General features: G+C 38.0%; 3 protein-coding genes and 4 pseudogenes across 3 annotated transcripts; 5 read left to right on the forward strand and 2 right to left on the reverse strand.

Annotated features, from left to right (window-relative positions):
* Window positions 1–12,730: 12,730 nt before the first annotated feature.
* On the forward strand, window positions 12,731–14,231 carry LOC101723910 (olfactory receptor 52K1-like; annotated as a pseudogene).
* A 9,092-nt stretch (window positions 14,232–23,323) lies between these two features.
* On the forward strand, window positions 23,324–24,360 carry LOC101723555 (olfactory receptor 52L1). Its single transcript, XM_004863496.4, has one exon. It carries the CDS (start codon window positions 23,378–23,380, stop codon window positions 24,329–24,331), a length of 954 nt encoding a protein of 317 aa, XP_004863553.2. The 5' UTR covers window positions 23,324–23,377; the 3' UTR covers window positions 24,332–24,360.
* Window positions 24,361–38,389: 14,029 nt separating this feature from the next.
* Window positions 38,390–39,923, forward strand: LOC101723199 (olfactory receptor 56A1-like; annotated as a pseudogene).
* Window positions 39,924–40,404: 481 nt separating this feature from the next.
* LOC101722851 (6-pyruvoyl tetrahydrobiopterin synthase pseudogene) lies at window positions 40,405–40,836 on the reverse strand (annotated as a pseudogene).
* A 15,829-nt stretch (window positions 40,837–56,665) lies between these two features.
* LOC101725625 (olfactory receptor 56A4) lies at window positions 56,666–57,740 on the forward strand. The gene has a single exon (XM_004863371.2). The coding sequence runs from the start codon at window positions 56,666–56,668 to the stop codon at window positions 57,605–57,607; it is 942 nt and encodes a 313-aa protein (XP_004863428.1). The 3' UTR covers window positions 57,608–57,740.
* An 11,024-nt stretch (window positions 57,741–68,764) lies between these two features.
* On the reverse strand, window positions 68,765–69,335 carry LOC101725235 (ADP-ribosylation factor-like protein 5A pseudogene; annotated as a pseudogene).
* Window positions 69,336–70,714: 1,379 nt separating this feature from the next.
* LOC101724864 (olfactory receptor 56A4) lies at window positions 70,715–71,665 on the forward strand. Its single transcript, XM_004863370.2, has one exon. It carries the CDS (start codon window positions 70,727–70,729, stop codon window positions 71,663–71,665), a length of 939 nt encoding a protein of 312 aa, XP_004863427.1. The 5' UTR covers window positions 70,715–70,726.
* Window positions 71,666–72,089: the final 424 nt, after the last annotated feature.

A 72,089-nucleotide genomic window follows, 5' to 3' on the forward strand; every position in this document is an offset into this window, starting at 1 on the left:
CTTTTTCCTATGTCTGTTGGCCTGTCATATTTCTTCCTTGGAGAAAGGCCAGTTCAGATCCTTTGTCTATTTTTAATCAGGTTGGTATTTTTTTTTTACTCTGAAGTTGTTTTTCATATGGCTTGCCCATATGTTCTCCTATTTCACAGATTGTCTCTTCACTGTTGCTGCCTTGGTTGTGCAGAAGCTTTTCAGTTTGATGCAATCTCATTTGTTTATGTTTTTGTTTGTTCATTGTACCTTTGGGGTCCTATTTGTGAAATCATTGCACAAGACTAATGTTAAAAGTTTTCTAGGCAGAATTACAGTTTCAGGTCCTAAGTCTTCAATCAATTTTGAGTTAATTTTTGTACATGGTGTAAGATAAAGGTCTAGTTTTACTCTTCTGCATGTATATCCAGTTTCCTAGTGATGTAGATTCTCTAATTTTTAAAATTTGTCAAAAATAGTTGACCCTAAATACATGGGTTGTTTTTGGACTGCCTGTCCTGCTCCATTTGGTCAATGTGTCTGTTTTTATGCTGGTGCCATGCAGCACTGATGAAGGTTTAGGAAGAGGTGTCCCTTCTGAGTTCATCTCTCTCCTTTCCCTCCACATGCTCACCTCCCTTCACCCTTTTTAGGGACTATTTTTCAGTAGATGGAGCCTGCATGCTTTATCTTTTACCATTTCTTTTTTCAATAGTTATCCTTCACCTATATAAATATATACAAAATCTTGATGCCTCCTCTGCTAGCTGTCTTTTATTTGTCCCTCCTCATCTATTTTTCACCTTGTTGTTTATCCAGATAGGTCATAAGTCTGTGGCCTCTGATTTCTGATTGGATATGGGCAATGGGAGACACTGGTAGGCGATCAGAGAGCTGTGAGAAACAAAATTGAAGAGTTTATTCCTCTGACTTTCTTCCAGTTGTTCCACAGTTTTTCAATGTTTTTTTTTTCCTTACTAGAGGCTGCTTCTAGTAAGGTTCCTTTCCATGGCTCTTGTCAATATTAATAGGTGCTTCTCAGTTTTAGGGATGGAAATGACTTTAAAATTTTTAATGTAGGGCCAGGGATTTAGTTCAGTGATGCCGCCACCTGACTAGCAAGTGCAAGGTCCTGAGTTCAATTCCCAGTACCAAAAGAAAATTAATGTATATATTTGAAGTGTATGTTACTATATTTTTCTGTGCATATGCACACTGAAGTGATTACATACTTAAGAAAATTCTTATATCCATCATCTCATATAATTACTTTACCTTCCTCCCCCCTCTATCTCTCCCTCTCTTTTTCCTTCTTTCTCTCTCTCCCTCAACTCTTTTCTTTATAAACTTCTTGAAATATTTCTCTCAAATATAGCTTCAAATTCATTACTTCCCATACTCTTCTCAATCCACTTGATACTTGTGTTCCTTATTAAACTGAAGCATTTTAATTTGATGCTGTAGATCAGGCTCACTGAAAACAGACAACAAAATAGTTTAGGATGCAAGAAATGTATTAGAAGTTAAACCCTGTAGAGAAAGGGAGAGGAAGAAAGATTGGGAAGAAGGAAAAATCAATCTGTGATGCAGTTGTGACAGTCTCCAAACTGACAAGGAGCTTTTGTCCTGTAGATTTTTCCAACAGGGAAATTTTCCCAAAAGGTCCAGCCATTTTCTTCTCTACGCAGACACACACACACACACACACACACACACACACACACACACACACACACACACCGTGATTGGATGGAGGCTTCCTAGTACATAGACTGTCTGGCCTTCATGACAGTCCTTAAAAATGGGAGGAAGTCTGTTCCCAATCTTCTGACAGAAAGTCCTATTAGGAAGAAGGACCTGGGTGCCATTTCTCCATTTCTAACATATGTTATGTTACTAAATCAAATAGGAAACTTTTAGTACTCTCCTTTCTTAATCTAGGTTCCTCAAGTTCTGTCTTAATTATTTTTCTCATTACTGAGACAAAATATCAAACACTCACAAGTTAAGGGAGGAAAGGTTTATTTGTCTCAGTTTGTAGAGGTTTCAGTCCATAGTTGGCTGGCTCCAAGGCAGGGCAGCATGGGAGAGGGGCATGGCGGAAGAGAAACAGTTCATGACATGCAGAAGGTATTAAAGCAAGCAAGGGTTACCACAACTCTTTCTATCCGTTATATCTTATCCAAGTTACTTAGGGGGGTAGCATTCACATTCTTAATCTTAAAGTCCCTGCTCCTAGCATTGCACCATGAATCAATCCCAGTGGTGTCACACACTCTAGATCCAGACACTTCTGAAAAAGCCCCAACTATGAACACATGAGGCTTTGGGAGGACATTAAACATAAGGCATAATATTCCACCCCTGGCACCCCAGAGACTCATGCACATTCCTTTATTAGTATATGTGCTGCCAAAGTGAGCACATGCACATTCCTTTATGCAAAAGGCATTTAGTCCATCTCCAAGGGTTGCCAAACTCCTAACAGTTTCAGCATTGCTGAAAAGTCCAAGTCCAAAGTCTCCTCTGAGATTTAAGGCAAACTCTTAGCTGTGAGCCTCTTCCAGCATCCCTGGGAATCTATGACAAGTTGTGAACTCCAAAGGGCTTGGATGGCACTGCCCTCACAGCACTGCATGTGGTTGTAGCTCCCATGGCTTCTCTCTGGGGCCAGCTCTGCTCCTTCCTTGCAGGTTTCCTCAGATGATCCATGTTCCTGGCTTCTCCAAACTTCTGGGGTCTCCATTTCACCTTTGGTTTCACACTCACAGCTTCACACTGTACCCTTTCAAAGGCGCTCTGCCTGGCCTCCCAGGCCTTCTTTGGAAATCCGGGTGGAACCCTTCCTGACCCCACAACTCTTTCATTCTGCATGAGCCTAAAACCAGCTCTATGTGGATGATGCCAAGGTCTGCTGCCAGCTGGAGCAGTAGCCAGCCCTCCTCTCTTGGCTGTAGGAGTTGAGTGCCTATGAACCAAATCCCAAAGAACAACTTCCCTAGGCTGCTGCATCCTGAAGCATGGTTCTCTGGGAGCTCTCTTCTCAAAGCAAAGTCTTTCAACTTTGCAACTCTGAGGCTGGAAAGGCTAGAGTCCTGCTGGTTCTTGTGATATTCTCAGGCCATCTTTTCTGTTGTCTTCTGAAATACTTGGCTTTTTCTTGCTAGTCTTTTCAGCCACCAATTTCTCCACTGATTCATCTTTGCAGGCTGAAGCTTTGAAGCTTCCTTTCTGGCCAAACTCAAAATGTTTTAAATCCTTCTGCTGGGCTCTTTGCTCTTCATTCTCAACATAAATCTGGCTAAAATCCCCTAACAGTAGCCATGCCTCAGTTCCAACATTAGACTGCCTTGAAATTTCTTCTGCCAGATTAATCAGTCCACCACCCTTAATCTCAATCTCAAGCAAAGTCTCTGGACACAAGCAAAATGCCTACAAACTTTCTGCCCAGGCATAACATAAATAACCTGGAGTCCAACAGCCAATGCAGTCCTTCTCATAAGAACCCTCCTAAGCCTGGTCTTTATGGGCAGAATTTCTATCAGCATTCTATTCTTCTGGACTCTGACATGAATTTCCTATCAAATACAGCCTCAGACATTCCATCACTACTTTTTCAGCCAGCATCTCCGAACTTTTTCTAACTATTCCCACAAACCAGTTCCAAAGGCTCTTAAGTCACATGACCATGTAATGTCACAGCAATAACCCCACTTTTAATACCAAATTCTGTTTTAAGCTATTTTTCTTGTTGCTGAGACAAAATACTCAACACCTACAAGTTAAAGGAGAAAAAGGTTATTTGGCTCACAGCTTGTAGAGGTTTCAGTCCATAGTTGACTGGCTCCAAAGCAGGGCAGCATGGCAAACAGGCACCACAGAGGAAAAATTATTCATGGTGGGCAGAAGATAGTAAAGCAAGCAAGGGGCAACCACAGCTCTTTCTTTCCCTTATATCTTATCCAGGATACTTAGGGCAGGTAGCACTCACACCCTTAATCCTTGTGCCTTGATCCTAGCATTGCAATGAATCAATCACATACTGTAGATCCAGCTACCACTGAAAAGCCCCACTGATAACCACATGAGGTTTTTTGGGGACATCTAAACACAAGCCATAACAAATACATTTTTAAAACTTTTATCTCTAGACTTCTAAAGATGTTCTTTATTCATGAAACAATTCCTGTGTTCTTCTGGGTAACTTCTAGTCATTGGCATCTCAACCTAGATATTGCTTCTATGAAGCCCTGCATGATTTCCCAGGACTTGTTCAGATACTACTCCTGGGTGCTAACAGGACACTGTATAGTTCTCCTTTACCAATTATTTGACAGAATTGTAATTACCATAATGTTTCTCTTGTTCCCATTACTTTGAGTTCTCAGGGAGCAGTGGCTATACCTATTTCATTCACTATGATATTTCTGATGTCTCTCAGGGAAACATGCTGATAATAAATGCTCAATAAATATTAAGTTGAAATATATTTTCTCCATGTTGCATAACACCACACTCTCCATATCCATTATGTACATTAATATATGGTATTAAATATAAACAACTACATCAATCCACTCCCTTATAGATGCTACCAACTTCAGGAGTACATACTGTATATTCAGATCTTTAGTTTTTTTCTTTTTGTTTTAAAAATACATGTTAAATGCTAGTACTAGCCTGTGTTCTTTGTACAACCTTATATCTTCTCAGACCCTTTATTGTCCTGGGTAAAACTCACTACTATGGTTTTGTCAATTGACGTTAACCAAAAATTATAATTTAGCATTTTTTGGTGTTGTATTTTTATACTAATTTTCACCCTCTCTTTTCTTTCAAAAGGCATATTTATTTTTTTCTTGAAGGACTCAACATTGTTTCATGAGACTACATTTCAGATAATAAAACTCATACATATATAAATGTTAAGGGCATATGTGATACAATTACAGAATGAATGGTGGAGATTAAGAAAATACTCATGTTCTCACTCATACAAGGATTCTAAATAAATTACTCTCATAGAGAGTAGAAGAGTGGTTACCAGAAGGTGAAAAATGAATGAGGGAAGAGAGGGTAGTTCAAGGGGTACAAAGTGACAGTTAAAAAGCAAGAATACATGGTGGTATTCTGTTCACAATAGGGTTAATATAATTAACAATAACATATATTTCAAAATGGTTAGAAGAGGGTATTTTGAATATTTCACACCAAAGTAAGAATATATGTTTGAGAGGATGAATATACTAACTGTCCTGAGTTTGAAACCTCATGCTGTATCCCTATAAATTTGTACAATTATTATGTGCTAATTAAAAATAGAGCAAAAGTAAAAAAAGAAACCTAAAAGAATGTAGACAAATTCTGAAAGAAAAAAGCCCAGAGCATTGAGAAAGCTGAGTACACATGGCAGAGAAGTTGAGTGAAATAACATCTGGGGAATTTTTAGAGACAGGGTAGCCTTACCTATAGTGACTCTTTAAAAACAAATTTTCTCTATTAACTTCCTGGAAATTATCTGGAAAACATAATGTAAAACCCTAAAGTTTGACCATTTCTAGATTATTTCCAACATTGTTTTGGCTGTTGTAGGGTCTTCAAATTATATATAGATTTTGAAGTTTATATGTAAATATTTGCATATTGATCACATTCATCATAGGGAATTTGTACCTGTGTATAACATATCTCAATTCTTTCTTTCACATTCCTCTCCCCTCCCTCCAACCCTACTTTCCCTCCCCATTTACACAAGCTTTGTTTCCATATTTTTCCTTCCATTCTCTTTTTTCCTTTTTCTTTCCATCCCTTTCCCCTCCCCTCTAAGATTTGTGATCTTTACAAATCAAAAAGTCTTCTAAGATTTTGATTGTGATAGTATAAAATCTGTACAGCAAAATGGGAAGACTTGACATGCTAGCAATACTGAGTTTTTCAATAATTAATGTAACATTTCTTTCCATTCATTTAAATCTGTGATTTCTCTCAGCAATTTTTCCAAAATCATTAATGTAGGAAGTCATATATATTTTGTCACATCTATCCCTGATTATTTTATATGTTTCTATGCAATTGTAAAAATATTTGTAAATTGAATTTTTCAGTTTTAATGTTGAAATACAGTTTTCTATTGAATTTTTATCCTATGACCCTGCTAAATTCACCTACTAATACATATCTTAGACTCTGTACATTTCTTATCTACAAATGATAACTATACTTCTTTCCAATGTGTATTTTTTTCCTTTCCTTGAAGTGATGAGAGAGTGTGTTAGTTTTTCCACACTATGACCAAATATCTGAGGAAAATAGAGAAGAAAAGGTTTATTTTGGTCAGAATTTCAGAGGCTTCAGTCCATGGTCACTTGGCTCCCTTGCTTCTAGGCCTAGGACAAGACAGAACATCATGGCAGAGAGGTATAGCAAAGGAAAGCTGCTCACCTCACGGCAGCCAGGAAGCAGTAACAGAGGGAAAGCTGAACCAGAAAGGAAGGGGCTGGGGGCCAGATATAGTCCCTAAGGTTGCACCGTTGAACTAGGCCACACCTCCTGTTTCCATCACATGCATGTAACTCCATCAAACTATAATCTCCTCAATGGATTGGTCCACCTGATGAAGTTAGATCCTTCATGATCCAGTCACTTTCCAAAAAGCCATCTGTAGCCAAGCTTTCCATGCTCACCCATAAGAGTACATCTTTGTCTTAATTGTAATTTTAGGGAGAAAGCCTTCAGTCTTTTACTGTATGTATTGCTTTAACTGTATATTTTATATAAATGCTCTTTATCATCCTTGGGAAGTTCCCTATAATTTACAGTATGCGGTGAGTTTGAATATCGATTTAAAAATAATAATGCTTTCATGGTTGCCTCTTTTGAATGAGATGTATGATTTTTCTCATTTATTTTGTTAATAAAGTGAATTGCATTGATTTGTTTTTGGGTGACAAATAATCTTGTATTCTCAAGATAAGCCCCATTTACCTCTAATACATTTTCCTTTTTAGCTATTGCGGAATTTGATTTGCTAGTATTTTGTTAAGGATTTTTATGTCTCTGTTTATGAAAGATATTGGTTTAAGCTTTCCATTTTGTAGTGGCTTTATCTCATTTTGTCATCAGGTTAATACTTGTCTCATAACATGTTCGGGGATATGTTTCCTTTTTATTCCCATTTTCTAAAAGTTTGCATAGAATTATTATTTCCCTCTTAAGTGTTTGATAAAATTTACCGGTAAAGTTTTAACCAATTTTCTTTTTTAAAAACTCATTGCCACTGCTCTATTCCAGGATTTCATCAACTCTTCCTGAATTTAGTATCACTTTCTTCTTTTTATGACCAGAATACTATGAAGGAAATCTATGAAAGCACTTATGTATGAATGTCGCTGCTCTACTTAGACAAATTCCTTCTCTCTTCTACTATCTGCCTTGACCAATTATTTACTGTATAGTGTTCTCTGGAATAAATGTAAAGCCTCTCAAAGTTAGGGTCCAAACTTTCTTTTTAACTTCACCTCTCTTTTTGAGGATTTTTGTATGTGTTCATTACAGAAAGTAGCCCGTAGTTCTCTTTTGTTTTTTCTTGAGCCATTGTCTGATTTTGGTATTGGGTTAATGCTACTTTCAAGGAATGAGTTTGGCAGTATTCCTTCTCTTTCAATTTCATGGAGGAGTTTGAGGACTATTAGTTTTAATTCTCCCCTGAAGATCTGGTAAAATTCAGGGGTGAATCTATCAGGTCATAGGCTTTAATTGGTAGGGTTTTTGTTTATTTTTATGCATCTATTTTGTTGCCCAAAACTGGTCTATCAGGAATTTTATGTCTTCTTGGTTAAATTTTGGTAATTCATATGTGCCTAGGAATTTATCTACTTCTAGAGTTTACAATTTATTGGAATATAAATTTTTGGAATAGTTTCTTATAATCTCCTAGATTTTGTGCAGTCCATTGTGATTTTCCCTTTTTCATTCCTAATTGCATTGATAAGAGTCTTTTCTTTCCTTTTTTTGGCAAGTTGGTTAGTAGTTTACCATTCTTGTTCATACTTTCAAAGAAATAAATCTTTGATTAATCAATCCTTTTTCTTGTTTCTTTAATCTCAATTACTTTAATTTCTACTTTGATCTTTACAATATTTTTCCCTCTATAAGATTTGGATTTGGATTGCTATTGTTTTTCTAGGACTTCAAGATGCATCACTAGGTTAGTAATTTGGACATGCTTTACTTATAAACCAAATGCAACAAATTATTAAAAATAATACATCAGGACCAAGTCGGCTTCATCTCAGGCATGCATCATCTCAGGGATGATCCAATATACATAAATAAATACATATAAAATATCACACAAACAGAAATAAGGATAAAATCACATGATCCAATCAATAGATGGAGAAAAAGGCTTTGATAAAATTCAATATCCATTCATGATAAAAAAACTCTGAGGAAAATAGGTATAGAAGGACCTTACCTTCAAACTCATAAAAGCCTTTTATAACAAACCCACTGCCAAAATCATATTAAATGGAAACCTTCCCACTAAAATCAGGAAAGACAAGTGTGTTCACTTTCACCACTCCTATTCAATTTAGTATTCAAAACTTTAGCCAGAGCAATTAGGCAAGAGAAACAAATAAAAGAGATATGAATAGGAAAGAAAAAAGTCAAATGATCCTTATTTGAAGATGTGATCTTTTACATAAAAGTCCCCAGAAACACCACTAGAAGACTCTTCTTGAACTAATAAACAAATTCAGCAACATATCAGAATACAAAATCAATGCACAAAAATCCATACTGTTCCTGTATACCACAATGAACTCACCAAAAAGGAAATTAGGAAAATCCCGGTAGCTTCAAAAAAATCAAATACCTAGGAATTAACCTAAGGAAGTGAAATACCTCTCTAATGAAAACTATACTCTGAAAAAAGTAATTGGAGAAGACGTTAGAAAATGGAAAGACATTCCTTGTTCCTGGATAGGCTGAATCAATATTGCCAAAATGGTCATGTCACCAAAACTGATATGTAGATTTAAAGCAATTCCAATTAAAATACCAAAAGGATTCTTCACAGAACTAGAAAAAAATAATAAAATTTATATGGAACCAGAAGAGACCCAGACTATCCGAAGCAATCTTGAGCAAAAAGAGATAAGCAGGAACATTACAATCTTGTATTTGAAGTTATACTACAAAGCCATAATAATAAAACAACACGATACTGGCAGAAACACAGACATATTGATCAATGAAATAGAATTGAGGGTGTATTAATAACGCTTTGCACTTTAGCCTTCTAATTTTTGACAGAGGGGCCAAAAACATACCCTGGAGAAAAGACAGCCTCTTTAACAAATGATACTGGGAAAACTGGTTTCCACGAATCTAGGCCCAATCTCTTACCCCGTACTAAAATCAAATAAAAATGAATCAAAGATCTAGATATAAAAACAGAAACACTTAATCTGCTGGAAAAAATTGGTAAAACTCTTCAAGACAGGAATATGAAAAGACTTTCTAAACAGAACCCAAAGTGCACAAGAATTAGTGCCAGGAATCAACAAATAGGATTATATTAAGTTGAAAAGCTTTTTCACAGCAAAGGAAATAACCAACAGAGTGAAGAGACAGCCTAGAAAATGTGAAAAAAAAATTTTCTAGCCAATCTTTAGCAATCTAATACTTGGATATATAAAGAACTAAAACAAATTAGATCCTTCAAAATAAAAGATCCAATCAAAAAGGGCAATTGAAATGAATAGACTCTTCGCAAAAGAAGCACAAATGACCAACAAGTACATGAAAAAATATTCATCATCTTTGGCCATTAGAGAAATGCAAATCAAAACAGCATCAAAATTCCATCTTACTCCAATAAGAATGGCTGTCACCAAGGATTCCAAAAAAGATAAATGTTGGTGAGACTGTGGGGAAAAGAGACCATTTTACATTTTGATGAGATTATTATATCCAAAATGCCAAGTCTTACTGAGTTATAAACTATAAATTTGTATGTGTTTGCTCTGATTGTTCCTTTGGCTTCATAAAACAAGTCATTTTTTCCATATCAGGTATTTCTTCCTGGATTTGAAGAATCCTTGAAGAGACATGCATGCTGCCATATGTCTTCTGTGTAGGCTGAACACATTCAGTTCTCCATTTCATCTCTACTCAATGTAATGTCCAAATCCTTCATACTATTGGATACCCTCCCACAGACTAATCTGGTAATATTATCAGGAGTGATTTTGTTGGCTGAGATGAGTCCAGTGTAGGAAGACTAGTTAAAAAGGGTCCAAATTCTCAGGTACAACCTGGATAGCAATACCTATAGGCGTTCTTCATCACCCTCCCTGTATCAGACCTCTCTGAAGGATTGTTAAGCAGGTGGTCTCATTTTTCATGACAGGAAGCCTCTCTTTGCTCCTGGCCTCAATGCTTTGATGCTTCTTGGCAAGGTACCCTGGAGTATGCTATTCAAAATATTCTCTGCTTGGGCTGTCCCCTGGGGCCTCAGTAAAAGGAAGGGACCTTGTTAGAATTTTATTTGAAGAGAAAGTAGAAGCACTAATTGGAGCCTATGTGGTAAAAACTTATCTCAGAACCCTGTAGACAGCATTTGTCAAAGGTGCACATTAAACATCCTGTTCTTGGGCTCTAATAGCTTAAAGTTTTACCTCACTATGGGTCAATCAGTGCAGCTCTTTGGTGAGTAATGAGTCATAGTAGGCCAAGGAAGACAGATATACACAGGCTATATCCACATACTAACTTTCCCCTAACCTCCCCAAATTTGGACAGTCTTTTAGCTTGTCTGGGGTGGAATTACACGCTTTCAATGTCACTATGGAAAAGTAAAAATGCAGGCAATACTGTGTACATTTTTAGAAGCTTATTTAGACTTTTTTATTGTGTGGAACGGGCAAGGGAGGGATTGAGTATGTTAGAAATTTTACTCCAAGGCAAGCAGACATTCTTCTAGTCCTTGCTTAGGAGTAGGCTGTTTAGAGCTCTAGTCTTCTTTGACACAGGGTGTATCACAGGGAAATGTTTGTGAGGAGTTTTGTTTCACAGTTCTGTTTCTGATTTCCCTGGTTCTTAGGCCCATTGTCTTTCCTGATAGAGGGAAAGGAGCTAAGTTTACTGGGTCAGACTTTTCCCTGAGGCACAAGGATATAATAAGGGACATCTTCTGAGTTCTGAGGGCATAGTTGAGACATCAGGTATAATTATTTCTTAGAGTATTCTGAAAACAGAGGCTTAAGGATATGCAGCTTTGGGGATAATTAGAAGCAGATGTTCAGGTGCTCAAAACCACATTTCTTGATACTTGCCACCACCCTCCCTAACCACCTTCTGAAACTGCTGAAAGAAATAGTGTGTTTTTGAGAAGAAGGAAGAGCATTACGAGGAAGGATATGGTGTTTTTGCTTGGGTTGCTCTAGTTTACGGTCACATATCACCTGCCCTTGCAGGTATCTATCTGGTTCTCTTTGCATTATCTCTCAATTGTGTAAGTTTATATTATTCCTAACCAGATTGCTCAAAATGTGCCATTTATTACTTATAAATCAATAAAAATATTTTCATCACTGGAGAAGTTTTTACATATTACATCCCATTCAATACTCACAATACCCTTGTGAGGCAGAAACTAAAATTCAAAAATGGCCAGATGCTGTGCTTGAGGACACACAGCAGATAGATGGCAGAAAATGTGCCTCGAACCAGGATATTGACTGGAGCCTATTCCATGACACCAGAACTCTAGGCCCCATCATATTTCTCATCTTTCCAGCCCTCACACCTTCTGTCAGTATCACACAGTTGTCTTAGAACTGTTGTTGAAGGCAAGGGAAATGATTAAGTGGTTTCTCTTGGAGGGAAAAATGAAACTTGTCCATTTTAAAGCAATACCATTTCTTTGTTCTTGGACTGTGTTCCAGGCTTACTTCTGCTTCTTTTCCCTCAGGCTGACAGACCTTTTCTTGTTGCAATTGAGACTGTAAGATCAACCTGGATGTACCTTTCATACCTAGAACATATGTAACTTTTCTTACAGTTCAAAGCCATTCAGAACCTAGATTTGGGTATTTGTGTGCCCTTGTTTTTTTTCTTTCATATGTGAGGATCACAGCATTGAGGTATTTAGAGTTTAGAGAGACGCATTATCCCTAAATCATTCCTCATCTGTCCTATGATTTAATCTCCATGTACTTCCCCTTTCCTCATGTTCAAAGGACCCAGGGGATTCTTCCCTGGCCCACAGGAGCCCCAGCCAACACAGGGACAGGATGATGTCTTCTAACTTGGTAGTCACTGGTTGGGCGTTGTGGTCTGATTCACTAATAAAGAGGTATGAAGCTGGGTTATTTGCTTCTTTCCAGACCTCAGTTTTCTAATCTTCAAACTGATAGTATTGAACATGCTACATCATGGGAACATGAATAATCTTATAAACTCTTAGTGTGGTAGTCTGCTGGAAGACACATCTGCAAATTTTCTCTCCCAGTTTTAGTAAGATGGCTGTAATATGTAATTGTTTGGCCTTCACATTATTATTTTTACCAGGAGGGTATTTTTATTCCAGGTGAGCAGTAACTTCGTGTCTACTCCACCTTGAAGGAGAGGGGATAAGGGAAGTCGTGAGGCCATTTCCTGAGATATTGGGTAAAGAAGCAAGTGAAATATATGGGAATTATCCAAGGAAGACCCTAAGCAATGTTGGAGTCATTAGGGACCATATATTATTCTGTAACCTTGGCAGTCATGTGAGTTTTGGAAGAGTGGGATGTCTCTGAATTTAGAGCTATTCTAGACATTATTGTTTGACAATTTCTGTGTGTGTTTTTCACAGTTTCAGGTGAAGTATAATGGGATGAGGCTAGAAGACTATCTGGGGTCAGCGTTGATTAAATCAAGCATAGTATACAGAATTTAGGAATATGAGCTGGATGGGAATGATTTTTATTCAACAGGATTTTATCACTCAGATGTGGTTATGTGAGTTGCCCCAGATCACACATATTTGTGGGATATATAATCTTGTAACCTGGTTTTTGAAATTCTTGTCTAGTGTATCTCCAACCCATTAGCCTCTTTTTGAAGAACTTGAAAAAATTTGGCTAAACTGAAAATTATTTTTGACCTTTTCTCTGAGAACTGTGAAGGAGAGTGGTGTGGTGGTGTTGGCATTAGGAAGGCCTTATGTCTTAAGTTCCCAATCTCCACAGCATCGAACCTCACCTGTCTACCTTTCTTGGCAGTGGGCCGTGTTCCTCCACGTCGGATGATGACCAGAAGCCTTTCCAATGATTCTCATCTCTTTCCACCTGCTTTCTTCTTGGCTGGCATTCCAGGGCTGAGTGCTGCCCACGTTTGGATCTCCATTCCTTTTTGCTTCATGTTTTTCCTGGCACTGACTGGAAACAGTGTCCTGCTTTTTTCTCATCTGGACAGAACATAGGCTTCATCAGCCTATGTTTTTGTTTCTCACCATGCTCTGTTTTGTGGACCTGGTCCTCTCTCTCTCCACTCTGCCCAAGATGCTGACCATTTTCTGGTTTGGTGCTACAACTATCAGCTTCCATGCCTGTCTTTCCCAGATGTTTGTCATCCATGCGTTCTCTGCCATGGAGTCAAGGGTGCTAGTGGCCATGGCCCTGGATTGCTTCGTGGCTATCTGTAACCCATTGCATTATGCAACCATCCTAACCCCAGCTGTTGTCACCAAGATCAGAGGCCTGGTGGTACTGAGAGGTGTGGGACTGACCATCCTTTTTCCAAGTCTGGCCCACCGGCTGCCCTACTGTGGCTCCCACACAATTGCTTATACCTACTGTGAGCATATGGCAATAGTGAAGCTGTCCTGTGGGGCAACCACTGTGGGCAACCTCTATTCCTTCACTGTGGCAATCTTTCTTGGTGTGGGGGATATGGCCTTTATTGCCTACTCTTATGGGCAGATTGTGGAGACAGTAAGGCATTTGCCTTCACCTGAGGCACGTGGTAAAGCAGGCAGCACATGTACAGCCCATGTCTGTGTCATTCTTTTCTTCTATGGACCAGGCTTTCTTTCTGTGGTCATGCAGAGTTTTGGGATACACACAGCCTCTGGTGCCAAGGTCATCCTTGCCAATCTCTACCTGCTCCTTCCCCCTGCATTGGATCCCATTGTCTGTGGAATCAAGACCAAGAAGATTCGGGAGCGGCTGTTCACATTTCTATGCCCCATGCGGACTGAGCCCATTTGAGTATAATTCTCATTAGTTGGAACTTAGGGGACAGGGTGGCTCTTCCCCATGGGGCAGAAGCCCCACAACTACGTCACTTACCTGGTGGGGACAGTGAAGATAAAGCAAATGAAGTTATTCTGGGTGACTGTAAGTTGAGAAATGTCTTCTGTGATGTTTAGGTATTGGGATGAAAGACTAAGAAGGGCTGTGGTGTCTCAACTGAGCAATTACAAAGCCTTTTTCTGTTATTTTTTTCCCTAAAAGTTTGTATTTGTACTGATAATGTAAATGCATGAATTTATAAATGTGAAGAAGCAAGACTGATAGTCTTGGATTCAAGTGACCAGGAGCTTAGGGAGAGATGAACTGGATGCCTAGTTTGGACATATGAAGAAATGGAGTGCCTCACCACCATGTTACTCACAATCTGTACATGAGAGTGGATAGACCCTGACTACCAGGGAAACTTGCACTGCAGAGAAAGAAAAGTGGCAAATTATGGAGACAGTTTAGCATTATTTTATGAGAAACTAAAATATTCATGTTCTATCTGACTTCAAAATTGTAGATAGAGCTTTCTTTATTCTATGTACTTTTTCAGTCTGCTTTTGAGATGGGTGACTTTTGATGCCTCCTCTTGCATTATTTTTTAATTTGTACATGTTTGCAGTAAATGATGTTTACATTTCTCATGTGAAGTTGGTACATGTACACAACACATCTTAATTCCCTATAGTATTATATATTTTCAATCTTTGAGAGTAATGATAACTTTATTTTTTCATTTTTAGTTTCAAGAGCAACTCAAGACTTGAGTTAATCAAACTTAAAGTTTATTGCCACACACTAATTATTTTTCGAATTCTTTTTCTGTGTACTTATGTTTTGTCTTCTTTCCTCTCTTGCTTATTCCCTTCTCAATTCTTACCATTGGTATTTAATTTAACCTCCTGGTTATATATTCTTACATTTTGCATATTTTTGAAATATATAATGTTGTCTGAGTGTTATATATTCCTAGCATATATAAACGTCCTTCTCTAAATTCCTCAAATGTGTAGTTGTCTCTAGACAGGGTTAACTGGGCCCCTTTTCATGGTAATACAACTTCCTGTTCTTATTCTCACATTATCCATTCATCTTGAACATCAGTTCAAACCTGACTTCCTTGGAAAAGATTTTACTAGCAACATCAAGTCACTCATTTTTTTTAATCTCTGTGTATGTTTCTCTAATTATCTATCATAATTTATAATCATACCTATTTGATTGGATGAATGATCTTTGTCTTGCCTACCTAATAGATAATTTCTATTATATTCTTAGCATAGTTACTAGCATATTATATGCTCTCCATAAATGTTTGTTTAATAAATAAATCTTATTTTAATAGATTGTATTACTATTAGCATATTTCTTCATCAGTCACATGAATATAATAGATTATTCTGAATAAGCAACCACATAAATCTCCATAATAAGCATTCAGTGTATTTATATTGATGAAATGAAACATTGTCATTATAATCACTATTGTCATCAAGACCAACATCTCTTTAACTCAGTCTTTTCAAAATTTGAAGTTAGTAATGGTGATATTTTAGACACTGCACAGAGGCACTGTAGAGCATGGATACTCTTGTAGGGCAGACTCACTGGTATGTATAAGTATAGAGGAAACAGAAAAACAGCATTTACCTTCTTCATTTGCTCCCTCTTTCTTTTCTTCATTATTTCCTTTCATATTTTGAGTATTTACAAGGCTTCCAGAGTGATGGTGAGATGAACTTGAAATACAAAAATTACAATAAAATGTGATAGAGCTGTAGTAGGTATTAGTTCTGAGTCATAGAGAACTAATTCTCAGGAGTGGGACATCAGCTGGCTTGGGTTGAAATGACGCTGTCAATGGCCAACATTTGCAAGACTACAAACCTGAATTGGCACAACTTAGTTTTTGTACCCAGGGGGGAGTCTACCTGAAATCTTTCTCCTAAGTGGCTTCTGCTTTATACCATCTGTTTTAATGTCATTTTTCTTTGTTAGATATTTGTCTTCAGTATTACTGGAAAGAAGATAGCTCTTCAAATCAAGTGCAAGAAGTGCAGACTGATCCTATTTTTGCTTCTGATCTATAGGTGGAAGTGGAGCAAAGATCTGCAAATGAAGACTGAGTAATCGCTGCCATCAGTGGACCTAGAAGTCTCCAAGTGCTTTGAGCAAACTAATTTTGAACAATTCTATTTTGAATATCTTGTTAGTGGAAAAAAAACCTTGTTAATAAGGGCAGCTTTTCTGTATTTAGCTCTTATTCCATGGTACCTCGACTCCTTGAGATAGAGACTTTGAACAGACACACACACACACACACACACACACACACACACTCATTTAATGTCTTCAAAATGCAAACAGAACTAGTGACACCGTTATTTCAATTTCATGTCAGTTGGAAATGTTATACTTCCCATTTAGTAGGGGTCATTTATTTTCTTAGACCTTTTCTATCTCTGGATTTATGGTGAATTTAGTGTGCTTCTTCCCAAATGAAATGTTCAGTTTTTTGTGTACAAACAGGCAAACAAACAAGCACAGAGTAGTGCCCCTTGGGATTCATGTAGAATGCATACCATCCTCTATTGCTCTCACTTTATGTAATCTCTCCTCATCACTCTCCTTCATTACATGATGACATGGTCAAAATCTTCTCTATTTTTTGGTTAACCATGATAGTGGTTGGAAACATTAGTACTCATGTGGATGGCTCATTAAAATGGCTTTTTATGTTCCTGGTTTCTTTATCCCCAAAGATTCCTACCCATCTACCATTCCCATGACATGTCCCTGAACCTCTCTAGAGATCTCTACATTTTCTTTCCAATAGTTATTATCTTGGTTTAACCCCTTTCTATCCATTCTCCTAGAATAATATTTTGTTAATGAGGTCATGTACCAGTACTCTGCTTAAAATCCTTCATGGTTTTCCATAGCTCTTTAACATGGATTAAAGGACCCTATATGCCAAGGTTCTTGCTTAATCTCTAGGCTTATTTCCTAAGCACTACCACCCTGAATTTTGAAACTTTTCAAGTCTTTGAAAATATCAGATCCTGTTTCTTTTTGCCTTATAGATTTTGTGGCCTCGGCTGACTCCTACACCTCCTTTCACCTTTCACCACCTCTTTTGGCTACCATATTGGATTAAGAAGTTCTTTTGTGCGCTCCCTAGATGGGAAAGGTCTTCCTATTGTACGTTCAACATGCAGTAGTCTTCATTTTGAATACTTATAAATGCTATTAATTACTTATGTGATCATGTACTTAGTATGTATCATCCAATGACTCAGAAGGACTGTCTTATCATAATATTTATTTTTTCTGATATCAATAGAGTACCTGGAGTTGGGAGATTTTCAAAACAGATGCTCTTCAACTTCTGATGGAGTTAAATGCCAATGAACTCATCTCAGATTGAAAATATCACAAGTGAAAAATGTGTTTAATACACTTAACCTATTGAAATCCCAGCCTAGCAACCCAGTACACTGTAGAATATCACTTGTTCACTCTCATGATTGTGTGGCTGACTGGGAACTGCATCTCATTGCTGCTGCCCAGTAATAATGTCTTATTACAGATTGCTAGCTTGGAAAAGATCAAAAGTCAAAGTTGCCTGGTCTCTACTGAATGCATATCATTTTTGCACCTTTGTAACACTGAAAAATTATAAGCTAGGGAAAGCCTATATATATTGAATAAATGAGCTTTCTGCCAGCTGTGAATGAAATACTTGTTGACTGACTGAATGAATGGATTGTGCACTTGAGGCATTGTTCTCAAGGAGGATGTCTGCACTGAGTGGAGTGGTACTTTAGTCAAGATTGGGCCATGGGAAGGATCTTCTGGGTGATGGAAAGATATGGTAGAGGAAGGATCAGACCATCTGATTGGGAATTTCCCAGAGTGGACTGTCTGAGGGGCCCTACTTATCACCACTTGTTATGGCAGTGCAGTTGATGTCCTTCCATGTGTCATACTCCTACACAGGATAAGCAAATTACTCAGTCATCCTAGGCAAGTGACAGTTGTGTTAACGTTGAGCTCCTCTGAAGTGGACTCTGAAGGAGAAATATGCCCACAGGACTTTTATTGAGAGATATACATGGGAGTGATGACTGCTCAGGAGTGACAAAAGTAGAATGATCAGAGAAAGAAGTTAAACTGTGACACAGTTTTCTCAGGTACTTCTGCCAACCCAGTGGGACCTCTTGAGCTGGAATGAGGCTTCAATACTGTTTCAGTTGAATAAAGTGGGTTAGGTCATTGTATCCTTACATCACCAGTGATTGTGTGTGAGCTGGACAAGAGAAGGAAAATAACCGTAGGTGAAGCAGCCTTTTTTAAAGCATAGAAGTGACTCAGTTATGAGGTTCCAGCAGCCAATACTCCTAGAACTGAAAGGAATAAACATACTGAACCACAACATCATGAAAGAATTTACTGGGGTTTAAGATTGTTCGGCAAGAGTAAGAAATCTAAGTTCCAGAGCAGTTTGAGATTTCCCAACTGTCAGAAAATGAGGTTTTCTATCAAAGCACAGGTGTAGGAGTGATAGTTAACACTGGACAGAGGTGAGCCACTTGATTTGGTACAAGTGCTGTTACCTGCTCTGCCTCCCTGCCCAACCACCTCTCCCTGGGGGTAGTACCTTAGATCCTTGTGCCTCCCACCAATCTGTAGGCTAACTTTGCCTTTGTCCAGGTGTTTCTCTAAGTCCTCTGGGATCTGCCAACTGATATTAGCATCCTGTCATCTCAGTGCCTGTTCACAGTCAACTTCCATACCTTGGGGAAAGATCAAGATAGGACTTTCAGGGTAAAAATGACAGAACCAGTGGTGAGATGGTGCAGCCAACATCAGGTGTGGAAGTTGAGGTCAGTCTTGGGGGTTATGGTTGGGGGAAGCCTACCAACAGCTGGATTTTTCTTCCCTCACAATCTTTGTTATGAAGATTTATTGTCTTGGTTTGTGTGGTTCTAGTTTAACACCTCTTAGCAATTTCAAGTTTATTTCCCTCTGAATCAGAGTAGTTGTTCTCTTCTGATATGACCTGAGCACTGTCATGAAGAGTTGAGAATATTGACAGAAATTTGGGGAGAAAACATTGTTATAAATAAACCTGTGAGATTACAGACACCTACTAATCTCATTAAACCTTCATGATCAGCTTGAGGCATTTACAGGGACATTTGGCATGGTCTTAAGTTGGCGTTCTCACCACTCATAGTACATGAGGATACAGCTCCTTTAGTCAAGGCTTGCCAGAGCTAGTAGTCATGTTTCAAGTCTTTGGAAACTTTATAGATCTTGAATGATGTGTTTGTTTTTCTCTTTAGAGTTCAGAGACTGCTATGCAGCCCTTTTGAATAAAAATTCTCTTCATCACTGTTACTCCCAATCTAGAGAAGGAGAGCATCATGGAGCTTGAAGTGGAGATGGGAAATGTCTAGAGTTGAGCAAGAGGGATGTAGCAGGGAAGGATGTAGTGAAAACTTTCTGGAAATTTTCTCCTTTTCCAAGTTCTCTCTGTCTTGCTGAATGTCATGCAAAGCTTACTCAACACTAAAAGATGCATCCTGAAATTAATTCCAGAGACCAGAAATATGTCCTGGTCAGGCATATTGTATGTGTCTCAGATTTTTTTTTTTAAGCTCTGTCTCTGAGAGCTTGATTTCTCTTATTTTCATCTCTTTTAGGTCATTGTCATAGATTCACTATTTTCTGTATCTTCTCCTAATATCTCTCTATGTTCTTGTCTGTCTCTTTTTCCAATTCTCAGGAAATTCAGTTCACTGTTAAGAAAGAGATTAAGGAGAGATGGTCAGATCACATCCCAGAGAGGAGCTTCCTTGCCCATTTAGAGGCGGTGGCAGAAGTGACTACTAGTGGCCATAAGAACCCCTCATTTCTGACACACATCTAGGATTCTTCCTACCTTCTAAGAATAGGAAGATTCAGCAGGGCCTGTTATATCATGAAGCACCCCTAGGGTGTTATTTTGCTTGAGGAACAATGAGTCACGTTGGCTCTATCCTTTGAGTTCCATCTGTGCCTTGCCAAGTTCTTATTTATTTATTGGTTAATTTAATCACGTGGATGTTAATTTATTTATTTAATGTTTCCAATTGCTAAATAGATTCCAGTCATGTCTGGAGTTGCCCTGAGACTGCTACAAGTAAGGTATAGTCACTATTCTTTAGGGACTGACATAGTGGTTTTTTAAAAAAAATAAATGTTATTTTATCCCATTGCCCCTCCCCCAAAATAGTAGTTTTATAGCATAAGGCAATCATTGGAATGATGAAGCAATAAAGAGATTATGATAAGAAAGAAAATTACACATGTCATATTGCCTTACAGAAATTAAGTACAACTTCACAAAATCTAGGTAGTTTGCTTTAAATCTACATGAATAAGTAGAAGTTAAATGATTCCAGTTCTTTGTCAGTTATTCTCTCTTCCTAGTGAGAGTTAAATACATCTTCCCCTTTAAGTTCCTGGGAATTTGGTCCCTTCTTCTTTTCCTCTGAGGATCACAGAAGCATCTCTTGTACTTTAGTTATTAACATTTAACAAGCAGCTCAAGGCTTTTCCTCTAAGTTAGCCCATCTTGCAGGTTATTCTCAGGCACAGGTATCTCTGCTTTTCTCCTTCACCCACAGTTGTTCGGGTTCAGCCTCACAGCCCCACTGACACAGCTTCTGTCTAAGCATGGGTGCCCCTACAACTGCATAGCTATTCTCTGATTTCTCAGCTAAAAATGAGAAATAGGCTGCAGCTTGTAGCACAGGAATTAGCTAAGAAAGAGAATTAAATTTCTCTCTTTAGAATGTTAAGCACTGAAAAGTGAATTTTTGTATGATTTTGAGATCCTCCTGGAGGTCTCAGTAGAAATATCACTGCTACTGACTTTGGAAGAAACACAAAGGCTAGTAGATACATGCCAACTGGGCATTTCAAATTTTATCATTATCATGATTATAGTTTTAGAGCAATATTATAGCCACTATTGATTTATGAAAAAGACTCACTGAGTAACCTGTAGATGTGCAATCCACATGAACAGAGATGATCCTAACTTCATCTTTACATGTGCATGCGAATGCCCCAATATTGGAAAATACTACTTCAGAGTTCATTTATCTTTTAAGGCAAACACACAGACACCAACATGTGGTTTCAGGTTTTTTATTACAATGTTTGAGGGGGGTGAATCATATAGATAAGGTTATATCACCAGTTTATTTGGTACTTGGAGATGTCAGACACACCGAGTTATTATAATATGCATGATGAAAGACAGACATATTGAAAATTTGAAACAGAGAAGGAAAGTCATGGAGGCAAAGAGGAAAAAGAAACCTGTGCTCTCATACTTAGTCATCCTTTAATGTTGATGTTAATGATAGGGATAACTATCATTTACAGAAAAACATGTATCAAGACTTTACATGCATCATTTAATTAATATTTATAATAAGACTGTATGATAAATATCTATTATATTATCAGGTGAAGAATTCAAGACTTAGCTGAAGTTTTCCACCAAAGTTTTATTCCTAGAATATGAAAAAGACAGAGCTTAGATCCAAGGTTTTCTGTCTCCAAAGTTTTATTTACCTCACTGCATTGTGAAGTGATCCCACATGCTAGCTTTTGATTACCAAGGTTAATGAACTATGATTCTGTCTCTTGAAATAAAGCATTAAGGTTCTGAAGGATTTTTACAGTAGAGACATTTGGAAATCTATGGATGAACAAAAGGGCATTGTAAAGAGCTCCTAACATAATGTGCTGCTCTAACAGAGTCAGGGAGTCCTTCTAAATGGGAAGGAGTGGATTCTGACTTTTGAGGAATGAAATGGATCAATTTCGATAAAGGAGGAAGAATACACATGAGGAACGTGCAAAATAAGATTGTGTACTTATATAACTCTAAGAATATTGTAGAAGCTAAAGCAGAATACATGTGTAGGAATATATTACCTCTAAGACATAATTTATACACGAAAGATAAGCTTTGAAAACATTGTGTGCCTGTCTTAAATGTATGATTTTATTCCATGCATTTAGTTCATTGAAGGATTTTAACCACAGGAGCGACATGATATCCTGTGGATTTTTGGAAAGTCTGTAGTTTCAGGGTTGAAAATAGATTGGGAAGGGGATCATAGTAAAGGCAGAAAGACCTAATGAAACAATACAGATAAGAGAAATTTGGAGTGCTAACTAAGGCAGAGAGTGACATCAAGGGTTGAGAAAAAGAGGTACGTATAAGAGAGGTTAAAATATGGTTAATAGGAATTGGCGAAGGGGTAACAGGAAGAGTATATGAGGATAGTTTCCAAGTTTCTAGATCAAGTTGGATAGGTAGTGATGTAATCCACAAAAAGTTTGTCAAGAGATAGAAAAGATTGGGAATGGTAGGTAAATTTATCCAGTGTGGAATATGTTGAATGTATGGTGTATGTTAAAGAAGCAAATGGAAAATGGAGTTGTGGTTTAGAAAGGTATTTGACTCAAATACATATATTTAGAATAATGAAAAAATATAAATAGTTAAATCCATGGGAACGGTTGAAGTCAATTCAGAGATAATGTATGGAATAAGGAAGGGAGAAGAGGATAGAACTCTGCAATCAGCTTATAATGAGATGGAGAAGATGATGGGACTGAAGCAACAGGAAAAGCAGCTGTAGAATGTTAGGTCATGGAAACCGCGGGAGAGTAGTTTCAAAAGCAACAGACTCACTTACAATGTTCAGTAATATCCAGAGATTAATAAAGAGAATTCTTTCAAGTTGATAGTTCCAAAATATAAGTGATTGAATGGGAGAGTTTAAACATCTCTTCCAATGCAGCACTCTTATTGCCAAATAAAACTAGACCTATCCTAATTTAGACATGTGGAGGTCTCAATTATAAAAAGATTATTTTCAGAAAAGGAAATTTCTTCCTTTATCTAACTTTATTTCCTTATTTTGCAGGTTAAGCCACCTCATTCTCATGAAGATGGTAGCCAGATATGGCCAATGTGATAATGTATCAGGAATGGAGAAATCATCACATTGATTTCTTTTCTCTCTTCTGTCCCTAAGCCATTGATGATGGCTCTCAGCAACTTCAGCTGGAGGCTACTCCAGCCTTCTTTTTACCTAGTAGGTATTCCAGGTCTAGAGGAAAGTCAGCACTGGATAGCCCTGCCCCTGGGTGTCCTTTACTTTCTGGCTTTAGTGGGTAATGTTACCATTCTCTCCATCATCTGGACTGATTCTTCCTTGCACCAACCTATGTACCTCTTCCTGGCCATGTTGGCTGCCATTGACCTAGTCTTGGCCTCCTCCACTGCACCCAAGGCCCTTGCCGTGCTTTTGGTTCATGGTCATGAGATTGGGTACATTGTCTGCTTGGTCCAGATGTTCTTCATTCATGCGTTCTCCTCCATGGAGTCAGGTGTACTTGTGGCTATGGCTCTGGACCGATATGTAGCCATTTGCCGCCCTCTGCATCATCCCACAATATTGCATCCAAGGGTAGTAGGGCACATTGGAATGGGAGTGCTGATGCGTGGATTACTTCTTCTCATTCCCTTTCCCATCCTGTTACAGAACCTCAGCTTCTGCCAGGCTACTATCATAAGCCATACCTATTGTGAGCATATGGCTGTGGTAAAACTTGCTTGTTCACAAACTACAGTAAATCGAGCTTATGGACTTACAGTAGCAGTGCTTGTGGTTGGGCTGGATGTTTTGGCTATTGGCATTTCCTATGCTCTTATCCTCCAGGCAGTGCTGAAGGTTCCAGGGGGTGAGGCCCGACTCAAAGCCTTTAGCACATGTGGATCTCATGTGTGTGTCATCTTGGTCTTCTACATCCCTGGACTGTTCTCCTTCCTCACTCACCGCTTTGGCCACCATGTGCCCCATCACATCCATGTTCTTCTGGCCACTCTCTATCTTCTTGTGCCACCTGCTCTCAATCCTCTTGTCTATGGGGTAAAGACTCAACAGATTCGCCAGCGAGTGCTCAAGGTGTTCTACATAAAAGAATTGATCTGAACACTTCCCAGTTATTTTCTTCAGTGGCTCCTACCATGGATACAGCCAAGAGCCCAAGGCTGGTATAAATTATGTAGATAGTGGCCATATCACAATGAATAGTTCTTCTATTCCTACTAGACCAATGTAAAGAATACCCACAGGCACTTGGCTCCATAGTCTATGAGATATATCTGGCTATCTGGATTTGTGAAATACTTTTCCATTCATTATTTTTTAAAATCCAGATCCCAGTAGTTTTCTATGCCTTTTATCAGAGGCAGTAGGAAATAGGAGAAACAGATGACTGCTCTGGATAAACCACCTTTCAAGCTGTCATCCAGTGCCTGATCATGCAATACTGTCTGGAATGAGAATGGAAAGTCTCAACCTTTGCCTACTTTCAGGTTTAGAGTGTCTTAAGACCTGTGAGTGGGCTGGGGATTTAGCTCAGTGGTTCTGGTGCCTGCCTCACAAGCGCAAGGTGCTGAGTTCGATCCCTGGTCCAAAAAAAAAAAAAAAAAAAATACCTCTGAGGAAGTGCAGTGAGCTGCAGATTACTGGGCTCCTGGGTAACCATAAGGTCTCTTCAAAGCAGCTCAGAAAGCCTAAAAGCATCCTTCATTGTAATGTGAATGTTATTTATTTAAAACAAATATAAGTGGGGCAGGTACTGTATATAGCAGATCCTAAAAATAATATGAGTACAGTGTGTCTCTTTTTTAAAAATTTCTTTTATTGGTACATTTTAGGTATACAATGTGTTTACATTTATCATTGGATGCTTGTACCTGTACATGATGTATCTTGGTTCTTATTTTTTCCCCATTCCCTGTGCACCCTTCACCCCCTCCATCCTTCCCTATTTACATAGATTTTGTTTCCATTGTTTTTCTTTTGTCATAATTTTTCCCTTCCCTTCTTCCCTTTCCCCTTCCCCTCCCACTACCCCTACACCTTTGGACCTTTTCCTATTTCAAATTATCAATTATTCATTTTAATTATTTTTATCCTTATTTACACTTTCAGTTTCTCACATTAGAGAAACTATTCGGTATTTACACATGTGTGTCCTATTTATTTCACTTAAGAGTATGGCCTCAATATGCATCCATATAGCTATAAATGTCTCTAGTTTCTCATTATTTATGGCTGTCTCTTTTTTAAAAGTACGTTTGTATTTTAAATTTTAAAAATATTTTTGCTTATGGTAAAAGGAGACTAATAAAATGTGCTAGGTTCTGGTGTTGGAATAAATAGCTTTAATGTTTTAGTACTATAAATAGAGAAGCAGTCATGCCACTTAGCAAACTTCTGAAATAGTGGATATAGAGTGATATCAATTAGATCTTACATTTCTACTAGCAGGAACTGGGTAAAAACTTACAAAAGGTCAGTCACAATCAGTGTATTACATCCTGCTTGTTGGACACTGTCCTAAGAGGTGGTATAACTATATTTTTTTCAGTACTAGGGATTCAAGCCAGGGCCTTTGCATTGCAGCTACATCCCCAGCCCCTTAAAAAAGTTGATTATTTGGAGACAGGATCTTGATAAGTTGCCAAGTTTCTCAGGTTGGGCTCAAACTTATCATTCTCCTGCATTAGCCTCCCGGAGTTCTGGGATTACAGGAATGCATTACCATGCCTCCACTGGCATAATTCTTTTTTTAAATTTTTAATTTTAAAAATTCTTTTATTGATACATTTTAGGTATACAATATGTTTACATTTATCATTGGGTGCTTGTACCTGTACATGATGTATCTTGGTTCTTATTTTTTCCCCATTACCTGTGCTCCCTTCACCCCCTCCACCCTTCCCTATTTACATAGATTTCATTTCCATTTTTTTCTTTTCTCATAATTTTTCCTTTCCCTTCTTTCCTTTCCCCTTCCCCTCCTGCCACCCCTACCCCTTTGGACCTTCTCTTCCTATTTCAAATCATCAATTATTCATTTTAATCATTTTAATATTTATTTACACTTTCAGTTTTTCACACTAGAGAAACTTCAGTATTTACACGTGTGTCCTATTTATTTCACTTAAGAGTATGGCCTCAATGTGCATCCATTTACTTATAAATGTCTCTAGTTTCTCATTCTTTATGGCTGAGTAGTACTCCATTTTATAAAAAACCCCACATCTTCTTTATCCAGTTTCCAGTTGATGGACACTTGGGCTGTTTCCAAGCCTTAGCTATTACAAACTGTGCTGCTATAAACATAGGTGCATATATATCACAGTGGTATGATTCATTTAATTCTTTTGGGAAGATACCCAGCAGAGGAATAGCTGGGTTAAATGGGACCGCTATCCCTAGTTCTTTGAGGTATCTCCATACTGATTTCCACAGTGGTTGCACCAGTCTGCACTCCCATCAACAATGGAGAAGGGTTCCTTTCTCCCCACACCCCCGCCAGCATTTGTTATTGGTTGATTTCTTGATAGCAGCCATTCTTTGTGGGGTGAGGTGGAATCTCAGTGTTGTTTTCATCTGCATCTCTCAAATGACCCACTGGCATAATTCTTTAATGTTAACATTTCAGTCTTCGAAGTAGGCTAGAATGTAGTATTGTTACATTGAGGTATTATGCTTAGGTGTAAATTTTACAACTAAAAAAAATAGTCATTTTCTTTAGGGAGCATGAGTATTTTTCCTTAATTTGGCTGGCACATGTGGGTGAAGTAGGAAGGAGTGGTATGAGTTTCTCTTATTGCAGGAGGAATTACATGTTCTTATTATGTTGGTTTCGGGACTAGGACTTAAACTCTGATAAGTTGTCCTGGAGAAGCTCAGGCTATGGTGTGTTACTTCTATTACAAAACATCTTCCTTGAACCTAGAGGGATTTTGCTTTGATAAGTGATAAAAAGAAGCAGCTTTTTTGTTGTTACAGTGCTTGGAATATGGATATGATAGCGAGATCTGAAGCAGATTTCTTTGGTCATTAGATGAAAATGGGAGTTGAAAATAACAGTAGCAATGTGGAACTGTCTGTGTCCCTGACACTGGGTTACCAACCTGGACTTGAGCTTGAAACAAAAATAAACTTATGTAGGTTCTGAGTAAGATGTTGGAATAGATGTATTCTTGACGTGACTCTGGAAGTTAGAAGAGCTAAGAGTTCAAAAGAAGAAACTATATTCTGAGGACAGAAAAAGGGAGAGTTCCAGGTATCAAGAAAGAGGTGACAGAAAAGCTAAAAAGCATACAGAAAAAGGAAAGACAACACAGGGAAAAGTACAAAACAAAGTACTACTTCAACCCTGGCTCCTGGGGAATGAGGGAACCAACCCCACTCTGGAAGCACAGGGTAACCCTGGAGAGGATCAACAGCCCCAGTGATAAATACTGGAGCAGCAGTCCTAACTGCAGAAGAAACCCAGGGCCATTGCAAGCTGTAAATCCAGTGGTTTACACGTGTAGTTTTTTGAGGGGCCTGGATCTGAATGTTCAGAAGATTGCTTGGTTCCCATCACTTCTCCCCTCCAGTACAGAACTCGGTGATCTATTGCTTTCCCCACTCTCCATTGTGTTTGGAAATATGCCTCTGATTGGACATTTGGCATGCCCTCAGGTTCATGGGTAGGGGAGCCTCCAGAGTGAGTGGACACTAGACCAGCCCACATGCCACAAGGCTGATTGGGGATAGTAGTGGCTCTGTGCTCACAAAGGGAAACAAACAACAAAAAGCCCCTGAAGCGGATACAGTCTCAGCAGATAATATACCACTGACACCTTGTAGAAAGACTGGGCAGTGCTCAGTATTCACATAGAACCAGCCTGTTAAGTAGGAGTGGAGAGAAAAATACAACAGACCCCCAGTCTGATTCATCACCCCTCCCCCATACCTGGTGGATACCAATATCACAGGTCCTAGATAAATCTTTACCCATCCAAATACCTCAGCAGGAATATTTTAGACTCATTTTTTTCTTGTCTATTCTTTTTGTTTGTTTGTTTGATGCTTCCTTCCTCTACTTTTGTTTATTTTTGTGTTTTAAGTGGATTTAAAAAATCTCATTCTTTTCTCTTCTTTTTTCTCATATTTTCTTTTTATAATCTTAGTTCTTCCATTTTCCTTTCCCTTGCCCTTTCCAATTTTATTATTAATTTATTATTACTTTTTAATTTTTATTTTTACTGGATTATATTTTCAGTACACAATGATTATATTCCTCGTGGGGAGTTCGTACATGTACACAGCACATCTTAACTCTTTTTTCATTTCTTTGCTTTCCTCTCTCCTCCCTTTCCCTCCCTCCTCTTTGTTCCCTTCCCTTTTGCAAAAGAACTATCCCATTACTTTTCTATTATCTATCTTTTTTTTGCTCTTTATTTGTAATTTGATTTTCTCATGTAGGTGAAACCATGAGATATTTAAGCTCGTATGTCTGATTTATTTCACTTGACATTATGGTCTTAAAGTGCATCCATTTCCCTACAAATGACTAAAGTTTTAGCCTTTAATTCACTCTATATTATTATTGCCCTTTTCTGTCATCAGTGATGCTATGGTTCTTGTTTTTTATTGCATTTCAATATCTGATTTGTCTTTGTGTCATTGTTACACAGTTTGTTTTCTCCTCAAGATCTAGTCCTCCAAAGAAGTCTGGTCACTAAGAAGACCCTCACATAAAAATAGAAGAGATATTCATTCCAACAGATGCATAAATATCAACAGACTCACATGATAAATATGAAAAAGCAAGGCAACACAAGTCTTCCAAAGGTCCATAATTCATTAGTAAGTGAATGCAAAGACATCAAAATGGATAACATGCTGGGCAAAGAATTCAAAATTGATTTTTAGGATGATTAATGATTTCAAACATGATACAAATAACCAGCTAAATGAATTAAAGAAGACAATACAGGATATAATGGGGCACTTCAACAAAGAGAAGGAGATTCTGAAAAAGAACCAAACAGAACTGAAAATTAAAAGCTCAATAAATCAAATAAAAAACCTCAGTGATAGGAAAGAAACTTCCTAATCTTGGAAAAGATACTGATATCCAAGTATAGAAGGCATTTAGAACCCCACATAGGCTTGAGCAGCAGAGCCCCTCCTCACTTCCTATTAGAGTTAACATGATGAGTTTAGATCAAGAATAGAGTATTGAAATGTGCAAGAGAGAAACACCAAGTCACTTGTAAAGACAAACCTGTCAGAATTATTGTAAATTACTCAACAGAAATTCTAAAGTGAAAGAGTGTATGGAATGATGTATTTCATCCATGAAAGAAAATTACTACCAATTTAGACTACAATATGCAGCAAACCATCCTTCTTGTAAAAAATTTTCTCTTTTTCTTCTATCTGTGCTCTTAGTATTAGAGAATACCCACAAAGAGTTAAATAGTGTATTAGGTAAAAAAGAACCTAATAACTTCCATGTGTAGGAATGGCTCCCTGGTAAGTAATGATCGGAAAATGTAAGTGGAAACATAGGAAAAGAATTTCAATTTCTTCCTCTTTCTTCTAGATCTTAGGACCTCTTCCTAATTCCTTTTCCTCCTGATATTTAAATTAAATATCAGGCTCCAAGTACAATTAACCCATGGTGTACAAGGAGGATTGCAGGATCCCAGACTTGGAGCCTTAGCAGAATGTAAACTGCAGGAGATAATGGTGTCTTTCAGATTTATCTGAAAATCAGATCATGGGCTTTTATGCTAGGTAGGGTCAATATTCAACTAAAAAGCAAAAGAAAGCCCAGTGTCATCCTTAAAGATCCACGAAACAGGCAGTGATACAGATAAGCTGGAACTTTCTTCTTACCCTCCACTGATACCTTACACTGTGGGTAAGCACTGTACCATGGAGATATGTCTCCAGCTCTGACTGTGCTTTTGAAGCACAAAAAAACCCACTCATTGTATCCATGTTCTCACAATTAATGCCCAATTGCATTAGTGATCCTTCCTCTCATATGGAAACCCAAGCAAAGGAGAGGAGGGGGAGAGAAGAGAGAAGTCTTCACTTCTGCCTTTCCTGGTGAGAGAAAAAACAGCTTTCCTCTGTCATAATATTCTCCCCTAACAGACAGTACCATCTCTTGGGTAAGAGCCTCTTGATAATGTTACATGGAGGGCTGGAAAGCCACAGGGAGTGTTGTGCTGGGTCATAAATTATATCAATGAATTTCAGAACATTGTAGAATACATTCTGTTACCAACACAGAGTTCAACTGAATTTCAATAATGATACAGTGACTGTAAAATGCCCCAATTAGTTGGAAACTGAACAAAATATGGCTAAGTAACTCATGGATTAAAATAAAAAAATCCCAGGGAATGTTAGGATATATTTTAAATGGATTGATAAAGACATATAACAGAATGTATGGTATACAGCTAAAGGAAAAATAGGAAATTTATACCTTTAAATGCTTAGAAAAGAAGAAAGACTTAAAATCAATTATCTAAGTTGTCAATTTATAAAAAAGAATAATATAAGCTCAACATAAATAAAAGCAAGAAATTATTAAGGATAAGAGCAAAATAAATAAAAAAGAAATTAGAAACAGTAGAGAATACAAAAAATCTTAAAGTTAGTTCTTTGGAAGGATTAATGAAACTGGGAAAGCCCTAGTAAGACTCGTTGAAGAAGAGAAACATGAAAGATCAATATGGTGATTGAAAAAGGAGTTAACACTGTAAATTACTTTTGATAGTAAAATGATAATAGAAGAATATTATGGACAAACCTCAAACCAATAAAAACAGCAGTTAACTTATGAGATTTTAGGATACACAGGTCATGTGAGTTTCAGCCATCAAATACCATGAGTGCAGACTTCTAATTTTCCAGTGAGTCTTCCCTCCCGGCCCACTCCCAACTCCTTCCCCCTCCTCTCCTTTGTTTTCTGTTCTTGTCAATTTTCTTTCCTTTCATTTTCTTCTGTGTCCCTCTTCCTCCCTGTATGTTTGTCTTCTTCTTCCTCTTCTTCCTTTCTTTTTGTCATTCTCTCCCTTTTCATCCTGGCCACCTTCACCTACATCCAAGTGCATGACAGCAGGTATCTCTACCACCTTTTTATTCTGGAATCCTCCTGGTGTTTTTTTTTTTTTTTAAATCCACTACCTGTGTCTTGTTTCTGCAGTCCTGGTCTTGAAAGGTTATTTGATATGGACTATTAGTAGGCTCAGACTTTAGGCTTTTCATTTTATCTCCAACAATTTTGATCAGAAAAAGTAACTCTATATTAATGGCAGTATAATGAGTAAATAGATGCTAAAGTCAAAGCTTTATGTTATTCAGTTAAGTCCAACCTAGAAGCCAGGTATGGTAGAACACACCTGTAATTCCAGCAATTTGAGAGTGCCTGGGCCAACAACAACCCTGTCTGAAAACAACAACAAAAATCAACTTGGAGAAAAGTATGAGGCATGTTAAGGAGTCTTTATCAAAAAGAGAATATGAGGTTAATTTGAATTGCATGTAAAATAGTACAGCTGATAAGGGCTAATACATATATAATACTATGAGCTGTTCTAAGTGCTATGTATATATTGACATTAAGTGTTTTCAAGAACTCTATAATGTAGATCACTGTTATTGTCTTCATGTTAAATAACAAAACTGAGAGCCAAAGAGGTGTAGTGTTTTGTCCCAAGTAACACAACTAGAAGGTCATGGTGCTAAGATTTAACTTGGACAGCCCACCCTAAACTCTTTCTTACCATAGTACCTTGCCTTCTATTTGCCAACCATCCTACACACTAGCATCCAGTTTTGGGAGACAATTCTTGGGTCCACTTCTGGCACAAGTTTCTGTGTTATTTAGGATCTAAGCAGGAAACAGAGCACAAGGGAAAGGTTCACAGAAAGGAATTTAATAAAGGGACAAAATACTGAGGTATTATAAATAGAAGAATAGAGGAAGCTCTCACCACTCTCGGATCTGAAGGGGTAGAGAGAGGGAGTGATATTCCACAAACCTGGTGAGCCCTGGTGCTGTGGAAGAGGAGCTTCCCGTAGGATCTCTGGTTATAGAGAAGCATGGCCACTGTCAGAATTATATCAAGGTATAGTGTGGAGGGTAGGACAAAGGCTTCTCCCTCCTTCTGTGTTGGGATCTCCTGTAGGTGGCTCCTGTTGTGTGAATTGGAAGTAGAGTCAGATCACAGTGACCAGGTGAAGCAGCTGTAAGAGATCAGCCTTCCCAAACAAAGCAGGGAATAGGAGGACAAGGATTTGTGGTCAGGCAGTGGATGAACAACACACTAGGCTATTTGCCATCTGTGTGGTCAAGCCTAGGAGGTAAATGAAAAAAAGTCACAATGAAACTGACTTGTTTCCACTTTAGCTTCTGTTACAGTTTAGATCTCAAATTTTCCCCAAAGTCTCCTGTGTTTAGAAGTGGAGCCTGGTTGGAAGAGGTGGGCCACTGGCACTGTGACCTGGAAGGGTATAATTTTGTCCCCCAACCCCACCCTTCTTTTTCTGCTTCTTCCTGACATGATGTGAGCAGCTTTCTTTTGCCAGAACTTTCTACCATGTTGTTTTAACCTTGGAGTCAGCTGGCCATGGACTGAATCCACTGAAACTGTGAGGCAAAATAAACCTCTCTTCCTTTAAATTGTGGGTGTTGGGTGTTTTGTCCTAGCAACAGGGAAGTAGTTAATACAACTTCATAATCACAGACTCCTAGGAGATGTTCAACAGTGACTGACAGGAATAATCACTCACTGAAAAAAGTGATTTTAAATGCACTGGAGAAGTAAGAAGAGTGGTTATGTATGATCTTGCATTGATTATGTAAAAATGCACAGATTCTACTACATTCTAAACACTATGCTACACATCAAGTTAGTAAAGAAGACAACTGAGATAGATCCAATCCTCACGAAAGTTATAGTCTAGCTCATCCAGTCGTGTGTAGACCATATTAAGAGAACTGGCTTTATTTTATGAACAACAGAAAGCTATCGATATAAGCTATTTATATAAGTTCATGTATTGCTATAAAAGAATCTTGAAGAAGCTATGGATGATAACTACTTTATTTTCCTTTTTAAAAAGCTCTTGTGTCCAATCTAGTGCCAAACATACATAGTCGATAATAAAAAGTAAATGTTTACTGAATTACTGAGATTTACATAGAGTAAGTTGGCTGTACAAATTCATTCAGGTGTCAGACAGTGGAATTGAATTCAGAAGACTACAAAAAGAAGGAAATTGTACAGGTCTGTTAATTATTTCTGGAAGGTTCAATATAAGGAAATTTATTAATACAATGTCACAATATTGGAAGGAGAATAAAGAAATATTAAGAGGGTAGTTTGTGTAGGCAAGCAGATGGACACAGATTTGACTTTCGATGCAGTTTCAAATTGATATTTCAGTTACAGGCACCCATTAGTCCCAGTCCATAAGGTCACACAAGAATCCTCATGAGACTCAGCTCTGGTATTCAGCTGCCAGAATCCCATATCCCAAAGTACTAAGGCTCCCAGCTTGGGGAGTGGCACCGTGTGAGGGATGAATCACAGATTATAAAACACTCTAGATTTTTTTCAACAGAACCGAGGAAGCAGCTCCAGTTCTGGTTACTCAATGCAGGCAGCTGACTCCTCAAGCAGGGTCTCCTCTGTTGTCTCATCTGTGAGTTCTAGGGCTAAGAGAAGGGCTCAGGATTGGGCTGGATCAGTAACATCTGGGAAACCTGAAGACTCAGAACAGGAGACTCCACATTATTGTAATGGTTTCCTTGAACGAAGTGAAAATGCTATGAACCATAGTATAGGATACTTGCACATTCAGAAATCCAGCTTTCTCTTGGAAGGAGGTGCTGTGCCATCTCAGCAATCTTGTTTCAGTGAACACAAGGGATCCTATGTGTTTAATGCCTAAGAACTTCATGCAGGCTTCCCAAAGAGCAGTGCAGAGATTTCAGAGAGGGACAGATGATTCCTGGACAAGGGCAAGATTTTGAATTTAATGTGACACTGGGCACCCAGGCCCTTGAGGCTAAGGGAGAGAACTGGTGAAGAAAGTTGGTTATTGCCTTCCCCCAATATGATCCACTTAAAAAAAGGTCATGAGAGAAAGCCTCCTCTGATTATTGCTTAGAATTTATATACAACAGAAACAGACTTTAATATCCTCAGTATCTTTCTCTTCCTTTTCAAGGTCAATCATATATATGGAAGTTCCTCATAATGAATTTTTAACAGTCTCTTTACTCTGGACATCCTTTTCCAGGTAGTATAGTTTCAAAAATGTTACTTAAATTAAAGTGTACTGACCTGGACACAATATTCTAAAGTATGATTGAACCAGAGCAGAGCAGAATAGAAGTTATCACTCTCCCTTTGATCACTATTACTTCTGCTAGCATAGTTTAAGTTTCTAATAGTCCTGATTAACCAAATCTATCAAAAGTTTGGCTCTTCTTCATGTCTATGCTTCTGCCTGCAATAAACCAGTTCTTCTCTTATCCTTTATATTAAGTACATTATTCTTGGAGAAGCTGAGTTGGAAGAAAGATGAATTTAGAACAGTTTTCCACAAAGTGAAGGAGTGAAGACAAGAGGTGGGAAAGATCAAAGACTGGCAATTGTGTAGCAGGATCATAGATGGGGACTACAAGAAGGCACAGGATAGAGAACAAAGGTGAGGAAAGGATCTTTCAAGTGTAGGAGAATAAGACAGAAAAAGAATAGGCAGAGGGTGAAAAATACGAATAATGCACAGTGCTGGGATATAGTCTGCGATGAGGAATGTAAGATATCCACAGCAATTCTCTTTGACAAAGGGAGAAATACCATGTGTTTGCTGCTAGGTGTATATAAGTAGCAGACATAGTAGGTCAGGGGGCTGACTGAAGGGTTTTCCACTCAACAAGATTCAGGATTTTGAATCAGAGGGCCCTCAAATATAATGACTTGTCTAAGATCCTAATGTCTGTACTTTGGCACATAGCTGTCTCAGTTCCTATTCATATCTTGAGCTTCTTTCTGTGGTTTGCCTCAACTTCCCCATTAGTTCCTTTGGAGCCTTTCCTAATGTTTTCCCATTTATTTTTTTCTTGTTTGAATCTTCAAAATTCTCAAAATAGAAATGTTTCACAAACATTTATTAAGAATCTATTGAGCATTTGATAATGTAAACAGCATGGGATAAAAAGATAGAAAATATATTCTATGGACTTCAGAGATTTTTACAGTGTATTGTAAAAAAGAGGAAAATAATAATGTGTTTTATGAAGTGTTTAAGAGTAATTGTTTCCCCTGAGGAGCTGTTCTTTTATCTTCCTTTTCTCTTTATCTCAATATTTCTCTTTCCGTAGTCATTTACTTATTTGTACATGTTTATAGTAACAGAAATGACTAGATACATGCTATTGTCTTTTGCCCCTTAGTTTTAGCATATTCAAATTTCTTTTGTTAAACAGAACAAGCCCTACTTTAACACCTACGCATTCAGTCAAATTCTGCTGGCTCATCTCTGCTTATCTGCATTCCATTTCTCTTCATTTTTTTCTAGAATCATCAGTGATTACCTAACTGCCAAGTGCAATGCATCATTCCTTTTCTTACGTTGCTGAAATTCTTCAAGTCAGTCAGCACATGTGGCCATTTCATTTTATTTTCAATTATAGCTGTGGTAGTTCTTTTTAGGTCTCCACTGCAATCCGTTTAGTTAGTCTAGTCCTAAGTTGAAGGGTCAGTGTTTCTAAAGATCCATGTTTCTCATATATATACATATATATGTGTATATATATGTATATGTGTATATATATTTTTATATATAATCTTCATATATATCTGAACATCCTATATATTCTCCTTAATTTACTAAGTCCTATGAATTAAAATATACACTACTGCATATGCTGATTTTTAATTTTTTAACTTTAACTTTGAGCTTTCAAATGAACCAAGGCTGCATTCTTCAATACTCTGTATTACATGTATTTTGATAGTTCATAGACTCCATAACTCAACATATCAGAGTGGAGTTTATAATCTGTGCCTCTCCATATGCATCAAACCTTTTCAAAGCATGTTGTTTTGTGAAATGTACTTAGTCAAGGCAGAAGAGTTAATACAATTTTAGAATTTCTACTCTCTTTTTTTCTATATAACTAGCCAGTGCAATGATATTTACATTTTTAAATGAATCCCCCTTTTTACAGAGCCATTCTAAAACCATTAGAACCATTAGTCACACACGTATCACTTCTCAGTTGGACTGGTGAAGCCAATAGTTACTTGTTCCCTTTTAGGACAAAAGGGGAAGCCCTTTTGGCTCTTTTGCTCTGTTAAATTTGGCTGTGAAAGATGAGATTTAGTGTATGTGTCCAAAAATGAAATCATGATATTTACACAAAACAAGAATGTGCCATAGATGAAAATGTTTATGAGAGACTTCAGCATTTTGAATATCCATGGGAAGGATCTAGAAGAATTTAAATGCATAGAGAATGGACTAGACAATTAATAGGTCACGTTCCTAAGAAGGTCAAGGTGGATTTTGTCAAAATCAGAGGTGAGTGGTCTGCCATGAAGAGGGGGGATAGGTTCTTTCTTCTATATGCAAAGAAAAGAGCAAGGATATAGACATTGCTGGATTTATGGCTATCATGGGAACTTCGGTCTGACATCTCTGTTTCCTTTGTGAAGCAGTTGAAAAAGTTATCTGAGAAAGGAAAGGATTTAGCATCTGAAAACAATTTAGAGATTTTGAAAAATTGCTTGAAACAAATGGAGGAATGAATAAACCAGAGAAGGTTATTATAATGAACCTGTATAATGAATACTCACTTGAATTTGGTACTTACGAGGTTTTTCAAAATTCTTTTATTGGTACATTTTAGGTATACAATACATTTACATTTATCATTGGGTGTTTGTACCTGTACATGATGTATCTTTATTCTTATTTTTCCCCCCATTACCTGTGTGTCCTTCACCCCCTCCACCCTTCCCTATTTACATAGATTTCATTTCCATTTTTTTCTTTTCTCATAATTTTTCCTTTCCCTTGTTTCCTTCCCCCTTCCCCTCCTGCCATCCCTACCCCTTTGGACCTTTTCTTCCTATTTCAAATTATCAATTATTCATTTTAATCATTTTTATCCTTATTTACACTTTCAGTTTCTCACACTAGAGAAACTATTTGGTATTTACACATGTGTGTCCTATTTATTTCACTTGAGAGGATGGTCTCAATATTCATCCATTTAGTTATAAATGTCTGTAGTTTCTCATTCTTTATGACTGAATAGTACTCCATTTTATAAAAAAAAAACCCCACATCTTCTTTATCCAGTTTCCAGTTGATGGGGACTTGGGCTGTTTCCAAGCTTTAGCTATTACAAACTGTGCCGCTATAAACATGGGTGCCCATATATCGCTGTGGTATGATTCTTTTAATTCTTTTGGGAAAATACCCAGCAGGGGAATAGCTGGGTCAAATGGGACCTCTAGTCCTAGATCTCTGAGGTATCTCCATACGGATTTCCACAGTGGTTGCACCAGTCTGCACTTCCAACAACAATGGAGAAAGGTTCCTTTCTCCCCACACCCTCGCCAGCATTTGTTATTGGTTGATTTCTTGATAGCAGCCATTCTTTGTGGGGTGAGGTGGAATCTCAGTGTTGTTTTCATCTGCATCTCTCAAATGGCCAGTGATGTTGAACATTTTTTCATGTATTTATTTGCTGCTTTTACTTCTTTGTCTGAGAAATGTCTGTTCATTTCAGATGCCCATTTTTGAATTGGGTCTTTGAATTTGGAGGGGTCCGATTTTTTTCAATTCTTTATATATTCTAGATAGTAGACCTGTATCTGAGGTACAACTGCTAAAATTTTTTTCCCACATTGTAGGTTGTCTCTTAGCTGTGTTGGTGGTTTCTCTTGCAGTGCAGAAGCTTTTTAATAAGATGAGATCCCAGTTGTTGATTTTTTGTGCTAGTTTCTGTGCTACTGAGGTTTTGTTCATAAAGTCTTTCCCTATGCCAATGGGTACTTACGAGTTTTAATGAAATCATCTTGCTTTGACCGTAAGTTTTTAGAAGGACACTGAATTGACCTTATGCAGGTTTGGATAAGTTTGTCCAGGATGGGACAGAAGTATAAGTCAGTATGGTAAGGGGTTTGGGCACATTTTTTATATTTAATCAATGTTTACTTTTTCCCCATCATTTGTAATAGAACTGGGAGAATATCGCGATTTACTTCAAGTTTATTTTGGTGTATGTTAAAAAGTGAGGAAAACTACTCTTTTACTACTATCTAGAAAAAAATGTCAGCATCCTTTTTGAAAGGACAGCATAGTTAAATATGATTTTATTAATTCTAGATTACTCTGTAAACTAGCAAGGATTTATGCCCTATGGGATCTATAGTTAGTCAATTTGCTTTGTTGGTATTGCTTGAAAATTTTTTTTTTGCTTCACAAAATGTTTTAATGTGGTAGTTCTTTTCACAATTTTCTTTCTAAACCTTTAGTCTGCCTTATTTGTTTTTCCAAATTAACTTCAGAAATAATTTGCTAACACTTCCCTCATCCATCTTAATATTCCTTGAACTTTTCCTTCCCTTAGGATTAGTCTTCCTATCAATTTCTGGATGCAAAAATGTTAGTGAATATTTTAATAGCTTTAATTTCTTTTTATCTAATTTTTGTGTTATATATATATAAAGTTTAGGATTCATCTCATCAAACTATCCAGCAACTACTCCAGTGCTCCAGTCTCTGAATTCCTCCTCATCTGGTTCTCTAACTTCCAGAGCTGGCATCACTGGCTGTCCCTGCCCCTCAGTCTCCTCTTCCTCCTGGCCATGGGGGCCAATGTCACCCTCCTGGTCACCAACCTGATGGAGGCCTCTCTGTACTACCTACTCAGCCTCCTCTGCCTGCTGGACATCGTGCTCTGCCTCACCATCATCCCCAAGGTCCTGGCCATCTTCTGGTTTGACAGCAAATCTGTCAGCTTCTCTGCCTGCAGAGAAGGCAGATGTTCATCATGAACAGCCTTCTCCCATGGAGTCCTGCACTTTCCTGGCTATGGCCTATGGGCGGCTCTGTAGCCATCTGCCATCCACTGTGGTATCACCCCACCATCACTAACAAATTTGGGGCTAAGGCTACTGTCTTCACTGTGGCTTAAAATGCTCTTCTACTTTCACCTGTCCCTATTCTCTCTGCCTGGCTTCTTTACTGTGGGAAAAATGTCATTGAGAACAGCATCTGAGTCAACCAATTTGTTGATGGTTGGACCTTGCTTGGCTCAGGTTTTATCCTTATCTTCCTCTCCTACATCTTCATTCTAAGAACATTTCTTAGGTTCCAGGCCAAGGGAGCTGCAATGAAGGCCCTGAGCGCATGTGGCTCCCACTTCATCTTCCTTTTTAGCACCATCTTGCTGGTTGTGATGTTGACAAATGTGGCCAGAAAGAGGGTCACTATGAACACCTTGATCCTGCTTAATGTCCCCCATTATCTTATTCTCCCTGCCTTGAACCCTACTGAATATGGGTTTTGAACCAAAGAGTTAAAGCAAGAGTTTTAGAAGTTATTGCAGAGAAGCCCTTGGATACACCAAAGGGACTCTTTAAAGAAATCCCTATTATTTTCTCCTGCAGATCTGTGATTCCAGGCAATAAACTGATGTACAGATATTGTTTCCTACCCACTTTCTGTCCCTCCAGTATTAAGAATTAGTATGGACCTTTTACTGTTTGTCCAAAGTTTATTGGCTAGTTTATGTAACTAATACCTTTTTTTTGCCGAAAATTATTTTTAATCTATAGATAAAAGATACTCCAAAGGATATTCAGAGGGTCTGGCATATGTGTATATCCATATATGCACTCAGTGGCAGAGCGCGTATGTGAGGCCCTGGATTTGATCTCAGGTACCATGAAAAGAAGAAAAAGATATTCATGATATATCTGATTTTAAAACAGACAAATTTATAACAGGACTTACAATGATTTCAATAAATCAGGCACTCTACAACACGACATACAGGTACACAAATTATATGGTGACTGCATCATATTGTAAGAGGACCAAGATCTTTTTCAAATATGGAAAGAAAGTAGTCTTTTTACAGTGTTAATCCCTAAGAACTATTTTCCTTTATAGATTACAATATTATTGTTGGTTTCATATACTTTTACTTTATAAAGAGCTCCCACAGGAAGAAATTTCTGGAGGTTCTCCCACATATACACAGTTACATTTTCTGTCGTGCTCACAACATCTGCAAAGTATGGTACATCCAGACCCAGGTTCTTGTGATGTAGGGGCTTTGTAATTGCCTCCTCCATATATTTTTTTAGGTCGATCAAATTCATAACCATTCCAAGATTAATCTCTCCATGTCCTGTCACCACAACTTTATAATTGTGCCCATGGCCATTTGGATTGTTGCATTTCCCAAAGAGTTTCAAGTTTTCTTCATTACTGAGAGATTTACCGTGCAGCCGATGGCTCGCGCTGAACGAGATGAGAAGAGACACTCGTGCCCTGCGGCCACCACCCGAGATCGCCCTGTTCATTGTCTCCAGGTGGCGCCAGGCACCCGGTGACTCCTGACTCCTCCCTTCTCCCTCTGAAAGGAAGGCACTCTTTCGTGGCACCCCTTCCTCAGACCCAGTCAGGTCATAATCTCTGTGCTTTTCTGTGAACTTGCTGCTGCCAGCTGGCATTTTCTCTCAGAGTTAGGAAGGACCAAACAGGCACAGAGCCCAGAGATGTTGGTTGTCACCGTATTTTTCTGACAATTACACCTCAGGTTTCTGTCCCAAACGCTGATAATCATAATAATAGCAGCCTGTGCTCAACGGGAGCCTTGCGCATCTTCAGACTCTTTCTGAGGATGAAAGTGGAGGTAGTTGGGGATTGAGAAGGCCAGCCGTGCAAAGACTGTCAAAACTGATTGTAGTGGTACAGGCGACACTCTGTGTATCAAAATCATGCTCCATACATTCTGGAGCTCAAGATCCCTGAGGAAAGAGAGGAAAAGGATGGCATATGGTTAGACTCCTGGATGTATAATGTAATGAAAATGGGGAAGGAAGCATAACCTGTTATTGTAATTGATGGCAGTGATATAATTTTTACAGGTAATAGGAAAGTGAGTGTTCACAGTCACCCAGTAACCGACCCAAAGGTCTGACATAGTTCTTGTTTGAAAAATTCTGTAGGGTAGAAGTCAGAGTTACTCTTTTAAGAGGTCTTTAAAATTGATTCTGGTGAAGAAATTCCAAAATTATTAAGTGCATTGAAATATACAGAGTACTAATCTGTTGTTTTAAAAAGATATGATCTTATATGCATTCTATGAAATATCTCTTTAAAGACACATTGTAACTATTGAATGGATATATATATATATATAAAATATGGCATTAGAATATAATAAGAACTTGGTAAATAGTACAGTGCTGGGGAGCTGGTTGATTTCTTTAAGTTAAAAGAAGAGTGGTTAGAAAATATTTTAAATTATTCCTGAGATTAATTCTGGGCCCACATCTGATTGCCTACAAATATGCAATGGTTAATTTTGATTTTCAGCTGGATGGGACTAAAAGATGCCTAGAAAATCAGTAAAGCACACATCCAGGAGTGTCTGTATTTCCAGAGAAAATTGGCATGTAGGACAGGAGATTGGTGGGAAAGACAGGATGGTGCATGGATGGAGCAAAAGGGAAAGAGGCCAGTGTATGCTTGCTCTCTTCGCTTCATGGCTACCACGTGCTGAGTAGCTCTCCTCTGCCAGGCCCTTCCACCACAATGCTTCTGCTTTGCCACAGGCCTACAAACAATGGAGCTGGCTGACCACAGGCTGAAGCCTCTGAAATCATGATCCTAAATAAACTTTTCCTCCCTGAATTTGTTTTCTGAGATATTTTGTCACAGCTATAGAAAGAAAGCTGAGTAACAATACATAGGAAGAAAGTTTTGGTAGACTCTTCACTTAAAAAACATCTATAAGCCATTTTAGTCTTGAAATCCCTGACTAGTTACATCTCACTTGGTTTCCCACTTCTGGACCCACTGCTTGGCTCCTGCCCCACCCCTCCACATATAAACATTTAGATTCCTTGTACACATTTTGGAGTTTCCAAGTCACTCTGACCTCAGGATCCCTCAGTGGGATATTTGTTTTCATCATGGTGCATAGTCCTCCCAAGGCACTAAAGTTACAGCTGTGACATAGATCTCTTCTCGGGGGTGGGGCAGGAAGGGATGAGGCTAGGCTTGTGTAGCCACAAATTTAACCATGAACCCAGAGAGGGGACAGTAATTGGATCGTCCTTTCATCTGCTGATACAACAGGGGTTTATATTCTCAAGAGGGACTTAGCTTGTTAATATGGACCATCACTAAACTTGCCTTCTAGCTTAACTGAAAAATTAAAAAAATATGTAAAATATTTTCTCAAAAGAATTAAAAGCATTGTACCTCAGCGATATATGCACACCTATGTTTATAGCAGCACAGTTGGTAATAGCTAAATCTTGGAAACAGCCCAAATGCCCATCAACTGGTGAGTGGATAAAGAAGATGCATTTTTCAAAAAATAAAATGGAGTACTACTCAGCCATAAAGAATGAGAAACTAGAGACATTTATAACATTTCTTAAGGCATTGTATATCATGTACCACAGGATAATGATCTATGAAAGGCAGGAAACAAATGCAGTGAAGAACATGAAAAGTTGTTCAACATCACTAACCATCAGGGAAATGCAAATCAAAACCATAAGACATTATCATTATCAGAAAGACAAGAGCTGAAAAGGTTGGCAGGGATGAGGAGAAAAGAGCACTTTGTACACTAGTGATTGGAGGGCAAATTATTGCAGTCATTATGGAATATGGTATGGAAGCTCCTTGAAAAATTAAACATAGAATGATGATTTAACCTTGCAATCCTACTTCTGGGTGTATATCTAAAGGGAAAGAAATCACCATTTTATGGAGATATCTCTACTTGTGTATTAACGGCAGTATTATTCACATTGTCACAGTTTCTTTATTCATTTATTGATATGCACTTAAGTTGTTTGGATGACATTTACATACCATAGATTTTATAATCATATATACAGATTTTATAATACATATTATATATGTTATATATAAATAATATATAGTTATATATAATTATATATAATAAATATAATATTATATAATATATAGATTTTATAATATATATAGATTTTATAATCATATATATGTAGTTCAGCCATAAAAAAGGAAGAAAATCTTGCCATTAGGCACAACATGTATGAACCTGGAGGACATTATGCTGAATAAAATAAGCCAGACACAAAGAGAAATACTGTATGAAGCCACCTTTATATTGAATCTAAAAAAGTTACACTTATAGGAACAGAGTGGAATTGTGGCTGTCAGACTGGGGTGTGAGGCAAACGGGGACATTTAACTAATGTTTTAGTTAAAGGAAATAAACTTTCAGTTACAATGTGATTAAGATCTGGGGATACAATGTATTACACAGTGGCTATAGTTAACAATCCTGTGTCAAATACTTGAAATTTGCTAAGACAGTAGATCTTGAAGGTTTTCTCCACACACACACAAAAGTGGATAAGTAGAAGGCTAGGCGTGTTAACTAACCTGATTTTGGAAATTATTTCACAATATATGAATGTTAAATAATCACTCTGCAAATCTGAAATTTATACAATTTTAATTTTAATATCAATAAAACTGGGAAAAGAGTGGCCAAACTATCCCTTTAGAATTAATTATAAGCTCAGTGAGATGTCTAGATATAGGATAAATTTAAGAAAGAAAATAATTGATTTATACCATTAAAATCATCTGAAATATTAGAAACTAAGATAGCATTTATTATGGGAAACTATTTCTACATATTACTGATATCTGGAAATTTGCATCATAATAAAAATATAAGATCTTTAAGGGTACTATCTAAAATTATATTTAAGATATTTAAATGAAGATCTGATTACACATTAAAGATAAACTATATACTTCAAAGATTTAAAGGATACATTAACATTTTAAAGATGTCAGTTCTCCCCAAATTAATTGATAAATTCAACATACAACATTCTAGCAAGACTTCCAGAAGAATGTTTAACCATAGATTATGAAGTGATTGAGCATAGTTTAAAGGCTTAGAACATAAAGAAGAATTTATAACAGATCCCTGTATATAGTAAAAGTTGTATTCAATAATATCATTTACCAAAAATCATGTATGCATACATATATATTCTTCATCTTAACATTTACATAAAAAGGCACTAATGGCATACCCAACAGGATGTTTGTATTAATTATTTTTGAGGGGTAGGACTATTCTTTATTATAAATGATAAATGAGTATAAATTGTATAGTTTGAATTTTAGAATATTGGTATATTATTTTGTGACAGAGGAAAAGATTAAGAAAGACTACTAGTTGGGCTATATTGCTTAGTTAGAATTCAAAGGGTTGAGTATTAGATTGATGAGAAAAATGTATCAGCACTTGTAAGTAAATAAATGTAAGAAGCTAATGAATTCATGAGCACATCTGAAGGTCACCAGTTAAAACTCTTGGTGAAACAGAACCCCCCCCCCCCCACAAAAACAAGCAAACAAGGATGGGAGCACTGGGAACTACAAAGCAGCCATTCATTTTTTTAGTAGCTTGATTGTAGCATCCCTTTTGAAATTTCAGTTTTGACTACCAGACTGTTCTGTTCAAGGCCCAACTGTGTCCCAGATGCATCCTCCCAGTAAAAATGAATAGGATTGTGTTACTAAGTTCCCAGTGGAAACAGCTCCTGCCCTGCTCACCGACCGAACGTTATCTGTTTGTTCTCTTCATCGTATCTATTACGGATGGGCCCAGGCCTCCCATGAAATAGAAATGGTCAGAGAGCTATATCCAAGCAGCAGGCTTCTCCAATGCCACCAACCCCAAACAAATTTACCAGTGACACCAGGAGAATAAATATGTGCCCATTTTCAGTTCGCATACTTTCTGGGTAATTATAACTACGGGTGGGACAGATGAGTCAACAGGAAATTAAACAAATTGCTTATTACCTAACTAAATCATTTATGCAAAATCAGTAGAAGATACTACAAGCTAAATATTAAAACATATCTCAAACTATTTCTCGAGTATAGTCTCTGCCTGATGTCTAAATCCCTCTCAAACTCCCCTTGGATTGGCCCTAAATTAAGCAATTATACTATATGTAACTCCTTCGGTCATTATTAATTACTTCATTTACATGAACTTATTTTTCATCAGAATACCATTTGATGAAAGATAATGCATGGAAGTCCCGCTGCTCTGAAAGCTGGGAATGGTTGTGGGCTTAGTCAGTCTTTGCCCAAATCTTAATCTTCCTTATTTAAACTCTCCATATTTTACATATTTCATTGTTTTTGTTGATCCAACTCTAAACTAACTTTAGATTTGAAACACCTTACTAATTGTTAGCCTCAGGGTAAAATTTCCAAGTGTCCTTGACTGCAGTCACAACTGTTGGACGCCAAGAGCACCAAGCCATTCACAGGATCACTGTCATGTTATTTCACTGTTAATCCCTCTCTTGCCTCGAGTTTATCAATTGTCTAATTTAGTTTATATGGGAGATCATTTAATGAAAAATATATGTAAAGAACTTAATTAATTTAGTGCCCTCAGAAAGTACTCAGAACATTAGAGTTATTATAAAGGAGACTGCTCTGTAGTCTCTTTTTCTGTACAGTTATCAACATTTATGTTTCAGCGTTATGCACCAGCTTCCTGGCTTATGAATTTTAGGCAATTTCCTTCTTCAATTTAAAATTGCTTCATTCTGAACACTCCAAATCATTGTGTGTAGGAGTTCCATTAGACATGCTTCCTAAAAGAGGTAAGTTTCTTATCTCTCAAGTCTGCTTCTTTAGCCATTTTTTCCTATCTTTCCTATAAGAAAGGGGGTAAGGGTAAAGAGCACATAAACCCTAAAGGTTTATTCATCAAAGTAACAGCAGGGAGCACAGGCAGTATTGGACTTGGGTAGGAAGTGTGACCAGGAGGCAAAAGAAACCACACATCCTTTTCCTAGAGGTAACTTCCAGCGAACAAGAAGTGAAAGGAGAAGGTGAGAAGTTTCCTGACTGAATGCATCAGCAACCAGAAATTCTGAGCACTTCCATGAGGTGCTTCCTAGACCCTCTTCCTTCCCTATTCCTTTGTATAAGTAGGTTCCAATTCCTTGCTTGGTTGTGAAGCATAGTGAAAGTCTAGGCTTGGGCTTCTCACCTAATCAGAACTGAGGCTTTTTCTAAATCTTGAAATGCAGTAAGGGATGTAGAAATAGGACAGGGCCAGGCATGCTGGGTTTAGCTTGTCTCTTAACACCTGGCAAATGGGCTCAGAAAGAGCTCTGATGAAGAACTGGCCAGTATTCTTCCACCTTGTTTCAGCAGAGCAGTTTCAGATAGAAATAACTTCTTAGACTTCTGGAAAAATTTCTTATAAACATAGATCAGCTTCTCTATAATTTTTTTTTTTTTGGTACCGGGGATCAAACTCGGGTCCTTGTGCTTGTGCAGCAGGTGGAGAAACCACTGAGCTAAATCCCCGGCCTCTATAATTTTTATTAGTTTAACTTTTTCTCTTTTCCCCAAAGTAAGTTACCAATGATATTCCTGTTTTCTGCAGAACACACACCTACAATTTGTAAAAATTACCACACTTTACCCCCGTAGAGATCAAAGCCTCATAGCATCCTGTATCTCCCTATGGCTATGTCTTAGTTTGGCAAGAAATTTCCTAATACATGATTTCCTCTATTGGATAGCACACTTCAGAACAGAGTTGAGAAACCTGAACCTCAACAGAACTAAGAAAGCGTCTCTACTTTGCTCATTGCCTTGTAGTTCTGTGAACATAATTGTATGCACTTACATTCAGTATGCACTTCCACATTCCAGAACATTTGGGAGTCCATTCACTTTCCCTGCTATTCCAGATTTTCTTTACCCACCTTAATCCACCAATATCAATTATTAAAGAAACGGGCTTTAATAGAGCTGGGCCTAAGTGATGAACTGGGTGTCGCAGAGGGCTGTCATGGAATTGTCAAGCCGAGAGCAGGTGGCTGAAGAAGCTGGTTGCAGAGGTTCTAGACAGGCTTGGAGCTGAACCCATGTTTAGGGAGCAACGATGGTGGAGCAGGATCACTCAAACAACAACAGGGCTTGAAGGGCAGACACACCTCTGTCTTGAGGTTTCCACAGCATAAAAAGATCCTCTTGGAAGAAGTCTTTGAACCTTGTCCTAGGTGGGTAGAATGAAGTAACATAAATTAAAGGCATGTAAAATTGGTGTGGTACACATGCTTTGTCAGTTTAATTGAGAAAATCTGCGAAGGGTCAGTTTGCTAAAGGCTGAGTATGATTCAGTTGTGCTGGAAGAGGGTGTATTCAGAATGTGAGGAGCGGGAGATGAATGAATGGCTTTCTAGAAACCACTCACCCCTTGCCCCAGGTTTGCAGGTCAGCCACATTTGCTGAAGAATTTGCATGAAGAACACAGAGTCATTTGAGAAGGAAGATCTGATAACACTGAACAGTGCTATTCAGTGCCACAGCAGACTTAAATCAAAACTCAATGGCAAAAAAAAGTAAAAGTCCCCTGGAATTAAATTGTCTGGAAGAAAAAAATGAGTCTTGTGGTGGCCAATGCACAAAAGAAAGACCTATGTATTTTGAGGGAACAATACTACATTTTTCATATGTCATAGAAGGCTTCTTTATACACTGACATCCTGGTACTCCACAGTGCCTTAGGATATTTTATAACCCCGTGAGTGTTACCAACAAGAACTGATCTCAAAGACCGAGTTTGGGACATTATGATTGTGCATCCTTAAAAGCCTATTGTCAAGAGCAAGAAAACTCATTATAGGCAAGTCAACAGTGCCTCCTTGTGGCTAGCAACAAAAATAACAATACTGGTGTGAATTCTGATTCCCAGCCTTGCAGTTAAAAGAGCGCTGAGAAGTCTGTGTTCAGAAAATTTCTGAGGATTTCCAACACTTGGAGGCAGGAATGGCATAATGGGAAGCTTCCTGAAGATACTGTATTTCCTGATTTTAGGGCAGTCAGCATTTGAATAATTAATTAAAAAAATAAGAGATGGTATTACTTGTGTCTAGATGTCCCCCCAAATCCTCATGCAGTCATAGGTGGGGCTTTTTCAGAGGTGGCTGGATCTAGAGTGTGTGATGCTGGGATTGATTCACGGTGCAATGCTAGTATCAAGGGCACTAGGATTAAGGATGTGAGTGCTATCTGCCCTAAGTAGCCTAGATAAGATAAGGTATAGAAAGAGCTGTGGTTGCCCCTTGTTGCTTTGCTACCTTCTGCCCACAATAAACTGTTTCTCCTCTGCGATGCCACCCTACCTTGGAGCCAGCTGATTATGGACTTAAACCTCTGCAAACTGTGGGCCAAATAAACCTTTCCTCCTTTAACTTTGAGTGTTGGGTATTTTGTCTCAGCAACAAGAAAAGTAACTAAGACAAGTGACATAGTATATACACAATGATTTTCTTTTCTCCTGTGACATTTAAGTCAATGACAAATCAATGACATGTCGAGTACTCATCAGGATGGTGTATATCCTTGGAATTTCATAATCTATGACACTATCAGTAGCTAAGGACTGTATGTAATAAGAACCCTTATTCATTTCTTCATGTATGCAAAAATTTGTTACTGAGTTTGTAGTTTGTGATTAGCATTCTGATAGTTGCCCACAGGTAAACTATTTTCAGAAAGATTATGGTCAAAATAGCCCATAAATTATTATTATCCCCATTTTTTCAGATGAGGCAACTGATCAAAATGCTAAGCTATAGGTGGTCATTCAAGTAATAAGGACCAGAGTCAGATGTGAAAAATTGGGCAGGTTTGCAACCTAGTTCCATTTTTCGACTACAATGTCTAAGAACTGATGTATATTTTTAGACTTTGACTGATATAGATTTGAATTTTTCTATAGTATTTTTTTATTACATCAGACAGCTTTTCTGTTGCTGGATACAATACCAACACCAGAAACTTTAAAGGAGGACAAAATTTTTTGGTTCACATTTTCAGTAGGTTCAGTTCATGGTTGGGTTATACTCCAAGGCAGAAGTGGCATGGTGGAAGGGCCTGGCAGAGGAAATCTTCTTATGTCATGGTTGCCAGGAAGCAGAGAGAGAATGGAGAAGCTGGAACATGAATATATACCCTTCCAAGTCATGCCCCCACTGACCTGCCCCTTTTTGTTAGGCTCCCCCTCTGAACACGAGAATTTAGGGTGACATTTTAGCTCTAAGCCATAGCATTTATGCTCTAGATTATAGGTAGCAAAAGTTGAGCAACAATGACTTAGTCAATGCAAGAAAAGTTAATTACTATAATAATATTTCAGTAGCTTAACATAATAAAAATTCGCTTTCCATTCACTTCCTGTTCAAAGGCCTGGGGGCTTTGTTCCATGTCAACATTTATGGATCCATATTTCTTTTGTTACAAGGATCCTTCATGTTCTGGGCCCTGAGATTCCTCCCTGGGTATTTCCGAATCTGGCTGTCAGGTGAAGAGAGAGAATGTGTAGGAAGTTTTATAGGTCCAAGGTGGGAGATTTTCACCATTTTCTTTACAATTCCACTGGCCATGCCCTAATGTAGACCAAGATGTCTTTAGGAGAGGTGGAGTCCCAGATATCCATTTCTCTTATTCCCACATACATATGCATACAACACAAAGTCCAAGATCCCCAGGCATGCATGGCCTTCTCCATCAGATCCAGGGATGATTCTTCTTGGACTGGTGAGATTCCTCCTTACTCCACATATTTAATGTTGGAGCAGAGACTGGTACCAACTGTAAAGATTCCCAACTTGAAGTAAAGCGTAGGATTCCTTTGAGTAGTATATTGTCAATGTACTTTGGGGAGCAGGGATTACAGTATTATTGAGTCCTGACATGGAACATGCTCCCTGACTAGACACTGGGGTTTTTGCTGGGAGGAATTTTCCTGTCCAGATATTTATGTCCTCACCTTTATTTCTCATATAATTCTGTCTTTGAGGAGTTGCATCTTTTTCTGTGCTCCACATGGCCATTTATGCAGCAGACACTGACTTCTTTTGGAGTGACACTTTATTAGAGCCTATTTCCTGCTTGTCAGTAGGATCAACAAATTTTTTTTCCATTTAGTGCCAGGAATTTAAGCAGAGACTTGAAGTGGAACCAGTAGACTCTCACAGTAATACATAAAAAGTACAACAATGATCTTGGCCTCAGATATCTGGTTCAGTGGTCTGGTGGAATGTCATACATAAAATAAGTCACACTGCTAATGATCATTTTCTGACTGTGACCACTGGCTGTCACTTCTATCCCAGAGTCATGTTGAAGGAATGTAAAAAGTGAGCACCACTTTTACCACATTCTCCCTCCTACTGCTACTTTCCCTCTGGTCCTGTGGGGATGCAGCAGAGACCAGGAGCCAACTGGTCCAAGACAGTCCAGTAGGAGGGGGCAATCACTCTCCTTCAACTGCAGCCAGGCTCACCTCCACAGCAGTACCTGTGGCTTTAGCCCGGATCCTTGCAAAGGACCCAGCTCTGGTAGTGGCAGCTGGGTAAAAGGGCTGCCTGCTGACTGAAGGAAGTTGGGTGAATGAATGAGGGGCTGCAAGAGGTCACTTGCAAAGTGGTCAGGTGTGATAAGGAAGCAACTCATTCAGGCGGCTGCTTTTGATCTCAACTCCCAAACCTTCCTGCTGCATGAGAGGAAGCCTTCTCCCATAGGAGTAATAATTTTAAAAATTCTAAATAAAAATTTTTCATTAACAGTCACATTTGTCTGTCTTTGGCAATAAAACCTCTCAAAAACCTAACAAATACCTCATTCATTTCTACCAGGTCAGTTCTATTGCTAGTAGTAAATTTACTGGTCAGTTGAAATACAAATTATGGGGTGGATGGGGAAGAAGTGCTAGGAGAAAGTCTGGTGACTTTTATGACTGTTGGTTTCTCTGAGACCTGTTACCCCAACAGCTCATTCTTCTTGTTTGCCTCCTCCAGATACCTTATTATGTAGACTATCAGATTTCATTTTAGACTTGTGAAAGAGAGGCAAAGGAGGCCTTCTAGCTCCTTTCTTTCTTTCCCGGTCAGCACCATCATCTGTCGTGACAAGGAAGTAAGGGCCACTTTTTAAGAGGCATCTCAAGAATAGAGTTCCAGAGAAAGATGCAATTTAACTCTTCTCCAAACTCAGCCCCTAGACTGGGCCTATCCAAACATGCTTCTGAATGCCACCTTGCCATTCTGCTATGAGGTTTCAGGAGTCTGCTATTTGGTTGAAGCAAATGATTAATTCTCTGCTCAGGTTTTGAGCTTAGAGTTCTTGTGGTTGGTCAAGGAATGCTATTGTTAGGACATAGTGAGGAACTAGATGAGCCAGTACTCATAGGTAGATTTCCTCAACAAAGCCACTGGATTTTATTGCATTTACAGTTGGGCCTCTGTAGATGTGGATTCCATACCCAAAGATTCAACCAACTATGGACTTTTGTATTATGTAATTGGGCCTATGATAGTGGTATCTATACTGAACATGTATAGACTTTTTGTCATTATTCTTTAATAATACATCTATTTCCATAAAATTTACATTTTATCAGATAGTAAAAGTGATGTAGATATAATGTAAAGGATATGGGAAGATGAGGATAGGTTGTATGCAGGATTACTATGACATTTTATAAGAAGAACTTGACCACCTGCAGATTTTGGTATCTATGGGATCCTGAAATCAACCCCTGTTGGTGACTCCACCTGGATGCTTAGAATAAAAACTATGTGTTGCTTGAGAAGGAGGCTATTTGTTCAGATCTATGTTTATTTTCGCAAAAGTAAGAGGTAATTTGTCTATACATTGAGCCAAGAGAGACATATTTATGGGTTTATATGTGTCTTCTGTCCTCACTGTTCCATAGAGAATGGTCCCCTTGACTGTTTGGGGTACTGCTGACTTAAGACAAGTGTGAGGAATACTGTATACCAGACAGCTAAGTAATATCAGTTAGAATATATTTCTGAGATCATCAAATTACTTTTTTCTTCACTTTTTTTTCTTGTTGTGGAGTAAATATTGCCTAGCTTAGTACCATCAAGTTTACCTTGTTAGCCAAATGGATTACCCAGGTTGCCAAGCTAATAAACATGTTATACTAAACACTGTTCTCATTCTTCCTCTTTCCCACAGTGGGCTGGGTTGAGCAGTGAGCCTAAATGCTCTTGAGAAAAACTCTTCTGACGTTCACATTTGTCATAGCAAGACTTAGATTTCAAGTTTAGAATTCAGGTTTTGCTTCCTAACTATGTCATAGACTGCTATTTGAATTGGGAAGATGAGTTAAACTCCTGATATTTTAGTTTCATTGCTTCACAAATAAGGATAAGTATATTTGTTTTGCTGCCTGATTTTTATTCATGTGTAGCCATGAAAAGTCAACTACGGTCACTTAAATATTTGTTCTTTTTTTCTTCCTTATATTTCTCCCCTCTCTTTCCCTAGCTCCCTCCTTCTCCTTTTCCTTCCTTCCATCCATCCATCCTTCCTTCTTTCTGTTTCTCTTTAAAAGTTTTAAGTGAAAAATATATACCTCCAAGTAGACAATGCCATCATTTAATAGAGATGTACACAGTGAATGGGAAAATACTACCATGGAGCTAATTAAGATATCCATCTCTTCACATAGTCACTGTTCTTCTTTATTTTTTGTGGTGAAAATAATATTCATAGTCATAGCAAATTTCAAGCATACAGTACCTTCTTATTAACCCAAATCCCCATGCTGCATGCTGATCTACAGAGCTTGTTCATCCTTCCTAACTGAAATGGCATCCTTTGACCAAGATCTCTCTATTTCCCTCACTCTCCGCCCCTTGGTAATTTATTCTCTGCTTCTATAAATTTGAATTTTTCAAATTCTACACATGGAATGTGTCTGTCTTGCAATATGTTTTTCTCTGTAGGGGTTATTTCACCCTGCATAATGTCTTTTTCTTTATTTAGACTCCATAAGTACCTTTGGTCCTTCCCATATTCGCTCTACTCCCAGTGCTGAAATAGGCCTTTTATAATCCCCTCTCCTGGGAAATTGGCCATAGGGCCTAGGCTCCAGGTGCCTAATAAGGGCACTGACTGCTCTGAGTAGTGGGGTGGGAAGGGATATAGGGGGACACACAACACTGTTGCATCCAATAGGCAGAAGCAGCAGCAGTACAGCCTTCTGAAGCTGGTAAGTCTCAAGGCGGGAACAGGAAAATTAACAGGAAGGGAACAAGGAGGAGTGAGGGGGAATGCAGGAGCCTAATGCAGAGAAGAGATAGAACTCCTTCAACAGGGCCTGCTATCGTGGATGTTGTCTGCTAAGGTACTTAGATCCTGGTATAAGGAGCACTCACCCTAGATTGTGATTTCCCTCAGCACGGACACTGAGTCTCCTGTGACTTGTAGACTGAAAATGCCTGTAGGCTGAGACTTTTTATGGACTTTTTAGAATCTTTGAGATACTATATCTCTACTAAGAATTCTTTACTAAGATGTGAAATGAACTCTGAAGAAAATAGTTTCACTAGCTCAAGATAGAGAGTGAAGAAGAATGGAGAGGCTTTGGCTCAGGACTAGAGGATGGTCTGGTAGTTGTCTGAGCTTGTAGCAGAGTCTTTTATTGTATACTAAACTGGGAACTCAACTGACATGTCTTTGCTTTACAAATATGTATTCCCACACTGAGTTTAGAAAACCAAATCTTTGGAAGATTCCTAAGATACAACAGGTTTTTGGGGAAGGCACTAAACAAAAATCAAACCTCACTAACTAAATATAATTTTGGAAAAATTGAAAAGAGAAATAAAAGAACTCACTCCCAGGGTTTGACTCAAGAATATTGGCTTCCATGTTATCAATTGTATGACTGATACTTTTAATGAAACAGAACAAAAGGAGAAAATGTTCAGGTTCCTAGAGAGGAGACTATCTGGAAAGTAACTATTTGCAAAACTGAACAGAAATTATCCCCTCCACCCCCAAAATGTCCATGAAATCATATGGAAATAATTTTCTCCTACCTTAGAGGAAAAGGTGTTTCTATTTCAGAAAACTGGACACATTCTGTCATTCTGCAACTTGAAGATGCTCCTATGGCAGAGGCCCAACATGGCCTCTTATTTTTTCTGTGGGAGATCTAACTTCATACTTTTCATTCCATTTCATCCCATTACCAAAGTACTTAACACAGGCCATAGTTTTCTGTACAGATCATACTCACTCTTGGTTCCTAGGATATAAATTTTATTTTGTGAAAGAGCAGTAAAGGAAACTAGATATTACATTCCTATCAGTGTTTCTTCTGAGAATTTTCACTGATATCAAATTAATCAACTCCTATCCTCTCTAGGACTTTATTCCATTAAATATTTTTTGTTCCCCCTAAAACAGCAATGACCAGAACCACTTGGAACTTGTTAGTCTAAACTTTGGACTTTAATTATATATTTAGATTTTCCCATTTTTATAATATGCCTATACTTTTTTACCTTATTTTAAAATTTTCTTCCAAACACAAAAAGCATATTTTCATTTGCAGACTTGAATATATTCTTGTTTTCTAAACCTATTATATTTTGAATGATTGTTTGAAAATTCTATCTGGATAATTTGCAAACATCTCAGGTATAAAACCTCAAATATAAATTTTTTTCTACTATTAAAAACTCTATTTTCCCCACCCCTTTCTAACTTCTCAGAAAAATTTTCATTCTTTCTGTCACACAAGTTCAAGAATAGAAAGTTATCTCTAACACTTGACTTGAGATTCAAGACATTATTTTATTCATCACTTTCAGTTTGTTGCACATTACCTTGGTCAATAACAAGTGTAAGTTCATGCTTGGGCAATGATTAAATAATTAACCCTCAAATGCCTTTCAAAATTTATCCCCTACACATAATTCTTATTGATTTTGATTTTGGAATCTTCAATCTCTTCAATCTATTTTCTATGTGTCTTCTAAATATAGGAATGGCTCTTGGTACAAAGAAGCCGATTGCTAACTAAAGGGCAAGTTCATAGATACAGGACAACTTGGAGGACACTGCTGGTGATTCATCCAGAGAAAAGAGCAGAGATCAGCCTTCAGGAAGGCCCTCTGTAACCCAACTACAGCAGCACCTGTCAAGAAACCCAGTCAAGTGAGCTGAAGACAGCCATGCTCCCCTGTACTCCAGATGTGGAAGGGTACTTTTAGGCCCAAACTCTTGACATTTCTGAAGCCTCCCAGTCCCTCTCAAATTTATGCCCAAGCTAACATAATATTTCTCTTGTCTTTTGAGGTTTGAAGTGTGTTTCTTTTTAGAGCTGTCCTCATAGATCCTGCTGTTATTGAAGAAGAATCATAATACCTACAGTTCTTTCATTCCTCAGAGTTCACCAGAACCAGGCGGTCACATTTCTCTTAAAAGGAATCAAATCAACAAATACACTTTTTGAATCTTCACAAATAGAAGCAATAACAAAATAATCCATTAAGCGAATAATGGACACTAAATCTTTAAAGTGAAATCCTTTTTGAGGCAGGAAAAAAACTCTTGTCCTTGGGAGGAGTTAAGAATTCTTCTATCTCTTATCCAATACTTCCCTAAAGAATGAAAATAAAGAATCCTGAAGTCAGGCCCTGTCCCCGTTCTGTGAAATAGAGGGCTGGGCTTCCTTTCCCTTGGGCTTAAATGGAGTCAGTTAGTAGAGTTTTTCTATAGCTGTCCCTTCTAAATACAAAAACAAGGACAGAAGGGAGGGAGGGAGGAAGGAAGGAATGAAGGAAGGAAGGAACGAAGACAGGAAGGAAGGAAGGAAGGGAGAGTAGGCTTAGTTAAGTAATTGTGACCGTTAATGTGGTGGCTGAAAATAAGAATTCTAGCACCAGACTCTGGCTTTACAACTTATTGCTTTTCTAACTGTGACCAAACTAGACTCCCTTGTATCTCCTATTCATTATCTGTAAAATTGAGATGGTAGTGTAACTACTCTTCAGTATTTTTAAGGGAGGAAATGAGATAATGAATATAAACATGTGGCACAGTGGCTGGCCCATGACAAATGCTCAGATGAATGCTGCTGCTGCTGATGGTGGTAGTGACAATGAGTTTAAAACTTCATTGAGACAGGTTTGGACCCCAGTGAAAACCCAAGTTCTACTACATCTAGGACACACAGTCCTTCATGATAAGGTCATCTGGAATTCTACCTTGATCCAGGTAGTTTCCATGACATCATCTAGCAACTATTCCACTGCTTTAGTCCGAGAATTCTTCCTCGTCTGCTTCCCTAACTTCCAGAGCTGGCAGCAATGGCTGTCTCTGCCCCTCAGCCTCCTCTTCCTCCTGGCCATGGGGGCCAACGTCACCCTCCTGGTCACCATCCGGATGGAGGCCTCTCTGCATGAGCCCATGTACTACCTGCTCAGCCTCCTCTCCCTGCTGGACATCGTGCTCTGCCTCACCGTCATGCCCAAGGTCCTGGCCATCTTTTGGTTTGACAGCAAATCCATCACCTTCTCTGCCTGCTTCTTGCAGATGTTTATCATGAATAGTTTCCTGACCATGGAGTCCTGCACCTTCATGGTCATGGCCTATGATCGCTATGTGGCCATCTGCCACCCACTACGGTACCCTTCCATTATCACCAGCCAGTTTGTGGCCAAGGCCACCATCTTTGTTATAGCCCGGAATGCCCTCTTTTCTCTTCCTGTTCCCATCCTCTCTGCCAGACTAAGATACTGTGCAGGGAATATCATTGCAAACTGCATCTGTACCAACTTGTCTGTGTCCAGACTCTCCTGTGATGACATCACCATTAATAGGTTCTACCAGTTTGTGGCAGGTTGGACTCTGCTGGGTTCAGACCTCATCCTTATTTTTCTCTCCTATGCTTTTATCTTGAAAGTCGTGCTAAGGATCAAGGTTGAAGGTGCTGTGGTGAAGGCCCTGAGCACATGCGGTTCCCACTTCATCCTCATCCTCTTCTTCAGCACGGTTCTGCTGGTCCTGGTCATCACTAACCTGGCCAGGGAAAGAATCCCCCCAGATGTCCCCATCCTGCTCAACATCCTGCACCACCTGATTCCCCCAGCTGTGAACCCCATTGTTTATGGTGTGAGAACCAAGGAGATCAAGCAAGGAATCCAGAATCTGCTGAGGAGATTGTAAGAGGTATCCAGCCACCTTGGTAGTTGTTTATAAAAAAACCCCAGGACATAGGGAATTAGTTTTACACTGGAGAGGAAATTATAATTTTATATCCTGAATGAATTCTGATTGTTCTTTTGTTTTGTTTTTTTGGTACCGGGGATCAAACTTGGGACCGTGTGCTTGCGCGGCAGGTGCCAGAACCACTGAGCTAAATCCCCGACCTCTGATTGTTCTTTTAACCAATACTCCAGGTAAAAATGAAAACAATTATTTGTGAATCTCTGTTTCCTGTTATTTCAAAGGAAGCCTTCATTTTGTGGATTCTTTGGTTACCTGGGAAGTTTCCTCAGTCTACTCCACACTGAGGGTCTTGTCAAGTCTTCACCAAATGGAGCAGAAATGAAGTACATAGAAATGTTTGAAGATTAAAGAAATCAACTTTACATGATGCTCTTTGAAAGATCTGCCTGTTTCTGATTTGCAACAAATATTTTTTCCATCTCCGATTCAGTCTGGCAGAGAACTGCCTGGCTTTTGTGCCATGAAGGGATTGCAGCAGCTGAAGCACAGATGTTAGCCCTAGAACTTTTGCTCTTGTGATCGACTGGACACCTGTTTGTCCTTGGACATATTTGGTGTCCATTGGCTTTCCCAATCCTCCTATCCTCGGTTAAGAAGTTCAGTCTGTACCACCTCTCTGGCTACAGGATTTCCTATTCTTTCATTCTACTAAAATTTTCTTACTTCAGACTTTTGTTTGTAAAAGACAATGACAATGTTTCAGTTTCTTAGGGCTTTGGGGAGGAGTTACATTGTTCAGAGTGTTACATATTTTTTTCTTCATTATCTTCATTTTTTTGTCTCTATAATCTTCACTTTACCTCATCCTACCAGACTATATGAAACTTAGTGGTTTTTAACCAATGTTAACCATCCTTGTCCCCTCCTGACCTGCCCCTCCTGGGTACAAATGAGCTGTCATGTTTATTGTTCTCTTTTATGTCCCTGTGTGATGGTAAAGTTGTAGCTGGTAAAGCTGTCCACATTTTTCCAGCCATGAAATCTCTAGGCTTGTTTTTTTGTTTTGTTTCACAGAAAAGTGTGTTCCACTATTTGCCACCTCCAGCTTCATCATGTCACATATTAATGTGATATCTCTGTGATGGTTGAGCTTTTTTTGTATATTCTTAAATTATTTTTTGCTTTACATATGCCAATTTGTTTAATCTTCACAAAATATCTTACAAGGAAAGTAGCATCCTAATTTCATGTATAAGGAACAGAAAAGTTATGTTACTTGTCCCTGATTGCACAGCTAGTAGGTTATGGGACTGGAGTAGACTCTGGGCATTGTTTTAAAAAAATTCATTATACAGGTTAATGGGTTTCATTCTGGCAGATTCATACATGTACATAACATACTTTGGTCATTTTTACCCCTACCATCCTCCTTGCACTGTCCTCTCCCTTAGTTTCATATTTTTGGGGAGGTTTCAATGTGTATAATTTATTTTGCTTATACTCCACCCCCCAGCCACAGTTAAGCCTAATTGTGTCAACTTGATTGGCTTGCGAGCTGCCTAGGGGATTAGTAAAATACATTTCTGGGTCTATCTGGGTGGGTCATGGAAGCCTGACCCTAGGCATTGAACATAGTTCCTGCCCTTTTCCTCTCTGGTGCTGCTCCTTGCTGTGCTACCCCAGAGCCATGAACTAAGCAACTTTTCTCTGCCACATCCTTCCACCATGTTTCTGCCTTAGAGCCAACCAATCATGGACTGAATCCCCCTAAACCATGAGCCAAATTGGACCTCTTCCTTAAGTTGTAGGTGTCAGGTACTGTGTCCCAGTGTTAGGAAAGTGACTAACACAGTCTCCGTGGAATATTTTATAGTAGTAACTTGTCACTTGGGCAATAAAAATTAATATTTCAAGTCTATCATTTCTTCAAAGCATCATTTGACAACATTTCCAGTTAAGACATTTCACTTTGTTTTGTATTGAAATTTATCTTTGCTCAGAGACTTGTATTAAAATTTAATATTTGTAAAGTATTTAAAAATTTTTCATATGCTACAGAATTTCTACTTCAGACCTTTTGTGTTCTATCCTAAACATTCTTTTAGACTTATTTCAAACTTTGTTTTCTCTGTCACTGTGGCCAAGACAAACTTTTCATTATTTCCAGCATATTCTCTGTATCTGTTTTGTTGTCTCTAACCATTTGACATGTTGTACATCAGCATAATATTACTAATATCATTTGCTAAACCCCATCTTTCTTACTAAGCTTAATTCACATACTATTTTCTATAAGTGGTCTTTCTCTTTTAGTTTTTTTCAACTGTTATTGTTACTCTTAAATAGAGTAGCTGTCTTTCTCTGACATTGTCATAGGTTGAGAGTATTCATTTTAAAAATTATGAATGGTTATTTTTAATATTCCTTACATTTGGACATTTAAGATAAAAATATATTGAACAAGATACATTTTAAAAGTACATCTCTTCCCTCTCTCCCTTCAAAAACTACTTGTAAGCAATGATCATGTCATATACTATTATGTGTTCTTATAGGCCCTAACAAGTAGCTTATTTCTAGCTAGCACTAAATAAACTTTTATACAGTGAAGCCTAGGATTGCCATAGTCTGGATACTTGAAATTTGATTCTCTGAGAAGCCTCTGTGGCGAAATTTGTCTAGTCACTTTTTATGAGCTTGGACTAAACTTGTGGAGCATTGGTTTCATTACCTTGAAAATGATGATAATAATCTTATAGCTTGTTTTCAAGACTGAATGAACTCTCAGATGGCTGAGGTAGAGAATCTCAAGTTTGAGGCTATTCTGGGCAACTTAGTGAGACCCTGTCTGAAAATACAATATAAAATGGTCTAGGGATGTAGTTCGGAGGTAAAGCTGGGTTCACTCCCCAGTATGGGGAAAAATGAATGAACTAACTGTGAAATTTTTGTATAGTACTTCAAATAAATACATGTTAAATTACATTCATATCGAGTTATTGTTTTGTTTTCCTAAACACACTGCTTCCCTGCTTCTCTTTGAATAGGAGGCAGATCGCTGCCAAACACCCATGTAGCTTGGGGTAAATGGTATCACCAGGGAACCTTCTCTGTCCCTATAGTCACTTTTATTACAGTTTATTTTCTTAAGCAATCTTATTGCTTAGGTGAGGATTCTAATATAGGGTAAGAAACTGTTGGGTATCTCATAAAACTATCAATTAGGCCTATTGTTTTTTACCTATCATTCAGCCTGGGTGTGCTATGAAGCTTCCCACAGCATCCAGTCTCAATACCACAGTACTGCCTGTGGTGACACGTGGCTGTGATACACACCAGCGCTCGCATCCTTTGAGACTATTTGCCTTCCAGTGTCATTTGCCTCCCCACCCTCAGTTCTCTCCACAGTCCCATCTGATATCCTGAGCGACCAAGACAGATCCTGACACACTAATCATGAAACAGAAATCTGCTTTCACTACCTCCAAGCACCTGCCATCCCTGTCCCAAATCTTAGACTTTGTGTGATGAGGAAGAGAGGATTGGGTCTCAGCATCCTCTCTCGGCCCTCACTGCTGTTCCTGTACCCTGAGGTTTTCTAAGGCATTTCCTCATTACTACTTCAAGTATTTAGGTGTAGCCTGTAGTCACCCAGATGGTGAGCCCGAATTGCACGCTCTTATCATCAGTAAGAAATATTTCACTTATTCATTCTAATTTTCAATCAAGCCACTGTACTGTGGATGATAAGGGAAATGATGAGTCTCTGTGTTATGGTTTATGTCTCACTTTTGGTGTAATGGTCATAGGATAGTGATTACCGGTGACTGGGGAGAGGAGTGGGGCTAGGGGTGGCTAGAGGTTGGTCAGAAGGCACAATGTTATGGTTAGATGGGAGGAATAAGTGCTGGTGTTCTGTGCCACAGGAGGATGAATGTAATTAACAACAAACAACACATTACATATTGCTAAATTGTTAGAGATAAGGATTTGGGATGTATTCACCATAAAGAAATGACCTAATTTCATTATGGATATGTTAATTACTTTGAGTTGATCATTACTCAATACTTTATATGCATGAACCAAACATCACATTGTATTTCATAAATAGGTACAAATACTGTGTGTAGTCAAAATATAAAATTAACTTTAGAAGGATGTAGACATTGAAAAAAATCACAAATGGTTCCTTACTTAGGATGATTTGATGTATGGCCTTTTGACCCTGTGGTGGTATGAAAGTATGGTGGTGTCCACCATGCATGCAGCGGAAACTATATTTCAATTTTGAGTTTTGATCTTTTCTGCTCTAGCAATGCATGATATGGTACTCTCTTGTGATGTTGGGCTGCAGTAGTGAACTACAGCTTCCAGTGAACAACCAATGAGTAAGGTAAACAATAAGCAGTCCTCTACAATGCATGATGTTGCTGCTTGGTAGGTTAGGTATATTAAAATATATTTTCAATTTTACAATACTTTCAATTTAAGATGGGAATATCATGGAATCTACTTTAAGTCAAGGAGCATCAGTATTGAATGATTATTTAGATATATTTTTCTAAGAGTACCCCTAATGTTTGAAATTCTCTGTACTATCCCAGACATATTTGTTTTCAAATGTGCTCTTTGTTTAGAATGCCCCAAAGCTTCCTTGATTTTCCTCAGCTCTCTCCCTACTTACCATCACCTCCCTATTGAATTTTGAAACACCCCACCCCAGAGGAATGGGCCCTATGCTCCCAGTTCAGATGCTTAATGTGGTCTTGGAGATCATGGGCAGTGAGGACAGAGTGGAGTTTAACCTTCTGGAACTTCCGACAGGGTGGTCCAGCTGTAGTAGTAAATAGTCATAAGTGGCAGTTAAAGCACAATATCACTGAACTTCGAGGTCAGGAAAATTATGAGGAGGGCAATGATGAGTCATATAGAGACCCAACCAATATAAACAGGGAGAATAAAGTTTCTGGTGGGACTACAGGGGGTCTGGTTTTCACACTAAATTTCTGCCAATTTCCCCAAATGTGATGCATCCTCACTTTCCTGTGGGTCAAAAACTTTGGATGTGCATTGTACACTACCCAATTAGAAAAACTGATATTTTCAGGGTGAGTTTTGGAATTACATCTATACCCTTATTATTGTCTATGGTAGCTAAAGACCAGGAGATGCTCATTGAGTTTATGCTATCAACTGGAATTCAGCCTCCCTGGAGAAGTTTACCTTGGTGGAGCCAGAGGAGCTAAGACTAGTAATCCCAGGGCCCTTGATTATACCCTCCTGGGTTCCCATCAACCCTTGCCTTGTCTCTCACTCCTCTCTCCGGCTTCTCTGGCTCGAACATAAAATTTCTGTAGTAGGAAATTCTGTAACACATAAAATTTGTGTCCTTTCCACTGTTCAAGCCACCATGCTTCCCAGAAGACTCTAGCCTGGGTTTGAAGCCAATTCTTTAGCTTCGGCTCATTGACGCAGGAAAAAGAAGGTAATAACAGACGGGAAACAATGCAGATGACTTTAGAGAAATAGATTTATTAAGGTTACAAGAATCCATCCACAGATAAGTTTAAATGGTTCAACTTACAGGATAGAGTTTTATTTCAATTTATATCCAAAGTTCTGGTGATTTTATAATTTCAGTTCTACATTTCGAAGCTTCACTCTTGCCATCCTTTGTTAACAACACTAGTTCAAGTTTACAAATATTTCCCATGGGAAAGAATAATGTTCTTATTACCACATTTGTAGATATTTGTGTGTTGTCATTCTTTACTGAGTAGCAACTTTGTAACAAAAAATAACTTTACTGGTTTAAGGGAAAAGTGAAGGAAAATCCTATCTAGTCTGAGTTAAGGAGGTTGAGTCGCTGGTTGCTGGAGGGTCCTGGTCTCTGGTGAAGGCCTCAGCGACGAATTAAGTTGGGACCCAGGATGTGTTCTTTATCTCTGTCCTTAATGAAGCATTCTCATTCTGAAGTCTGCAAGATTAATTTACTAAGAAATCCCTCAAAGAAGCTTGTTAGGTAGTACTGGAAAAAAAAGGGGAAAACTGTAATTTTGAGTTTACTCAGAAATGCAATCACATGAAAGAAGCTCCTACATATAAAGCAAGAATCAGATATACACTGGGGCCAACACCAAGATTAAACATATATTAAACGAAATAAAAAGAGAAATGTCCAAGTCCCTGTACCCATAGACCTTTCCTGTCCAATGAAGAGTCAGTTGGGATTTGAACTGTGTGGGTAGTCCAAAAGGCAATGTGCTGTAAGTGTAAATACACATCTGATTTTCAAGATTTAGCACAAGAAAAACTGTAAAATAATTCTTTGCATTTAAAATATTGTTTAAACATTAAAAAACGGTATTTTGAATATATTGCACAAAGGAATATATATTATTAAAATTAATTTCACATTTTTCCTTTTCCATTTTTAAGGTGACCATTAGAAATTTAAAATTACATATGTGGCTTTCATTTTAGCTACAGGCATTATAGTGTTGCTATAGACTATGTGGAGGGTGATAAAATCTTAGGCAAAACAAAAGAGCAAATTTATTTTCTCCAACCTCCAAATATGCTCTCAAATATTCACACTTCTCAGTTTTGAGAGTGGCTTCTGGTTTTTTTTTTAGAAAACATATAATTTATTAGATGGACTTAACAATCAACATAAATCAATTTCAGGCACTTCTTGGAATACAGACTGTGGGAATTTTCTACCAGAGAACAGCACATCTAGCAGGCAATAACATGAAAATTTAAGTTTTAGTTTTTAGAACAGTATGTAAGGGCTGGACAATTGTAAGAAATACTGCATAAGCAATCCAACAGTATCCTGTTACATTTCTTCACATCTCCACCACACCTTCTAAGGTTAAATTGAAGAAGTCACATTTTAGCATTCAAAGTGCCAAATTCTAGCTTTCCATTACTCCACTATCATGGTCTTAAAATTATTATACATTCTTTGATATAGTTTTATTTTTGAGTAAGTGGAGCTTTAAAGAGTTTTTTGTAATGTATCTACATCTATACAGTCAGTGCATGAAGCTGATTATTCTGATGTCTTTTAAAACCTATTTCAATAAGTTTATTTTGTAAAAAATAGGCTTATTACTAATTCCTTTAGAATCTAATATTGGTATTTGTTCTTTCAGTAAATATGAAGGGGAAAAATGGAATAGGCAATGGATTAAGTCTTTAGGTTAAACACTATACACAGATTCCCTTTGACATTTTTTTTCTAACTGAACCTAACTGAACTATTATCTCTAAATCAACCCTTCTTGGTAAAGGGCAGGTAACATACATATAACAAATGCCAAGCCTAATTAGTAAGTAGCTCAAGTAGCTGGGAGAGTTTAGGTATTTTCTTTATCCTTCTGAATCTACTTCTCAGAAAATAAAGTTAAAATTAAGAAGCTTTAAAATGTTAAATACATTATTAATTTATAGGACTCAACTACTGGCAGCTGTACACTGTATATACCACAATCTGGTCTTCTGATGGACTCAATCTAGTCTTCTGGCAATGCCCTCTAATAAGCAAAGTCCAAACCAGTAAATTAAGCTTGTGATGGGTGCATAGTTAGGAACCAGAGAAGCTTTGCAGAAACTAGTGGTTGGAGAATAGGTTACAGGCAAAGTTTAGCATATTTTTAGGACAGAGAAAATGTAAGTTCACTAATGGTGAATGAACATACAGGAGAATGAGGATAGCTAAGCTATGTGAAAGTTGATCCTTAAGCAAGAAGCTCTGCATTACATCTGAAGAGTGGGAGAGGCTAAAGTCAAGTCATGTGAAGAAACTTTATCTTTACTGAGCCTTAAGAATGGTGCTGATGCCAGGATACAAATGGGCAGTTGAGAAAAGACCTCAAAGTTCAGACAGTCTATGATGTGCTGCTATCCCTTATATACAAAGTAAAGCAGCATACAGATACATTCTAAAAAATGCCTGCAGAGAAAACTAGAATGTTGTCCATAGCTTTTCTATTTACACTAATATAAACAGATTTTGAGGGTGTCTGTATTGTATGTAGTTGCTGTGGTCACAGCAAGAAACGTAAAGTGCCTGTAAGAAAGGGGACAATTGGGGCTGGGGATTTAGCTTAGTGGTTTCGCCGCCTGCTGTGCAAGCGCAAGGACCCGAGTTCGATCCCTGGTACCAAAAAAAAGAAAAAAAGAAAGGGGACAATAAAGTCCCATTTCTCGGCATCTTAATACTAGATACTGAAATAAAATGAAAAGATCTCAGGTACCTCACACTTTTCTTTCCTTAAGCTCCCTGCTGTGACTCACTATTACTACATAATACACACTTCTTAAAAGGCCAGAAAACAGAAGCTCTTATTCTCTTTACTTCATGGCATACCTCTAGAAAATACATTCACCACCTGCATTAAAAATGCCAACCAGCAGTACTAAAGCACGTTTTTATACCTCAGGCAAAATGTCATATAAGAAAATGAATATCCAAGCCTTGCTGCCCCAACACACTCATCTTCACTGCATTTTTTCCCCATCATGATGGCCAAGATGTGCTGCAAAGATAAAGAAAGCTAAAACTTTCAAACTGAACCCTCAATATAATATGAAAGATCTATTTTATAAATGCTATCACAGCAAAATTAAATATATTCAGATGCTTTAGCATATGATCATTTTAACTAAATCATTAAGTTATATGACTTTCAAAGTTAGTATCAAAACAGGATATTTAAATCCAGCCACATGTGCAGTTATAAATTTTTGTTCTTTTGAAAGTTGAGCACAATGATACCAAATGAGATGTTTGTTTATACCTCAAAGTAGCATATTAGAAACTCACAAGCATTCTCCTTTGCTTAATTCCACTTATGTTACATATAAATTGCCAATATGAATGTTCATGAGGCTTTATATTTTATTTGGAAATAATACCGTTAAAATGATTTTGGTATTTTCCTACATGAACTTACATTGTTTTTTCCCAACTGTAATCTTGGTTTTATGTACACAGCTACCATCTTATTTTTGATGTATACCCTACAAGGGTAGAAAAACCAACCAAAAAGTCATGTGTTGTAAATGTGTTATAAGATTTCATGCATTCTCATGATATGATGTCAATAATCAACTGTACTAAACCAACTGTAACCATGTAGTACATGCTTTAAATATCCAATAAAGAATACACTGCAGACAGCATCTCAGTTGCGAGGGAATGTGCTGGTATCACACTGGACTCACGTGGTAGCAATTCAGGAGACTAAACACATTATTACTCAAATTAAAACATAAAAATAATAAAAAGGTGTAGATTTTCAGGTCTACTTAAAGAATATTTGTCTGTGAGGAAATTACAAAATAGACTTGGGTTTTAAGGGAATTTTTAATACACAACAAGTAATTTCTTGTAGTAATTTGAAAATGTATGAGAACATACGAACAAAGCTTAGTACTTTAAGATTTACTTTTGTAAAAGCATGTTGACAAATATTAAATGCTTTATCTGCGTTTGAACATCAAAGCAAATATAAAACACAAAAATCCAACCTTAATACTGATCTTCCATGCCTAATTTGGATTTAAGATATTGAGTAATTTATATTTTATAGAAACTTTCAAAGTTTCATCAATGCTTTTATTGTATGTAGTATTATTCTTTACCAAAACCTCTACTGAAAGTTAAAAAGCTGGTGTTGAGCAGTTATTTTTCTTGAATATTCTATAACATGCCATTTTGAATTAACCTTCAAAATTTCATAGCATGAAAGATACATGGATACCCAAAAATATGTTTTAACACAGGTTAATTTTGTTTATAATTATGACAGAAACACCTTTAAAGATAGTGAAGGACAAACCAAAAAACCCTATACAAATATAAAAGGTGTTTTGGGTCAAGTTATTTCTTAGTACAAATAATATACCATGCCAATTTCTCAATCAAATTCACAAAAGCATTAAAAAACTGCACTTTATAATTGTTAAGCAATGCATTTATGCTGTGGAGAAAGATATAAGAGAACTTACAGAAACAAAATCTCAAACTATTCCAACTCCTATAATAAGAGATTCCCAAGTTAAGAAATTACCAATACTGCCTGGAAAGTATGTCTTACTGCTACTCTCAAATTCACTTTAACTGTTTGGCATATAATTTAGCACCTTAAAAGAATTTAGCTAAATAGTTCAATAGTTTTAGAATGTTACCTCTCTGGATAGACATGTTTCACATAATAGTTTTCAATTAAGAAGAAATCACTGGATAGTTTTAATCACAATTTATGATCAACTTATTAATGGATTAACAATTTATTCAGCAATTTAGAAACCGAATAAATGAATACATCACGGTGCAATTTGGTCTATTAGTAATATCAAGCCACGAATCTGAGAGTCTACTCGACTGGGTTATGTTTTCGTGTGTGCTACTTTGCAAAAAAAAAAAAATAGGTATGCTATGTCAAGCTTTTGCATTTCTTTCTTTCCTTTTCTTTCTTTTTTTTTTTTTTTTTGAAGAGCAGCTCAATGATTAGGGCTGTTGGTTAGTACAATACAGATAACATAGGAGAAAAATACAAAACAGCACTTTAACACCAGTGTCAGTACTTATCTCATTATGGTAATGACTAAGGATATTAATTTTTGTTATTTGCTTTTCTTAGGACATAAATCAAAGCCATTAACTTGAACTTGAGGTATATACACAATGCATACACAGCCTTAAGCAAAATACTTTTTGTAAGTAACATTACATTTCAAAATATTGGAAATAGTATGTGCTGATTTGTATTTTGACTTAATGGAACAAGAAGAGAACATTCAACTAGGGAGGGTTACATTGACAATAAAGCTCTTAAAAGTTCAAAATGTCTTCCTCTCCCTTTGTACTTACCAAAGGCTCTACAATGCCCTGAGGGGATTTATTATGAGAAAAATATTGATCACAGCTTTAATAACATACTTTGGAAGGAACTAATGAGAAAGCAAATTGGAAGGTGAAACTTCATCATTTTTTTTCAAATAATTGGTCTTAATTTTTCTTTAGAAAAAGTTTAAATCAGTTTATCATAAATATATCTAAACCATTAATTTTTGCAGCTTTCAGGTAAAGTCCAGCACTTTGTTTTTACAAAGTCTATGAGAAGAGGTCAGTAGAGATCATCTAATCTTAAATCGTGACATCATCCATGCAAGCCCTTGGCATAATCCCTCGCGCCAGTAAGAGCACAGCATGCCTGGATATGCCACTGGTCTTTAATCAAAGTGAGCTTCAAGAACTGGGAGATTTCTGCTACAGTCATGCATTCTTTAACATCTTGTTTATTAGCAAAAACCAGCTTTCTTTAGGTCCTCATGAGCTAACATTTTGTAGAGCTCTTCTCTAGTTACAGAAATCCTTTCTCTGTCTGCACTGTCCACAACTATTACAAACTCTGTACTAGTACAGTAAGTATTCCAGGAAGAGCGAAGAGATTCTTGGGCACCAATACCCCACATCAGGAAACATGCATTATTAATCACCATCTCTTATACATTACTTCCTGTTGTAGGGGATGTATGTACAACTTCATTCATAGAAAACTGGTAAAGGATGGTAGTTTTCCCTGTATTATCCAACCCAAGAATGATAACTTTGTGTTCCTGGTGATTGAACAGTGTCCATATCCTGGTGAAGAGAATTCCCATTCTCGGGCAGCGAAGCCCCTCCAGCCACCCGGACCGCCAGGCCTCCCCCTGGCTCAGGCTGAGTGGAAGAGAGAAGCGCTGGAGCCTCCGTCTCTGCTACTACCGCTCCTGCTCCTGCGCTGGCCGCTGGCCGCTTCCAGGGAACCTAAGGGAGGGCAAAGCCCAGGCCGCCCTGCTGCGCGCGAGGCCCCGCCGCTGCCGCCGCTGCACTCGCCTGGCTCAGGGACATCGCCGCGTTGTTGTTTTTTTTTTGCTTAAATTCTTTAATTGGCACATTTTAGGTATACAGGATGCTTACATTTATCATTGGGTTCTTGTACCTATACATGACGTATCTTGGGTCTCATTTTTTCCCCATTCCCTGTGCACCCTTCACCCCCTCCACCCTTCCCTATTTCCATAGACTTCGTTTCCATTTTTTTTCTTTCTCATAATTTTTCCTTTCCCTTCTTTCCTTTCCTCTTCCCCTCCCACCACCCCTACACCTTTGGACCTTTTCCTATTTCAAATGATCAATTATTCATTTTAATCATTTTACTCCTTATTTACACTTTCAGTTTCTCACACTAGAGAAACTATTCTGTATTTACACATGTGTGTCCTGTTTATTTCACTTAAGAGCATGTCCTCAATATACATCCATTTAGCTATAAATGTCTCTAGTTTCTCGTTCTTTTTCTTTTTCTTTTTCTTTTGGTACCAGGGATCGAATTCAGGTCCTTGCGCTTGCGCACCAGACAGCGAAACCACTGAGCTAAATCCCTGGCCCTAGTTTCTAGTTCTTTATGGCTGAGTTGTACTCCATTTTATAAAAACCCTATACCTTCTTTATTCAGTTTCCAGTTGATGTGGACTTGGGCTGTTTCCAAGCTTTAGCTATTATAAACTGTGCCGCTATAAACATAGGTGCACATATATCACTGTGGTATGATTCTTTTAATTCTTTTGGGGCGATACCCAGCAGGGGAATTGCTGGGTCAAATGGGATCTCTAGTCCTAGTTCTCTGAGGTATCTCCATACTGATTTTTACAGTCCACCACTGTGATCTTAATAAAACGACTTTATTTACCTGTGCCTTTGTTTTTCATCTTAAGATTTTAATAAAATGGTATACTTTTGAAAGGAGGATGATCATATAATTTATCAACCAAGTTGGGTAAAAATGAGTTAAAAGTAGCATAAACAGGAATTATCCCAGACAAACAAGGAAATAGCCTGTCAATTCTACTTGCAGGGGATTTAATAGAATGGATGGTTTTATAACTATAAAACTTGAACACTGTAGAGCACTGTTAGGTACCTATTACTATTTTTAATTGATTCTTTGGAGAATGAGTTACTCTTCCATGGGTATTCTTGTTATATAGATGAATTTATTCCTACTTTATGCACCAAGGTTTCTTGAGGTGTCATTTCTTATCAAAAAACAGCACATGGCAGCACAAAGCAACAGCTCCTCTATTCCAGTCTCTGAATTCCTCCTCGTCTGCTTCCCTAACTTCCAGAGCTGGCAGCAATGGCTGTCTCTGCCCCTCAGCCTCCTTTTCCTCCTGGCCATGGGGGCCAACGTCACCCTCCTGGTCACCATCCGGATGGAGGCCTCTCTGCATGAGCCCATGTACTACCTGCTCAGCCTCCTCTCCCTGCTGGACATCGTGCTCTGCCTCACCGTCATGCCCAAGGTCCTGGCCATCTTCTGGTTTGATCACAAGTCTATCAGCTTCTCTGGCTGCTTCCTTCAGATGTTCATTATGAACAGTTTCCTGACCATGGAGTCCTGCACCTTCATGGTCATGGCCTATGATCGCTATGTGGCCATCTGCCACCCACTACGGTATCCTTCCATCATCACTGGACAGTTTGTGGCCAGGGCTGCCATCTTTATTGTGGCTCGGAATGGCCTTCTTACTATGCCTATCCCCATACTTTCTTCCCAACTGGGATACTGCACAAGGCTCATCAAGAATTGCATCTGCACCAACATGTCTGTGTCCAGACTCTCCTGTGATGACGTCACCTTCAATAAACTCTATCAGTTTGTCATAGGTTGGACACTGTTGGGTTCTGATCTCATCCTTATCATTCTTTCTTATTCCTTTATCCTGAAAGCTGTGCTAAAGATCAAGGTGGAAGGAGCCATAGCCAAAGCTCTAGGCACTTGTTTCTCCCACTTCATCCTCATCCTCTTCTTCAGCACGGTTCTACTGGTCCTGGTCATCACTAACCTGGCCAGGGAAAGAATCCCCCCGGATGTCCCCATCCTGCTCAACATCCTGCATCACCTGATTCCCCCAGCTCTGAACCCCATTGTTTATGGTGTGAGAACCAAGGAGATCAAGCAGGGAATCCAGAAATTGCTGCATAGGTTGTAGGTAGTCAAAAAGGTAGACCCTGGCCTTGGGAACAGAAATTGTTAATAAGAAACAATTTTCATCATACATAGGACATCTAAATTGTTGATATAGGAATGAATTTGGGTATTGATTTCTTCAATGCTGATCATAGGATAGTCACATCTCAGCTCTTATTTTGTATTTCTCTGACTGGAACTTTAGCTTTGGCAATCTGAAATTACCAGCAAGTTTTTCTTGGCCTCATCTCTGGGAGCAGGACTTGTCATCCTATACCTACAAGAGCTATGAGTCATATGGTTTGTCAAAAAGACACATTATTCCAATAATTTTAAGTGATTCTCAATTACCTAAATTGTTTTACACACACGCACACACATATGCTCACATACTATTTGAATTCTCTCCCTTCTCCATAACATTGTTCAATCTGGTTTTGTGTCTT

Source organism: Heterocephalus glaber, unplaced genomic scaffold, assembly GCF_053883595.1.
Source record: "Heterocephalus glaber isolate CG9 unplaced genomic scaffold, H.glaber_assembly_v1.0 deba00001428, whole genome shotgun sequence".
NCBI lineage: Eukaryota > Metazoa > Chordata > Mammalia > Rodentia > Bathyergidae > Heterocephalus > Heterocephalus glaber.

Coding starts and splice junctions, on each gene's coding strand:
- LOC101723555 (XM_004863496.4), top strand. CDS start 23,378: ATGATGGCTCTCAGCAACTTCAGCTGGAGGCTACTCCAGCCTTCTTTT.
- LOC101725625 (XM_004863371.2), top strand. CDS start 56,666: ATGACATCATCTAGCAACTATTCCACTGCTTTAGTCCGAGAATTCTTC.
- LOC101724864 (XM_004863370.2), top strand. CDS start 70,727: ATGGCAGCACAAAGCAACAGCTCCTCTATTCCAGTCTCTGAATTCCTC.